The sequence below is a fragment of the Cryptomeria japonica genome, chromosome 3 (genome assembly GCF_030272615.1).
Source record: "Cryptomeria japonica chromosome 3, Sugi_1.0, whole genome shotgun sequence".
Taxonomy (NCBI): domain Eukaryota; kingdom Viridiplantae; phylum Streptophyta; class Pinopsida; order Cupressales; family Cupressaceae; genus Cryptomeria; species Cryptomeria japonica.
In genome coordinates this window covers 137,892,034-137,964,122 of record NC_081407.1, presented here as the reverse complement: position 1 = coordinate 137,964,122, position 72,089 = coordinate 137,892,034, and positions in this window count along the sequence as shown.

Genomic DNA, 72,089 nt, shown 5'->3' with positions numbered 1-72,089 from the left:
TTGAGCTCTAGGCGGTTGACCTTTCTGCATGTGCAAACCCCATTTGTATACACTTACTATCTGCAGTAGTATCATCTGATTGTGGGTAAGCTTTCCCATAGTGGTTTTTCCCCTTACAGGGTTTCCACATCAAAATCTTTGTGTCTTGTGTTGTGGATGTTTCTCTTTCTGTTTCACTCATTAAGTTAAACCGGTACTGCTATAACTATTAATCTATTTTACCGACACTTAAGTTTGGTTTACCGACACTAATTTTAACTTGGAATAATTTGCATTAGGGTTATAATTTATATATATAACTGGTTTACAACTAATTCACCCCCCCTCTCATTTGTCCTTCCCGGTTCCTAACAATTCAAAGCTTAAACTGGCACTGAATCTAGCATTGTAGATGCTATTATGAGGAAGTACATTGTTATTGGATTTAACCATCCAACTATAGTCAGTGTGACTCCTATTTTGTGATTGAGTAGTGAGCTCTAGGCAGTTGGCTTTTTTGCATGTGCAGACCCCATTTGTATACACTTACTATCTGCAGTAGTATCATCTGATTGTGGGTAAGGTTTCCCACCGTGGTTTTTCCCCTTACCAGGTTTCCACATCAAAATCTTTATGTCATGTGTTGTGGATGTTGTTTCTCTTTTTGTTTCATGCATTAAGTTATATCGGTACTGCTATAACTGTTAATTTATTTTACCGACATTTAAGTTTGCTTTACCGACACTAAGTTTTAGTCAGAATAATTTGCATTTGGGTTATAATTTATATATAACTAGTTGACAAATGATTCACCCCCCCTCTCATTTGTCCTTCCCTATTCCTAACAATTGGTATCAAAGCATCATCATCTTTTTGCAGAAGCCTAACAACTTGAGGAGATCCTATGGAAACAAATATTTTCAGGAAGGACAGTCTGAAACTTGATGGAACTAATTATGGTATATGGAAGATGAGAATGGACACATCTGAACTGCATTAGACGAGATATATTGGATGTTACTAAGAATAACTATGTTGGTCCTGCTCCGAATCAACCTCATCCACCAACATTGGCTAAGGACTTGGAGAATGATTGCAAAGCAAGAGAAGCACTTCTAAGCGTATTATCAAATTAGAAAATCATGGGATTATCAGACCGATCTACTGCTAAAGCTATTTGGGATAAACTGGAAACATTGAATGAAGGAGATACCACTATCAAAATTACAAAACTGGAATGTTACCAGGTCAAGTATGAAAATTTAAAAATGGAAGAAGATGAAAGAATTTTTGCATTTATGGAAAGAGTTAATGAAATTATTTTAGGAATACAATGTTGTGGAGGATCATTAAGTGAAGATGAAATTGTTTCTAAATTTTTAAGAGCTTTTCCACCGGCCTACAAAATGAAAGTGACTTCTATTAATGAGTTGAGAACAATGCCTAATACATCAGTTTCTATAGATACCTTGGTTGGAAAATTTTTTGCATTTGAGCTTGAAGAATTTGGTCATGTTGCTACAGTCAAGACTGATTTATCTTTCAAAGCATCATCATCTGACAAAGATATGAGAAGAGAAAATGAAGAACTTGAAGCACTATTTGCATGGAAGAAGCCTAAAGGTCTAGTAGGAAGTAAGTATGAAGGTAAAGCACCTTACAAATATTTTAATTGCAATAAAGTTGGTAATATAGCATATAGGTGTCCTGATAGACATACAAGACTAAGGGAGGAAGAAAAAAGAACAAATAAACCTAACTCTGAATATCAAAGATACATATTTAAGAAAAATAGAGATAATTCATGTTACAATGCAAATGAAGGTGTTATAGATGATTCAGATGAAGATCCAATAGATAGTGGATGACCATTTGTTGCAATAAAAGAAGATCCACCAGCTCCTATTGTTCAACCGATAGAGTAGACACTAGTAGAAAAATTGAAGAAAAGGATGAATGGATCATAGATAGTTGATGCTCGCATCATATGACTAGTGATAAAAGCAAATTCTTATCATTATAGGAAATTCACAGAGGTCTAGTAAGGTTTGGAGACGATAAAGCTTGTTTAATCAAAGGAAGAGGCACTATATCTTTGGATGGTAAGCACAATACTGACAATGTTTATTATGTTAAAGGTTTAAAGCATAATCTTTTGAGTGTTGGTCAGTTAGTGGAAAAAAGATTTTAGTTACAATTCAAAATGGAAAATGCAAAGTCATAAATAGAACTGGATTGGAGATTGCTATCGGTAATCAGACTAAAGGTAATATCTTTCACTTGAATACCAATGATAAAACATTTTTGATTGCACACATTGATGAAAGTTGGTTATGGCATAAAAGACTTTGTCATGTGAATTTTGATTGCATTGTAAAGATCATTTCAATTAACGCAATAAGGGATTTACCTAAGATTGTGAAACCTCATAATTTGGTATGTAAGGAATGTCAAATGGGAAAACAAGTTAGAACAACATTCAAGAGAATTAAAGAGAAATCCAATAATGTTCCTTATTTAATTCATAGTGATTTATGTGGTCTAGTAAGAACAAGAAGTCTTCAAGGTGATAGATACTTTATTCTAATAATTGATTATTATTCTAGATTGTGTTGGGTTACCTTTCTCAGAGAGAAATCAGAAGATTTTGGGAATTTCAAGATATACAAGGCAATGGTAGAGATTGAAACTGATAATAAAGTCAAATGTTTGAGATCAGATCAAGGAGGAGAATTTACATCTAGGAATTTCAAATCATTCTATGAAGTGAACGGAATCAAAAGACAACTATCAGCAACCCAAACACCCCAACAAAATGGAATTGTGGAAAGGAAGAACAAAACTATTGTGGATGCAGCAAGAACCATGATAATGGAAGCAAATATACCTCATGTGTACTGGAGAGAAGTAGTAAATACAACAGTTTATACTTTCAATAGAGTTCACATCAAAAGTGAAACCGGTAAGACCCCTTATGAACTATGGTTTGGTCATACTCCTACTCTTAAATACTTTAGAATATTTGGAAGAAAATGCTATATTAGGAGAGATGAGTATATTGGTAAATTTGATCCTAGAAGTGATGAAGGAATATTTCTTGGTTATTCATCTAGAAGCAAGGTATATAGATGTTATAATAAAAGGTTGCAGAAAATCATTGAAAGTACTAATGTGAAGATAGATGAACATTTTAGAAGAGATTCAAGATCTATAGAACTGGTAGTTGAAATGATTATAAATGATCCGACATAGATTGCACTGGTATAGAATGAAGATCCAGTCACATCGGCACCATCAGAAAACTCTACTGTGACTAAAGAACAAGAACATGTAAGTGAAAATCAGAATAAACTCAGGTATGTAGGATTGAATCATTCAAAAAATCAGATAATTGGAAATAAAAATCAAGGTGTTATGACTAGAGGAATATTGGCAAATGAAGATGTATGTTTATTTTCTCAAGTTGAACCAACATCTTTTATTGAAGCATGTCAAGATAAACATTAGATAAAAGCAATGGAAGAAATTTAGAATAGATTGAAAAGAATAATACTTGGACATTGGTTCCCCGGCCTAAAGACAAAAATGTAATTGGAACTAAATGGGTATATAGAAATAAACTTAATGAGGATGGTGAAGTAATTAGAAACAAAGCAAGATTAATTTGTAAAGGTTATTCTCAAAAAGAAGGAATTGATTATAATGAAACCTTTGCACCGATAGCCAGAATTGAGGCAGATAGACTATTTCTTGCCTTTGCAGCTCATACGAACTATAAAGTTTATCAGATTGATGTAAAATGTGCATTTTTGAATGGAGATCTAGAAGAGGAAGTTTATATTGAACAGCATGATGGATTTTCTTTGACAGATGATAAGGATATGGTTTGCAGGTTAAGGAAAGCTTTATATGGATTGAAGCAATCTCCCAAAGCTTGGTATGCTAGATTGGATAAATATCTTCTAAAGCTTGGTTACACAAAAGGAAATGTTGATAGTAATTTGTATTACAAAGCTACCAATGATGACATTTTAGTTATTGAAGTATTTGTGGATGATATCATTTTTGGAGGTGAAGATGGATTATGTAAAGACTTTGCTAACAAGATGCAGGAAGAATTTGAAATGTCTATGATTAGAGAGATAAAAAAATTTCTAGGTTCGTAGATTTCACAAATAGATAAAGGTATATTCATATGTCAAACAAAATACTTGAAGGAACATTTGTAGAAATTTGGTATGGAAAACTCGAAACTGGTAAGTACTCCTATGACTACAACTAATAAATTGACATTGAAGGATGATTCAGCTCCTATTAATCCGATAAGGTACAAATCTATGATTGGAGGATTATTGTATTTGACACAAACCAAACATGATATAATGAATGCAGTATGTATTATTTCAATATTTCAAAGCGATCCTAAAGAAAATCATGAAACAACAGTTAAAAGGATTTTTCGGTACTTACAAGGCACAACAAATCTTGGTTTATGGTATCCTAAGGATGACAATTTTGAGTTATGTGCATATACAAATTCTAATTGGGAAGGAGATGTAGATGACAGAAGGAGTACCATTGGCGGTGCATTCTTTCTTGGCAGAAGGTTAATTTCAAGGATCAACAAGAAGAAAACTTGTACATCATTATCTAAAGTAGAACCAGAATATGTTGTAGCAGCAACTAATTGTACTCAGGTATTATGGATCAAGCAAATGTTGAAGGATATCAAGGTAAAATACAAAGAACCAATAATTATTCATTGTGATAATTCAGCAATAATTGATATATCAAAGAATCCGATATTTCACTCTAAGACAAAGCATGTTTCTATTAAGTACAATTTTTTGAAAGAGAATGTTGAAGAAAATGAAGTAAGATTATTTTATGTGAATACTAAAGAGAAAATTGCACATATCTTTACAAAGCCTTTGCCTAAGGAAACATTTGAATATCTCAGAGAGCAGCTTGGGGTAATTTCCCCATTGGAAAAGACTTAGATGTTGAAGATTGACATCAAAATGACATGGACTAACAGAGAAATCTTTTTCCAGCTCTGATGAAGGAGAGCTATTGCTCAGGGGGAGTAGTTAGCTGTATGTTATGTTTTGATTCTTAACTACTTTGGCATTTGATGTCAAAGAGGGAGAGATATCTATAGAAAAACATTGTACTTTGGGGAGAGATGTATTTTGGTTTTGATTTATGTTATTTATCTATTTTGGGAGATTGTTGGCTTTTGGCATTCTATTTTTGGCACTTAGATGTTTTTCCATATAGTGTTGCCATCAGTGCCAAAGGGGGAGATTATTGGTATTATGGATGACTTTGTCATGTGTTGCATTGGTTTTGTCATTGATGTCAACAGTTATCTTCTTGGAAGTCTACATTGTTGAACCAACACATTTTGTTCACCGGTATGGTTAGTGGCTTATGCACAACCATTGGTCTATGTTCACTGGGAGGTTATATTGTTCATCGACAGTGATAATGACTTGTTATCACCTGGAGATCATTTGGTTATGTGGAAGACATGGATTGGATGTTTGTAATTGGTGTTTTTCTTATTGGTCTAATCAGGTTGACAGATTTGCCTTTACCGGCATATAGGTCTAGGTTATGGACTAGTACATGATATCTATTCCAGATCTGCATGACACATCTTGGAAATGGTTTATTGATTGGATATTGTATTGAAGCCGATATTTTGTATCACATCAAGACTTATTTGTAATTGATTTAATTGTAATATCTTTAGTGAGTCGACCTCATGTATAGGTCGTAGGTTTTGTATAAATAATTGTAAGATCTTATTGAAGATCATGGTATGGTATGAGTGTGTGTGAATATTCAAGAGAAAAAATAAGAAGATCCTTGTGTGAATCACGCAAACATTATCTGAAGGTTGAAGGAAGGTTTTAAAGGTGTTTGGCACTCATGTTCGGAGCTTAAACCGATACTAAATCCAGCATTGCAGATGCTATTCTCAGGTAGTACATTGTTATTGGATTTAACCATCCAATTGTAGTCAATGTGACTCCTATTTTGTGATTGAGCAGTGGACTTACTATCTACAGTAGTATCATCTGATTGTGGGTAAGGTTTCCCACTATGGTTTTTCCTCTTACCGAGTTTCCACATCAAAATCTATGTCATGTGTTGTGGATGTTGTTTCTCTTTCTATTTCATGCATTAAGCTATACCAGTACTACTATAAATGTTAATCTATTTTACCGGCATTTAAGTTTGTTTTACTGGCACTAAGTTTAAGTTGGAATAATTTGCATTTGGGTTATAATTTATATATAACTAATTGACAATTGATTCACCTCCCCCTCTCAAATGTCCTTCCTAGTTCCTAACAGTAGGAAGGCTAACAACCTAGAGCATACTACTCATCACAAAAGGAGCCTCACTGGCTTCGAAAATCTTTGAACTACAATCTAGAAAGAAGAGTGAACTAAAGAATAACATCTCTTATGCGTCAGTACAGTTCTGGTTAATCTCAATGTCGGAGGTCTTAAACCTCTTACACAAATCCAATTCGATCACCTATGATCGACCAAAACCTCTACATATTATTACAATATTATTCACATGCAGATAATCCCATAACCACACTCACATGATCTACAAAGAGATCTTACATCATATTTATCCTAACCCTAGATCTAAACAATTAGGTAGGCCAACTAAAAGATAATACAATAAGTCCACTACATAAACCTGCAAACCAATGATAACCCAATTCAACCTAAGACTGAAACAACATTAACCAAACAATAAATCTAACCGGTAACGCATCGGGAGCATCCACCAACACGTTACATAAATCGGTCCATAACCTAGGAGAATAACATAGAATAGCACCAGACCTAAAATAGGTCGCCATAAGACAAATACAACACCACTGATCAACTAGAATGCAAAAACAGTAACTATTAGCATCCCGAGAACCTTCTAGAAGCTGCACCAACACTACTTATTGAATCCATCAAAAGATCTTCAACAAAGCTCTACTGGTAACCAAAAGGATTACTAGAACATATGATAGCTTCCAGATCATCAAATCCTAAACAACCTGAATGTGACACACATATGAATGATAGAACCAAACCAATTCTACCAAACTAAATATACCAAAGAATACCAGAGATGGTCTCCAGATCAACATCACAATCCAACCATTCTAGTCGAACCCGCTAGACAACCAAAGAAGCTAGTGTTGACATCAATGCAACACATAATCAATTCCTCCAAATTTTCAACAATCTCCCCCTTTGGCATTGATGGCAACACTAGATTCAAAAAACATCCAAATGCTAAGAAATGCCAAACAAGTCTCCCCCAATGGAAGACATCCAACAATCTCCCACAAATGATATATCAATGAACCTCTCAACCAATTATCCATCCATAAATCTGAACCAAACTCCCCCTTTAATTGATATCTCTTTAAGCTCTATTTTTCACATGTATATCTCTCCCCCATTAACATCAATGCCATAAATCTGAGATAAACATCAAAGAAAAAATATAGATCATTTAAACCACACAGCTGACTACTCCCACTGAGTAGTAGCACCAAATCATCAATCCAGAATAAATGATAGTTCTGATAATGTCTACCAGACTGATGTTAATCAACATCACTTAATTCTCTACCAAAGGAGCAGAGACCCCCAATCTGTTTCTAAAGTACTCAAATGATTCCTTTGGCAAAGGTTTAGTGAAGATATCTGCAATTTGCTCTTTAGTGTTCACATAAACCATCCAACTTCATTTTCTTCTAACTTTTCCTTCAAAAAGTTATACTTGATTGATATGTACTTTGTCTTAGAATGAAATCCCAAATTCTTTGATATGTCAATAGCAGCAAAGTTATCATAGTGAATAACTACACGTTCATCACAATCTACCCAGTTTATATCTTTCAACATTTGCTTCATCCATAGAACTTGTGTATAGATAGTAGCAACAACAACATACTTAGTTTCAGTAGTAGATAAAGAATAAGTACATGACTCCTTGCTAATCCATGAAACAATTTTCTTTCCAAGAATGAAAACTCCATTGGATGTGCTTTTCCAATCATCTATATCTCCAGCCCAATCGTCATCTGTATATGCACATAATGTAAAGTCATAATTTTTAGGATACCACAAACCATATTCAGTTATTCCTTGTAAATATCTAAAAAATCCTTTTCACTATACTCTCATGATTCTCTCTTGGATCACTCTGATATCTTGATACAATACAAACAACATTCATTATATCCAGTCTAGTCTAAGTCAAATATAACATACCTCCAATCATAGATTTATACCTTGTAGGATTTACCGAAGCTTATACTAATGATATGATGAATCAATAAGGATCCGGACAACTACTGAGAGGGGGGGTGAATCAGTAGAAAGAAAACTAACTAAACTTTCACCAAACTCAAAAAGAATCTCTCATGTCAATCACCGAACTAACTGGTTCAAACATTGAGCTACAAACTGTAATACCACTAATAGTTTACCGATTTGACTAGCATATCATAATATCAATATAACATCTCTGAAACTTCCAAACCAATTAACCCAAACATCAAAATACTTTACAAATAATAGTAAAACCACATTTCAAATTACTATCGGTCAACTTATCACAACTAAGTGGATTTAACAGTTAAGCAAATTAACCATATCAAACATAATCACAAAAAATATTCTCCACTTGACACAATGCTTTTTGTTGTGGAAACTCAAATGGGAAAAACCACGGTGGGGATAAATACCCACAAGTATTTTGAACTCTTCTGAAGTTCACCTTGTTAGGAGTCAAGCCTATTAAAGCTTTACAAAAATTCTTGTTAAGAACATATCCTGTTAGGGACCACCCGGTTAAGGGATTGACTATAATGCCCTATTAGAAGCAATACCCTGTTAGGAGTAACCTCGATAGAGAATTTGAAATCCAAGCTAATGGTTCACCTAGCTAGAGGATTTAGATAGCACTAAGCCTATTAAAGCTTACCCGGTTAAGGGATTTAACTATTTTAATTGTTAGAGAACAAGGGTTTGTTGATCTGGTAAATAGCACTACTCTTCTTGATCAGATCCTTTTCATGCTCCTATCTACCTTCACACATATTGTAGATACTCCTTCTGGTTTGACAACCAATCACAATGACACTTAACCAGAATTGCCAACACTACAACAAAACAACTCATTGACCTTATAACCAAAACAATAGGTTGGTAACACATCACAAACCTAAGATTTCATAGAGACTACAAACAAATCGGTTTAATTATGACCATTAAATTACATAGCAATCATTGCACACTGTTCAAGACAACCTTGATCTCTCCTTGATCACCACTTCATTGAATCCTGTAACTCATCACATGGCTTCATCTTCATGCAATGTACTCTCTCATTCCCAAGATAAAACTATTATCTCTACGTGCCAAAAACCATTTGAAACTTATCACATTCAACATGCATACATGGCATAATCATTACCATTCACCATTTGATCATAAACCAATACAACTGATTCACCAAGCTCCATCGGTTAGGGTTACCGATTGCTATCACTACTTCTAAAGTAATACTGGTTTCCTTCACTAGCTCACCTACCGATTGCAAAAAACATCATAAAAACATCATTATCGGTTATAATTGACATCAATGACAATACAATAGTTCATCAATGCAATCTCCATGCAAATGCCAACAACCTCCCCCTTTGGCATTGATGGCAATACAAATATCAATACCCTTGATTGTGATGATTGAGAGTAATGCACATACATAGGTATAGGAATCTTGGTTTACATTTTACCATGTACTCTCCTTCAACTAAGTCTCCATGTCTTCAGCTAGTAACTAGCTACTGTTCTTCTCTCTATCAATCATACAATCCATCTCCATAATCATATAGTTCTTCTCCCCCTTTGAAAACAATTCCAAAGTGAAAGTAAAACATGTAGTGTCATACTTCACTGTTTTGCATCAACAATCTACAACTTGATGCTCCCCCTGTGGAGTAACTCCACTCTACACCAATCCTACTTCAAGATTCTTCAATTAGCTCTGGGACTAATGTAATCCGCATCTACTCAATTGACCTCATGTAAAGGCACAACCCCTAGTTGACCTCTAAGATACTCAAAAGTAGTCTTAGGCAGAGGTTTAGTAAAGATATCCGCTAGCTTCTCCTTAGTAGATACATGCTCCAATAATACATCTTTACTTGGCACTTTCTCCCTCAAGAAATTATATTTCAGCTCAATATGCTTAGCTCTAGCATGCAACATCAAGCTCTTTGAAATATTTATTGCACTGGTGTTATCACATAAAATATTTACTGGTTCTGAGATCTTCAACTTGAATCCTTCCAAGATGTGTTTCATCCAGATTTGCTGGGTACAATTCATATATGTTGCAACATATTTATCTTTAGTAGTGCACTGTGATATACAACTCTGCTTCTTATTGCTCCAAAATACAAGTCTTCCTCCAAGAAATAATGCACCATTGGTTGTGCTCTTCCCATCATCAACATTTCCTTCCCAGTCTGCATCTGTATAAACCTTCAAATCAAAGTTACCTGCATATGGATACCATAATCCATAATCAATAGTACCTTTCAAATATCTGAATATCCTTATAATTGCAATTATGTGTGTCTATTTAGGGTTCTTTTTAAATCTGGCAACTAATCCAACTACATGAGCAATATCCGATCTGTTGTGAACAACATAATGCAGTTTCCCTATCTTTGATCTATACTCCTTTTCATCAACAGATGTGACATCCTCCTCCTTAGATAGTTTACAACCTATAACCATTGGTGTCCCAACTGGTTTACAATCTCCCATTCCAAATGTCTTAAATACCTCTTTCACATATTTAGACTGTGTGATAAAAATATCGCTCTTCATCTGATGAATTTGCAAACCTATAAAGAATTTTATCTCTCCTAGCAAAGACATCTCAAATTCACTTTTCATCTCATTTGTGAAGTCATCACTCATATCATCATTTCCTCAAAAAATGATATCATCCACAAACACTTCACTAACTAGTATCTTATCTCCTTCAGTCTTGAGATATATATTGTTGTCTTCACTGGTTCTCTGGAAACCTATCTTCATTAGGTGTGAATGTAGTCTTTCATACCATTCTCTTGGTGCTTGCTTCAAACCATATAATTCCTTGTGTAGTTTACACACCATATCCTTTCCATCAGTCAAAGCATTACCATCTGGTTGTTCAAAGTATACTTCATCTTCCAGTATTCCATTTAGAAATGATGACTTCACATTCATCTGATATACTTTGAATCCCCTATATGTTGCAAATGCAAGTAGAGTCCTAACACCTTCCAATCTAGCAACTGGTGTAAATGTCTCACTGTAGTCTTCTCCTCCTTCCTGTGCATACCCTTTGCATACCAATCTTTCTTTGTTTCTAACTACTACTCCATCTTCATTCAGTTTATTCCTGAATACCCATTTAGTGCCTATCACATTTTTGTTCACCGATCTGGGTAATAGGGTCCATGTATTGTTCTTCTCAATCTAGTCAAGTTCCTCTTCCATAGCTTTGATCCAGTGATCATCTCCAAAGGCTTCCTTAGCAGTTCTAGGCTCAATAGTGGAAATCATGCAAGAATTATCTCTAATTCTTCTTCTAGTTAACACTCCAACATCTTTATCTCCAATAATCTGGTCAGGATTGATTGAGTCTCACATACCTTAGAATAACATGATCATTATCTTTAGGTTCTTCTTCCTCACTATCATCATCTTCTTTTGCAGAATCTACCTGTTCCAGTTGAACTGGTACTACAACATTCACTTCATCAACTTCTGGCTTCACCGGTTCTAGTTCCAAAATCAGAATGTATGGTTCATCTTCCTTCTTCTCCTCACTGGTTTCTCCTAAAACTTCACGACACTCATCCACTTGGACATAACCACTTTCAATGATTCTCTTTGTCCGGTTGTTGTAACATTTGTAGGCTTTACTCTTGGTGGAGTAACCAAGAAATATACCTTCATCACTCTTAGCATCAAAATTACCAACATAGTCACCTCTCTTGATAAAACATTTACCGCCAAAAATATTAAAACAACTAACATTAGGTGATCTATCATACTAGTATTCATAAGGAGTTTTATCCTTACCTCTTTTTACCAATATCTAGTTCATAGTGTAGACAACTATGCTGATAGCTTCTCTCCAAAAACAATTTTCTACACATCCTTGTATTAGCATCGTTCGAGTAGCTTCAACAATTGATCAATTGTTTCTCTCTCCAATACCATTCTAGTGTGGTGTCCTAGGTGCAGAAAGTTGCCTCTTAGTTCCATTGTCTTCGCAATATCTAGTGAATTTCACTAAAGTAAATTCACCTCCTTGATCAGTCCTCAGACACTTTATCTTCTTACCACTTTCCTTTTCAGCTAAAGCCACGAATACCTTAAACATACTAAAGGCTTCTATTTTGTCCTTCAAGAATGTGACCCACATCATTCTTGAGCAATCATCAGTGAAGATCATAAAATATCTATCACCTTGAATAATTTTAGTCCTTATTGGTCCACAGGTCTATAAGAACCAAATCTAACAAATGTTCCAGTGAGAAATATTTGCTATTAAAAGTTGAGGATGTCATCTTCCCTAACTAACATACCTTACACAAAGCATTCACCAGTTTGTCCAACTAAGGAAAACCTCTTACTGACTTGGACTTACTAATTTTGTGATGCAGAGGTCAATAGGGGAAGCTCAATTAATCCCTAACTCCAACCTTCTGCAGATGATCAATCCCTTTGTTCACTCTGACCCAGTGGACAATGTCACCTTACTTAGCATGCTAAGGCTAATGGCTGACTAGCCTACTTAGCAAAACATGAAAATACTTGAACCCTTTAGGTTAGGGAGTGGAAAAGGTTCCTCTATCTTGTTTCAGAATTGTTTTGATCAACCAAGTTGATCCCCAACAACTCCTAGACCCACAACACCCAAGTGCTACTGTACTATCATACTAGACTAATTTCAGCTTGTAGCCCTCCAAACACTGTTTTCTGCAAAACAACCTCAACTCTTCCAAAGGATGAAGAAAACAAACTTCAGATCTAAGTACCCTTTATTGAGTACTTTCAGATTCCAAAAGGATAGGCTCCAACTCCTTTTGTACACCTCTGAACTCTTCTAGGATAGACAAACCTAATAGGGGTAACTAGGTCTGGTTCTAAAGCAACAAACTACAAATGAATTCACAAGGCTAAATAAACATTTAGTTCAGGTCTAAGGATTTTCTTATACACACACTCCAACCTTAGATCGGTTCAGTCCACTCCCAGAGTCCTTCTACACTCCTACTTCCTAAATTCTGAGACCAAGCACATGGGCATGCTTGGCCTAGGGTATGGTATAGAACCTAAGTGCTGACACTTCCTAGGCTACAACTACTAGATTCCTAACATAAATTTCTCTAACTTGAACTCCTCTAATGGTCATTGTGGTCCAATGAAGGAATCTCAAGTTAGATCCATTGCTAGATGAAACCCTAATTGCACTTCACCCTGGTTGTCAAACTAGAATAGAAGAGTTTATGATTCAGATATGTCCACCCAGACCCTAAGGCAATTGAAAATAATTGGAATTACACAATTATAGACCTTCATGCCTATGCCAAGTCCTACCAATGCAACTTATTGATTTTACAACACAAAAGATGTTCTGTGAAAACTGACAACTGTATTTTTGTCTGCACCAAAAATCAATTTATATTCGTTAAATCAATCCGCTCCTCTCTGGAAATGATTCAAACATGTTCAAATAGGTCTCCATGATTGTCCTTAACAAAAATCCAAATCATCTTATCCATTGGTACGAGTTGGGAGACCGAATTCCTATTCAGTTACATTTTCTGGCAGTTGGCAACTTCCATTGGGTCATCGGCATAGGTCGAAAACATGACCTCTGATGCCCAATGACCAGTTTTACAATCATGCAGTTCTATCAGGTCATCAAGTTAACTCAAAAATAGGGCTCTCAATGTTCGATCACAAACTCTACCAGTGGTGCGTTCTTATCGGGTCTTCGGAGTAGCTCAAAACTCTCCATCCGATGTCTGATGAAATGTTCTCAAGGTGGTGCACTTTTCCATCAACTCTTTGGGATAACTTAAACACCTACTTTGTCGATGCCTGATTACTAGTGGACACAAGTATGCTTTTCCATCGAGTCATCGGGATGACTTCAAAATAGCTTCTTTGATTGCTCATGCCAAAACTCCAAGTGTGCTGACTTATCGGGTCGTTGGGTAAGTCAGGATCCTCGACTCCCGATCCCTAATGCCAACTCCTTCAGTTTGCTACTCTATCGGGTCATCATGAGTGGAGTAAAATAGCTACATCAATACCCGATGAAAACTCCTTTAGAATGTCACCCCTAGATCGGGTTATCAGTTGGTACTCAAAATGGGTTACACCAATACCTGATGATAATTCTTCAAGGCAACTCTATCGAGATAAGTTACACCAATAGTGCAACTTTTACAACTTTTTGCAACATTTGGTCTATCGACCATTTATGCATTTTCCTGCACTCCAAAGGTTTCCAAATGAACCCTAAGCACACAAGACACACAAAAATTCACTCTTTCTAGTCTACCCTAGATCTGTTGACCAAGTTTGACCAAGTGGTTTATAGGAGTACCAACTTGACAATTGGTCTTACAAAAATGGATCTTTATTACAACAAACATAAAAAAAGGAGCTTCATTGTTGGGGTGCTCCCGCACCACTTTGACAATATTATCAAAATTTATATGATAAAATCTTTGATGACAAAGTCATCTACTTTAGCAATTAAACAGTTGTTGACTTTAGGATTCAAGTGAAACAAGTTACCTTTTGTTTTCTTGCCGGTTGCAATCAGTTCACCTTTGCTCCCATAGATTTTGCACATTCCATTCTTGAATTCCAATGGATAACCTCTATCATTTAGTTGAGCTACACTCAGAAGATTGTGCTTTAATCCTTCAAACCAATAGACATCATCTACACTTCTCTTTTCATTAAGAAAAATGGTTCCCTTTCCTTTTACCATGCAGAGTGAGTCATTTCCAAATCTCACAAATCCTCCATCAAATTCCTTCAAAGTAAGAAATTTACTCCGGTCACTGGTCATGTGGTGTGAACAACCACTATCTATGATCCAATCATCAGAACTATCCATGCGATAAACTAATGTCTTCTGATCATATGTCTCCTCTTTAATGACAACAAAGACAATGTCTTCATTAGCATCTCCCTCAAATTCCTCATCAGTGATTCCACCATCAACTGCAATGAGGCAATCTCTTTTGCCTTTTCCTTTGTACTTCTTGTGTTTATTCTCATTGTCACCATTAGGACAGTTAGCTGCAATATGTCCAATCTTGTTACATACAAAACACTTCAACGATAATTTACCTCTATAGTTACCGGTACCTCTGGGTAACCACTTAGCCAACAATGCTTCAAGCTCAATCAGACTGTCTTCATCATCAATTTCTCTGCAGGATCTAGACTCATAATTGTGACTAACATCTCTACTTTTCCTCACAGGTGGGTTAAAAACTGAAGCTCTCAATGTAGATTCAGATTTCTGAGCACTACCAACATAACCATTTAATTCAAATGCAGTAAGTTTACCAATGATGGAGTCAAGAGTTACCTTAGTTTTATCAATAGAATTTAGCTCATGAGTGGTTCCAACTTGAATAGCATAGACCGGTAGAAGGGTCCTCAACACCTTACTAACCACTATGGCATCCTCCACTTTACCACCAACACTCTTGATCTCACTAACTATCTCCTTGATCCTTTGACCATACTGTTGAATATTCTCACCTTCAGCCATCCACATGTCATCAAATTTACCTCTCAGACTCTCTTCTTTAGCAAATTGTTGGCCATTTGGTGGAATTGATTATGTGTTGCATTGATGTTTTTTCATTGATGCCAACATGTGCTATTTGGATGCTTTACTGACACCCTTTTGCTCCCGATAGGTTGAGTGGTTTTTGGTTAACTTGGATCCGGCATGATCTAGTAGGCTCCAGTATAGTTTGCTGATGGAATTGTCTTGTTCATGATACTCATACTCATATTTGGTCAGTTGGTTTTGGTCTGGTGATCGGATGCTATTGTGCTTGCCTAGAAGCTTGGTTTCTGGTTCCGGTGAGGGTTTCACCAGCAAAGCTTTTGGTGGAGATGTTTGATGAATCGCATAAGTGGTGTTGGTGCAGCTTCTGATGGAGTTTCTAGATGTTGTTGGTGATCATGTTCGAGACTTGGCAGATGGAGATCATTGCTATAGCGCATGGACCTATATTGGGTCTTGATTGATCTAGGTTATGGACCTTCTTTAATGTAACATGTGGATAGGACCTATTGATGTATTTTCAGGATGTCTTATGTATTGATATTATTTGTTTGGTCTAAGGCTGACATGGTTTGTAATTATGTAATTGGTTTATTGTCTGGTGGCCAACCTGATTGTTTACCATGGTTATTGTTAGAGGTCATGGTCAAGAATGTAATGTGCGAATAATGTAATATCATTCAGGCAGAGGAGTTGATCGATCATTGGAGATCGAATTGGGTTTATGTAAGAGGATTTAGTTATTCGGTATTGATCTTAACTGGAACTGTGCTTAGGCATAGGAGATGTTATCTTTTGTAGTTCAACACTTCTCTGGATTGTAGTATGGATCTCTATGTAGTTAGTGAGGCTCCTTTTGTGATGAGTAGTGTGCTCTAGGCTATTGGACTTCCTGCAAGTGCAGTCCCCTCTATTGTAATTCACATACTTATTATAAAAGTATTATCTGATTGTGGGTAGGCTTCCCACTATGGTTTTTCCCTTTACCAGGTTTTCCATGTGCAAATATTTGTGTTATGTGGATGGTATTTATTCTATGATTATTGTTTGTACTTATTTGGTTTATCTGCTATTTCGGTATTAATGTTTTGGTTTCTCATATTAAAATTTAAATTGCTAATGGTTCTGGTAATCTATGACAACTGATTCACCCCCCTCTCAGTTGTCTTCTGATTATTTGAATTGTCTAGCAATTGGTATCAGAGCTTTGGTCCTCTCTGCAGAAAGCTTAACCACTTGAGGAAGATCCTATGGCAACTAATAGTTCAAGTTAGTCCAATTCATCTAGAGCTATCTTTTGAAGGGATATTCTGAGGCTTGATGGAACAAATTATACAGTATGGAAAATTTGGATGGAGACTCGTCTAAGATGTCTTGCCAAGGAGATTTGGGAGATCACACAAAATGGTGTCACACCTTATAATCTAGGATCAGGGATCCTCCTCCCACAAACCTAGACAAGGAGCTTGAGAATTATTTTAGAGCAAGAGAAGCCCTCTTGTGTGCACTTTTTTATCAACAAATTATGGGATTAACTAACAAATCATCTGGAAAAGATATATAGGATAAGTTGGAGACTCTTAATGAAGGTGACCCAACAATAAAGATTGCTAAACTTGATGGTTACTGGGTGAGATATGAAAACCTGAAGATGGAAGAAGATGAAAGGATCATTGCATTCATGGAAAGGGTAAATGAGATTGTTATGGGAATTCAATGTTGTGGTGGAACTTTGAGCAAAGATGAAGGCTACTACTATTAATGAGTTGAGAAAAATGGCTCATACATCCATCAACAAAGATACTTTGGTTGGGAAACTATCTACTTTTGAGCTTGAAGAATTTTGACCTTCTGGAGTTGTGAAGTCCGAACCTCCTTTTCATGCATCTACTTCTACAACCGGTAAGCAAGACTAGAAAGCTTTGTATGCAAAGGAATTGGAAGATATGAAGAGAGAAGATGATGAGTTTGATAAACTTGAAGCACTATTTTGTAGAAGAGTATCTAAAGGATCGGTAGGAAGTACGTATGAAGGAAAAGCAACTTTTAAATGTTTTGCATGTAATAAGATTGATCATTTTGCATCTAGATGTCCTGAAAGGAATTCAAGATTTAAAGAAAGAGTTAGAAGATCATTTAAACCTAACCTTGGATATTAGAAAAAGTATAAATACAAGAAAAAAAGAGACAAATCATGCTACATAGCATATGAGGAAGGCATTACTAATTCTGATGATAAATTGGTAGAAGACTCTGCTAGTGGATCCAACAATAGGAAGGAATGGGTGTTCCTGGCTATCAGAGAAGATGATCTAGCACTAGAAGAGAATGCACCTGAAAAGAAGGCACTTGCTTCTAAAATTGAAGACAAGGATGAATGGGTAACTGAAAGTTGTTGTTCAAATCATATGACTAGAGATAAAGGGAAGTTTCTATCTTTGCAAGAATTTGACAGTGGTCTAGTTAGATTTGGAGATGACAAGGTTGTTGGTATTATGGATGACTTTGTCATGTGTTGCATTGGTTTTGTCATTTATGTTAACAATTATCTTCTTGGAGTTCTACATTCTTGTTTGGCACATTATGTTCATTGGCATGGTTAGTGGCTTATGCATAGTCACTAATATATGCTTCATCGGCAGGTTATATTGTTCAGCGGCAGTGATGATAACTTGTTATCATCTGGAGATCATTTGGTTATGTCAAAGACATGGATTGGATGTTTCGATTTGGTGTTTTTCTTATTGGTCTAATTGGGTTGACAGATTTGCCTTTACCAACAGATAGGTCTAGGTTATGGACCAGTACATGATATCTATTCCAAATCAGCATTACATGTCTTGGAAATGGTTTATTGATTAGATATTGTATTGAGCTGACATATTGTATCACATCAAGACTTATTTGTAATTATCTTAATTGTAATATCTTTAGTGAGCTGACCTTATGTATAGGTCTTAGGTTTTGTATAAATGATTGTAAGATCTTATTGAAGATAGGATATGATATGGTATGAGTGTGTTTGAATATTGAAGAGAAAAAATAAGCAAATCCTTGTGTGAATCACGCAGATATCATCTGAAGGTTGAAGGAAGGTTGTGAAGGTGTTTGGCACTCATGCTCAAAGCTTAAACCGGTACTGAATCCAACATTGCAGATGCTATTTTGAGGTAGTACATTGTTATTGGATTTAACCATCCAACTGTAGTCAGTGTGACTCCTATTTTGTGTTTGAGCAGTGAGCTCTAGGCAGTTGGCCTTTCTGCATGTGCAGACCCCATTTGTATACACTTTCTATCTACAATAGTATCATCTGATTGTGGGTAAGGTTAGCCACCATGGTTTTTCCCTTACCGGGTTTCCACATCAAAATCTTTGTGTCATGTGTTGTGGGTGTTGTTTCTCTTTCTGTTTCATGCAATAAGTTATACACGGGTTGCTATAACTATTAATCTATTTCACTGGCACTTAAGTTTGGTTTACCAACACTAAGTTCAAATTGGAATAATTTGCATTTGGATTATAATTTATATACAGCTAGTTTACAACGGATTCACCCCCCCCCCTCTCAGTTGTCCTTCTCGGTTCCTAACAATTGGTATCAGAGCATAGTCCTCTTTTTGCAGAATCCTAATAGATTGAGGAGATCCTATGGTAGCAAATATCTTCAAGAAGGATAGTCCAAAACTTGATGGAACTTACTATGGTATATGGCAGATTAGAATGGAAATACATCTGAATTACATTGGAAGAGATATATGGTATATTACTAAGAATGTCTATGTTGATCCTAATCTGAATTAACCTCATCCACCGACATTGGCTAAGGACTTGGAGACTGATTGCAAAGGAAGAGAAGCACTTCTCAGAACATTATCAGATTAGCAAATCATGGGATTATCAAACCAATCTACTAATAAATCTATTTGGGATAAACTGGAAACATTGAATGAAGGAGATACCACTATCAAGATTGCAAATCTAGAATGTTACCGGGTCAGGTATGAAAATTTAAAAATGGAATAAGATGAAAGAATTTCTCCATTTATGGAAAGAGTTAATGAAATTGTTTTAGGAATACAATGTTGTGGAGGATCTTTAAGTGAAGATGAAATTGTCTCTAAAGTTTTAAGAGATTTGCCATCAACTTACAAAATGAAAGTAACTGCTATTAATGAGTTGAGAAAAATGCCTAATACATCAGTTTCTAGAGATACTCTAGCTAGAAAACTTTCAGCATTTGAGCTTGAAGAGTTTGGTCATGTTTCTATAGTCAAGACTGATTTAGCTTTCAAAGCATCATCATCAACATCATCAACATCATCATCATCTGACAAAACTGATTGGAAAGAACTTTATACAAAAGAACTTGAAGATATGAGAAGAGAAAATGAAGAACTTGAAACACTATTTGCAAGGAAGATGCTTAAAGGTCCAGTAGGAAGTAAGTATAAGGTAAAGCACCTTTCAAATGTTTTAATTGCAATAAAGTTGGTCATATATCTTCTAGGTGTCTTGATAGACATGCAAGACTAAGGGAGGAAGCAAAAAGAACATATAAGCATAACCCAGAATATCAGAGATACAGATTTAAGAAAAACAAAGATAAGTCATGTTACTATGTAGATGAAGATCCAACATATAGTGGATGGGCATTTGTTGCAATAAAAGAAGATCCACTGGCTCCTATTATCAAACCGGTAGAGCAGGCACTGGCAGCAAAAATTGAAGAAAAGGACAAATGGATCATAGATAGTGGATGCTTGCATCATATGACTGGTGACAAAAGCAAATTCTTATCATTTCAGGAAATTCATGGAGGTCTAGTAAGGTTTGGAGATGATAAAGCTTGTTTAATGAAAGGAAGAGGCACTATATCTTTGGATGGTAAGCATAATATAGACAATGTTTATTATGTTGAAGGTTTAAAGCATAATCTTTTGAGTGTTGGTCAGTTAGTGGAAAAGGGATTTCAGTTACAGTTCAAGAATGAAAAATGCAAAATCATAAACAGAACTGGATTGAAGATCGCAACCGATAATCAGACTAAAGGTAATATCTATCACTTGACCACTAGTGATAAGACATGTTTGATTGCACACATTGATGAAAGTTGGTTATGGCATAAGAGACTCTATCATTTGAATTTTGATTCCATTGTAAAGATCTATTCAACTAAGGTAGTAAGGGATTTACCAAAGATTGTGAAACCTCATAATCTGGTGTGTAAGGAATGTCAAATGGGAAAGCAAGTTAGAACAACATTTAAGAGAATTTCTGAGAAATCCAATAGGGTTCTTGATTTAATTCATACTGATTTATGTGGTCCAACAAGAACAAGAAGTCTTCAAGGTGATAGATACTTTATGCTAATAATTGATGATTATTCTAGAATGTGTTGGGTTAATTTTCTCAAGGAGAAATCAGAAGCTTTTGGAAGATTCAAGATATACAAGCCAATGGTAGAGATTGAAACCGGCAAGAAAATCAAATGTTTGAGATCAGATCAAGGAGGAGAATTTACATCTAGGGAATTTAATGCATTATGTGAAGTGAATGGAATCAAAACACAACTATCAGCACCTCAGACACCCCAATAGAATTGAGTTGTGGAATGGAATAATAGAACTATTCTCGATGCAGCAAGAACCATGTTGATGGAAGCAAATCTACCTCATGTGTACTGGAGAGAAGCAGTGAATACAACGGTTTATACCTTCAACAGAGTTCACATCAAAAGTGAAACCAATAAGACCCCTTATGAACTATGGTTTGGTCATACTCCTACTCTTAAATACTTTAGAATATTTGAAAGCAAATGTTATATTAGGAGAGATGAGTATGTTGGTAAATTTGATTATAGAAGTGATGAAGGAATATTTCTTGGTTATTCATCTAAAAGCAAGGCATATAGATGTTATAATAAAAGATTGCAGAAAATCATTGAAAGTACTAGTGTGAAAGATGAACATTTTAGAGGAGATTCAAGATCTATAGAACTGGCAGTTGAAATGATTATAAATGAACCGACACAAATTGCACTGGTACAGAGTGAAGATCCAATCACACTAGCATCATTAGAAAACTTAACTGTGACTAAAGATCAGGAGCCTTTGAATTGAAATCAGAATAAACCCAGGTATGTAAGATTGAATCATTCAAAGAATCAGATAATTGAAAATAAGAATCAAGGTGTTATGACTAGAGGAATATTGGCAAATGAAGAGGTATGTTTATTTTCTCAAGTTGAACCTGCATCTGTTATTGAAGCATGTGAAGAAAAACATTTTATAAAAGAAATGGAATATGAATTAGAACATATTGTAAAGAATAATACCTCAACATTAGTTCCCCGGCCTAAAGACAAAAATGTAATTGGAACTAAATGGGTATACAGGAATAAACTTAATGAAGATGGTGAAGTAATCAGGAACAAAGAAAGATTAGTTTGTAAAGGTTATTCTCAGAAAGAAGGAATTGATTATAATGAAACCTTTGCACCGGTAGCCAGAATTGAGGGAGTTAGACTATTTCTTGCATTTGCAGCTCATAAGAACTATAAAGTTTATCAAATGGGTGTAAAATGTGCATTTTTGAATGGAGATATAGAAGAGGAAGTTTACATTAAACAACCTGATGGATTTTCTTTGATAGATAATAAGGATATGGTTTGCAGGTTAAGAAAATCTTTATATGGGTTGAAGCAAGCTCCCAGAGCTTGGTATGCTAGATTGGATAAATATCTTTTGAATCTTGGTTACACAAAAGGTAATGCTGACAACAATGTGTATTAAAAATCACTAATGATGCCATTTTGGTTATTGACATTTTTGTGGATGATATCATTTTTGGAGGTGAAGATGGATTATGTAAAGAATTTGCTAACAAGATGCAGGAATAATTTGAAATGTTTATGTTTGGGGAGATAAAAAAATTTCTAGGATTGGAGATTTCACAAATAGATAAAGGTATATTCATATGTCAAACAAAATATTTGAAAGAACTTTTGAAGAATTTGGTGTTGAAAACTCGAAACTGGTAAGTACTCCTATGACTACAAGTGATAAATTGACATTGAAGGATGATTCAACTCCTATTAATCTGAAAAGATACAAATATATGATTGGAGGATTACTATATTTGACTCAAACTAGACCTAATATAATGAATGCAGTATGTATTGTATCTAGATTTCAAAGCAATCCTAAAGAAAATCATGAAACAACAGTTAAAAGGATTTTCTGGTTTTTACAAGGCACAACAAATCTTGTTTTATTGTATCCTAAGGATGGCAATTTCAATTTACGTGCATATACAGGTGCAAATTGGGTAGGAGATGTAGATGATAGAAAGAGTACCACTGGCGGAGCATTCTTTCTTGGCACAAGATTAATTTCATGGATCAGCAAGAAGCAGACTTATACATCATTATCTAAGTAGAAGCAAAATATGTTGTAGCAGCAACTAATTGTACTCAGGTATTATGGATCAAGAAAATGTTGAAGGATATAAAGATAAAATGCAAAGAACCAATAATTATTATGATAATTCAGAAGTAATGTGTATATCAAAGAATCTGGTATTTCACTCTAAGACAAAGCATGTTTCTATTAAGTACAATTTTCTGAAAGATAATGTTGAAGCAAATGAAGTAAGATTGGTTTATGTGAATACTAAAGAGAAAATTGTAGATATCTTTACAAAGCCTTTGCCTAAGGAAACATTTGAATATCTCAGAGAGTAGCTTGGGGTAATTTCCCCACTAGCAGAGACTTGAATGATGAAGTGTTGGTATTTTGAGATTGTTGATATTTTACATAGAGATTGCATTAATGATATGTTGTCATTGATGTCAATTGAACTGGTAATGGTATTCATGTTATTCTTGATATCGTTGTTTTTGATATTGGCTAGTAACTGGTAAGAAGAGCTTTATGGAAGATGTTGTAAACCGGTATGTAAAGTTTGTGAGTTGAACCGATGAACTGGTGTAAAGGGTTAAACCTTTCTATGTGATGCAATCAGTAAACCCTATCAACTGTTAAACCCTAACCGATCAAGTTTGATGATTTATTTTCTGATAAGCGATAATGATGGAGACATGTGTGATCATTGAATGAGGATATATTCAAATTGTTTTGGCCTATTTGTCTTTTGTCTAGGGGAGGAGAAAAGTGGATTGCATCTAATGCACAACGTGTGATGAGTTACAAAGTCTGATGAAGTGGTGATCATAGAGCGGTTGGAATTTTATTGAAGAATGTGAAGAGATTGTCATGATTTCTAATGGTCAAGATTGTACCAACTTGTTTGTAATCTTGACGATGAGAAATAGGTTTTTGCTATGTTACCAACCTAATTGATTTATATTTAAGGTTGATGAAGTTGTTTGTAAAGGTTGTTGGAAAGATTGATGAAAACCTATTGAGTGTATAGTTACCTAACCGGTGAATGGATCTGCACTTTGAGTGAAGGCAGATTGAAGCTTAGAAGGATCTGATCAAGCAAATGTAGTGCTACTCAGATAGATCAAGAAACCTATTGTTTTCTAGCAATTACAACAAAAGTGAAATCCCTTAACCAGGTAAGCTATAGCAAACTTGGTTACTCATTAAATCCTCTAACAAGGTGGTCCATTAGCTTGTATTCTTAAATCCTCCAACGAGGTTACTCCTAACAAGGTAGTGTGCTTTTTATCAAGGCATATTTGTAAATCCCTTAACCAGGTGATTCTTAACCAAAATTAGTTCTTAATAGGACTTATTGTAAAGCTTTAACAGGCTTGGCTTGTAATAGGGCAAACTTCAGAAGAGTTCAGATAGCTATCCTTGTGAGTCTCATCTCACCGTGGTTTTTACCTATTTGGGTTTTCCACATATAAACATTTATGTCAAGTGGTGAATGCTTTTGTGGTTTTGATCTTATTTGTTTATGTAGTTAATTTATAATAAGGCATGTTAAGTAGAAGCATTGAGAGTTGAATATGTTGAGTTATGATTAAGCATTGTGGATGTTTACAAGATTGAAGTTGTTTACTGTTAAAGTTGTCAGAAGAAAGAACAACAAGAAAATCACCAGGCATTAGAAGATATTATCAGTTCCATGTTTGATGTTGAATATGTAGATGTTCATGGTCTTGAAACTGCATATGAAGTATGGAAGAAATTAGAAGAGATTTATAGCGGTGATGAGCATGTTAAGATTGCCAAAGAGGAGAGTTTAAGAGCAAAGTTTGATGACATGAGAATGTCTGAAGGTGAGAATATCTAGCAGTATGGTCAAATGATTAAAGAGATAGTTGGTGAGATAAAGAGTGCAAGAGGGAAAGTGGAAGATGCCATAGCAATCAGTAAGGTACTGAGAACCCTGCTACCGATCTATGCTATCCAAGTTGCAGCTATTCAGGAGCTGAAATACATTGACAAGACAAAGATAACTCTTGACTCTATTATTGGAAAACTTACTGCTTTTGAACTAAATGGATATGATGGTAGTGTACAGAAATTAGAATCTTCATTTAGAGCTTCTATCTCTAACCCATATGTGAGAAGAAGTAGAGATACTGGCCATATGTTAGGTCCTGGAGGCAACTGAGAGGGGGGGGGGGTGAATCAGTTGTCTATTAATTTCAACCAAATATAACTTAACCAAACTTAGTGCATAATACTAGTAAACCAAACTTTAATGTCGGTAGATAGTTTAACAGTTAATTGCAATACCAGTAAAGTTTAATGCATGAAACAGAAAGGCAATAACATCCACAACACATAACACATATATTTGTACGTTGAAACCCTATAAGGGGAAAAACCATGGTGGGAAACCTTACCCACAATCAGATGATACTACTGCAGATAGTATGTGTGTACAAAATGGAGTCTGCATATGTAAAAAGGCCAACTTCCTAGAGCTCACTGCTTAATTACACAATGGGAGTCACATTGACTACAATTGGATGATTAAATCCAATGATAATGTACTACTCAAAATAGCATCTTCATATGTTGGATTCAGTACAGGTTAAGCTCTAATTTGCCTTCTTCAAACCTTCCTTCAATCTTGAATGATGTCCGCATTTATATCTCTTCTTATATTCGCATATGCCTTATTATATTCCTCTTCCACTTCTACCACACAATCTCATAAATGTGATCTTACATATATACCAAAACCTAAGACCAAATGTGTAGGTCGGCTCACTAAGATATTGCAATTAAATCAATTACAAATGAATTAATATGTGATGCATAATGTCATCTCAATGCATTTACAATAATAACAAATCATCTCCATAGCGTGTCGTGCTGATCTAGAATAGATAATGCTTGTCAGTCCATAACCTAGACCTATTTGTCAGTAATAGCAAATATGCAAACCCAATTAGATCAATAATAAAATCACCAAAATCAAGTGTCAAAACAATGTCTTCGACATAACCAAGTAATCTCTAGATGATAACATATCATCCTCAGTGTCGGTGAACAATATAACCTATCGATGAACTAGATACCAGTGACTATGCATAAGTCACTGAACATGCCGGTGAATATAACCAAAGATCTCCAAGTGTTCTCAAGTGTTGACAAGTGTTCACATCAATGAAAAAACCAAAGCAACACATCCATAATACCAACAATCTCCCCCTTTGGCATTGATGGCAACACAAGATGGAAAAACCATCTAAGTGCCAAAGCAAAAATGCCAAAAACCAAAAACCAACAATCTCCCAAAGAGATCATCAAAATACAAATACAAAGAGTAACAATCTCTCCCCCAATGAATAATCTCTCCCCAAAAGATAATGTGTTTTTCCATAGATATCTCTCCCCCTTTGACATCAAATGCCAAAGCAATACAAAACCAAATACAATTAGTTCAAAGAAATTGTCACAAAATACTAATTGTTATAACCACATTTATTCAATCTACTCCCCCTAAGAAGTAGCTCTCCTTCATCAAAGTCAGAAAAAGATATCTATGTTAATTCTGTCAGTCTGATGCCATGCTCCAATTGTCTAAGTTTCTACCGATGAGAGTATAACTCCAAGCTACTCTCTTAGATATTCAAAAGTTTCCTTAGGCAAAGGTTTAGTAAAGATATCTGCAATCTGTTCTTTAGTATTCACATAAACCAATTTCACTTCTTTTGCTTCAACATTCTCTTTCAGAAAATTGAATTTGATAGAAACATGTTTATTTTTTGAGTGAAATACTAGATTCTTTGATATATCAATTGTTGCCATATTATCATAGTAAAATGATTATAGGTTCCTTGCATTTTACCTTTATGTCCTTCAACATTTGCTTAATCCATAATACATGTGTACAATTAGTTGTTGCTGCAACATATTCTGATTCTGCTATTGATAGTGATGTACAACTCTGTTTCTTGCTCAACTATGAAATTAGTCTGCTGCCAAGAAAAAATGCTCTGTTGGTGGTGCTTTTTCTGTCATCTACATCTCCTACCCAATTTGCATCTATGTATGCACATAAATCAAAATTTTCATCTTTAGGATACCATAAACCAAGATTTGTAGTTCCTTGTAGATAGCAGAAAATCCTTTTCACTACTGATTCATGATTTTCTTTAGGATTACTCTGAAATCTTGAAATAATACATACCGCATTCATAATATCAGGTCTTTCTTGTGTCAAATATAGTAAACCTCCTATCATAGACTTGTATCTTGTCAGATTAACAGGTGTTGATTCATCCTTCAAAGATAGTTTATCAGTTGTAGTCATAGGTGTACTTACCAGTTTAGAGTTTTCCATGCCAAATTTCTTAAGTAATTCCTTCAAGTACTTTGATTGATTTATGAATATACCTTTATCAGTCTGTGAAATCTGCAATCCTAAAAGGAATTTTATCTCTCCAATCATAGACATTTCAAATTCTTTCTGCATCTTATTAGAAAAGTCTTTACACAATCCATCTTCTCCTCCAAAGATTATATCATCAACAAAAACTTCTATAACCAAGATGTCATCATTAGTCATTTTGTAATATAAGTTATTGCCAGCATTAACTTTAGTGAAACTAATCTTCAAAAGATATTTGTCCAATCTAGCATACCAAGGTCTAGGAGCTTGCTTTAATCCATATAAAGCTTTCCTTAACTTGCAAACCTTATCTTTTTCATTTGTTAATGAAAATCCATCAGGTTGTTCAATTTAAACTTCCTCTTCTAGATCACCATTCAGAAATGTACATTTAACATCCATTTGATATACTTTATAGTTCTTATGTGCTGCAAAAGCTAAGAATAATCTGACTGCCTCAATTCTAGCTACCGGTGCAAAGGTTTCATTGTAATCAATTCCTTCTTTCTATGAATATCCCTTACACACTAATCTTTCTTTGTTTCTGATTACGTTACTATCTTCATTAAGTTTATTTCTGAATACCCATTTAGTTCCAATTACATTTTTGTCTTTAGGCTGAGGAACTAATGTCCATGTGTTATTCTTTTCAATTTGTTCCAATTCATCTTCCATAGCTTTAATCCAGTGTTTATCTTCACATGCCTCATTAACTGATGTTGGTTCAATTTGAGAAATAAGACACACCTCTTCATTTCCCAGTCTTCCTCTAGTCATAATACCTTGATACTTGTTCCCAATTATCTGATTTTCAGAGTGATTCAATCTTACATATCAGGGTATTTTTACTTGCCATTTTTTATTAAGGAAAATCAGGTTTTAAGGGACTCGAAACCCATTTACAAAGCGAAGGATAAACATGAAGAAAACTAGAGAAGACAAAACCTAGACAGAAAAGCTACAAAAAAACCAGCAGCTAAGAAAAAAGGACAAGATAGAGCCAGCAAGAAACTGGCATCCAAAAACCAGCATTACATATCAGTTAAAAACTTTAATGGACTCCTTTGCATTCTTGACCAACAACATCATGGCCTTCACAGCTTCTCTCAGATCATTATTCTCCTACTTTAGCTGAATGTCTTTGGTCTTTGTCTCCAAATCATTGGTTGTCTGCCTGGTCCTTCACCTAGAGATTTGAGGAGTAGAGATGGAAGTTGACAGATCATCAATGATAACAATATCCTTATTCTGATTTTTCCTCTCCAAGTGATCCACCAAGGCATTCATATTTTAAGACAAGATCCTCAAGCCCTCAGGACTGTGGTTCATAAAATTCTTCAATGCCTTCTTAGTTTTAGTAACCCGATTGATGATAATTTCGTTATTAGTTTTGGTCTTTTCTTTTACAATTATAATCATATCTTCCAAGTGTTTCAAGTCTCCTTTTATAAGATCTTTCTCTGACCAGTCCTGCATTTCAATTTCATCCTCTAATTCATTGGTTTCCCCCTCTGCACTCTTTTTCCCTTGTTGTTGTTCCTCAGTCATTGTGGAATTCTCAAATGATGTCGATGTGACTGGATCATTATTTTGTACCAGTGTACTCATAGTAGGTTCATTTGTGATTATCTCAACTGTCGATTCAAAGTCTATAGACCTTTTAAACTGTTCATCAATCTTCACATTTGCACTTTCAATGATTTTCTGCAATCTCTTATTAAAACATCTATATGCCTTGCTCTTAGATGAATAACCAAGAAATATTCCTTCATCACTTCTAGGATCGAATTTGCTAATATAATCATCTCTACTAATATAATATTTGCTTCCAAATATTCTGAAATATTTAAGTGTAGGAGTATTACCAAACCATAGTACATGAGGGGTCTTACCGGTTTCACCTTTGATGTGAACTTTGTTGAATGTATAAACAATTGTATCGACTGCTTCTCTCCAATACACATGAGGTAGGTTTGCTTCTGATATCATGCTTCTAGCTGCATCCAAAATAGTTTTGTTCTTCTTTTCCATAACTCCATTTTGCTGGGGTGTCTGAGGTGCTGATAATTGTCTTATAATTCCATTCCCTTCACAGAATGTATTAAATTCCTTAGATGTGAATCCACCTCCTTGATCTGATCTCAAACATTTAATTTTCTTACCGGTTTCATTCTCTACCATCACCTTGAATAGTTTGAATTTCCCAAAAGCTTCTGATTTCTCCATGAGAAAAGTAACCCAGCACATTCTAGAATAATCATCAATGATTAGCATAAAATACCTATCTCCTTGTAAACTTCTAGTTCTTGCTGGACCACATAAATCAGTATGAATTAAGTCAAGAAAATTATTGGATTTTTCTGGAATACTCTTAAAAGTTGTTCTAATTTGCTTTCCAAATTGACATTCCTTACATACCAGATTGTGAGATTTAACAATCTTAGGTAAATCTATTACTACCTTGGTTGTACTGATTTTCACAATGCAATCAAAATTTACATGACACAGTCTCTTATGCCATAGCCAACTTTCATCAATATGTGAAATCAAGCATGTCTTCTCATTGTTATTCAAATGAAAGATATTACCTCTAGTCTGATTACCGGTAGCAATTTCTAAACCAATTCTATTCATGATTTTGCATTTACCATTCTTGAATTGTAATTGAAATCCCTTTCCAACTAATTGACCAACACTCAAAAGATTATACTTCAAACCTTCAACATAGTAAACATTATCAGTATTGTGCTTACCATCAAAAGATATAGTGCCTTTTCCTCTGATCAAACAAGCTTTGTCATCTCCAAATCTTACTAGACCTCCATTGTATTCTTGAAAGGTTAATAATTTACTCTTATCACTAGTCATATGATGTGAACATCCAGAATCAATGATCCATTCATCCTTTTCTTCAATTTTAGTTGCTAGGGCCTGCTCTACCGGTTGAACAGTAAGTGTCGGTTGATCTTCTATTATGGCAACAAAATCCCATCCATTATATGTCGGTTCATCATCAGAATCATCAGTAACTCCTTCATCAACATAGTAACATGATTTGTCTCTATTCTTCTTAAATCTGTACCTTTGATATTCAGGGTTAGGCTTGTACGTTCTTTTAGCTTCTTCTTTCAATTTTGCATGTCTATCAGGACACCTAGAAGCCATATGACCAATTTTATTGCAGTTAAAACATTTAAATGGTGCTTTACCTTCATACTTACTTCCAACTGGACCTTTAGGCATTTTCCTTGCAAATAGTGCTTCAAGCTCTCCCAGTTCTTCATTTTCCTTTCTAATTTCTTCAAGTTCTCTTGCATAAAAGGCTTTCCAATCATATTTCCCAGATGATGATGATGCCTTGAAAGATAAATCTATCTTAATAGTAGCAATAGGACCAAATTCCTCAAGTTCAAAAGCTGAAAGTTTTCCAACCAAAGTGTCTCTAGATACTGGTGCATTAGGCATTGTTCTCAATTCATTAATAGCAGTTACTTTCATTTTGTATGTCAGTGGAAAAGCTCTTAAAACTTTAGAAACAATTTCATCTTCACTTAAGGTTCCTCCCCAACATTGTATACCCAAAACAATTTCATTAACTCTTTCCATAAAAGCAGAAATCCTTTCATCTTCTTCCATTTTCATATTTTCATACCTGACCCAGAAGCATTCCAGTTTTGCAATTTTGACTATGGTATCACCTTCATTCAATGTCTCCAATTTATCCCAAATAGCTTTAGCAATAGATCTATCTGATAGTCCCATGATTTTCTGATCTGATAATGTGCTCAAAAGTGTTTCTCTTGCTTTACAATCATTCTCCTAATCTTTAGCCAAGGTTGGTGGAATATGTTGACCTTGAGTAGGAACAACATAGCCATTCTTTGTAACATCCCATATGTCCTTTCCAATGCAATTCAGATGTGTCTCCATCCTGATCTTCCATATGCCATAGTTGGTTCCATCAAGTTTCAGACTGTCCTTCCTGAAATAGTTAGTAGACATTGGATCTCCTCAAGTTGTTAAACTTCTGCAAAAAGTGGACTTAGCTCTGATACCAATTGTTAAGTCCCAGAGGCAACTAAGAGGGGGGGAGTGAATCAGTTGTCTATTAATTTCAACCAAATATAACTTAACCAAACTTAGTGCATAATACCGGTAAACCAAACTTTAATGCTAGTAGACAGTTTAAAAGTTAATTGCAATACCGGTAAAGTTTAATGCATGAAACAAAAAGGCAATAACATCCACAACACATAACACAAATATTTGTACGTGGAAACCTTGTAAGGGGAAAAGCCACAGTGGGAAACCTTACCCACAATTAGATGATACTACTACAGATAGTATGTGTGTACAAAATGGAGTCTACACATGCAAAAAGGCCAACTGCCTAGATCTCGCTACTCAATTACATAGTGGGAGTCACACTGACTACAATTGGATGGTTAAATCCAATGATAATGTACTGCTCAAAATAGCATCTTCATATGCTGGATTCAATGCCAGTTAAGCTCTCATTTTCCTTCTTCAAACCTTCATTCAATCTTGAATGATGTCTACATGTATAGCTCTACTTATATTTGCATATACCTTGTTATATTCCTCTTCCACTTCTACCACACAATCTCATAAATGAGATCTTACATATATACCAAAACCTAAGACCAAATGTGTAGGTCAGCTCACTAAGATATTACAATTAAATCAATTACAAATTAATCAATATGTGATTCATGATGTCGGCTCAATGCATTTACAACAATAACAAATCATCTCCATAACATGTCGTGCTGATCTGGAATAGATAATGCTTGTCAGTCCATAACCTAGACCTATTTGCCGATAACAGCAAATATGCACACTCAATTAGATCAATAATCAAATCATGAAAACCAATTGTTAAAAGAATGTCTTTGACATAACCAAGTAATCTCCAGATGATAACAGATCATCCTCAGTGCCGATGAACCAGATACCGGGGACTGTGCATAAGTCACTGAACATGCCAATGAATATAACCAAAGATCTCCAAGTGTTCTCAAGTGTTGACAAGTGTTGACATCAATGAAAAAACCAATGCAACACATCCATAACACCAAAGCTATAATTATGAATCTAGATCTAGTAGAGATGCTGAAGATGAAGATAGCTTAGTGGAACTTGAAGCATTGTTGGCAAAACGAGTGCCTAGAGGCACTGGTAAATATAGAGGTAAGCTACCTTTAAAATGTTTTGCATGCAACAAGACTGGTCATACAGTAGCAAACTACCCTAATGGTGAAAATGAATACAAGAGAGAAAAATTTAAGAAATACAAGGGTAAAGGCAAGAGAGATTGTCTTGTAGCTATTGACAGTGGTATTACTGATGAAGAATCTAATGATGATGCTAGTGAAGATATTGTGTTTGTATCTATTAAGGAAGAAATATTAGATCAAAGGCACTAGTATCCGGAATGGATAACTCTGATGATTTGATCATTGATAGTGGTTGTTCACATCACATGACCGGTGATAAGAGAAAATTTCTTTCCCTGAAGGAATTTGACGGCGGTGTTGTCAGATTTGGCAATGACTCACCCTGTATGGTTAAAGGTAAGGGAGTTATTTCTCTTAATGGGAAGAGCAGTGTTGACGATGTCTATTGGGTTGAAGGCATAAAGAACAATCTTTTAAGTGTGGCACAACTTAATGACAAATGATACCCACTAGAGTTTAGAAATGGAATGTGCAAAATCTTTGACAACAAATGTGAATTGATAGCAACCAGGAAACAGACTAGAGGTAAGCTATTTCATCTCAATCCTAAAGTTAGAAACTTTTTGATTGCAAAAATAGATGATAGCTGGCTTTGGCATAGGAGATTTTGTCATATAAATTTTGACAATATTGTTAAAGTAAGCAAGTCTAAGACAGTAAAAGGTCTGCCTCAGCTAGACAAACCAGTTAATGCTCTTTATAAAAATGTCAACTAGGAAAGATGACTTCTTCAACTTTTAAGAGCAAGTCCTTCTCAACAGAGCACTTGTTAGATTTGGTTCATACAGACCTATGTGGACCAATAAGAACAAGAAGCGTTCAAGATGACAAATACTTCATGATCTTCACTAATGATTGTTCAAGGATGGTGTGGGTCACATTCTTGAAGGATAAGAATGAAGCTTTTGGTAAATTCAAGGCATTCAGAGCCTTAGCTGAGAAAGATAGTGGCAAAAAGATAAAATGTCTAAGAACATATCAAGGCGGTGAATTCACTTCTGCAGAGTTCACTAAATATTGTGATGATAATGGTATCAAGCGGCAGCTTTTTGCACCAAGGACATCGCAGCAGAATGGTATAGCAAAGAGAAACAACTAGTTAGTGGTTGAAGGTGCTAGAACTATGTTGATACAAGGAGGTGTATCAAAAATATTTTGGAAAGAATCTGTAAGTACAGCTGTGTACACAATGAACCGAGTTCTGGTGAAAAGAGGTAAGGACAAGACCCCATATGAGTACTAGTATGGGAGATCACCTGATGTTAGCTATTTTAAGATATTTGGAAGAAAATGTTTTATTAAAAGAGATGATTACATAAGCAAGTTTGAAGCTAACAGTGATGAAGGCATATTTCTTGGCTATTCCACCAAGAGTAAGGCCTATAAATGCTTCAACAACCGGACACAGAAAATTGTTGAGAGTGTTGATGTTTGTGTAGATTAATGTCCTGAAATTTTAGAGGGAACCAATTCTGAGAAGAAGGATGAAGATCCTTTCATTTTGCTTTTGTTACCCGAAACTGTTAAATCAAAAACCGGTAAAGCAAATCCTAATGTACTTGTTCAATGAGAACAAATAAATTCAGAGGAAGATGATAATGAAGAAGTTGAACCTAAAGAGAATGACCATGTTATTCCTAGGTATGTGAGACTAAATCATAGTCCTAAACAGATAATTGGGGATAAGGATGTCGATGTACTAACCAAAAGGAGAATAAGAGAGAACTCTTGCATGGTCTCCACTTTTGAACCTAGAAGTGCTAAGGAGGCATTTGGTGATGATCATTGGGTGAAAGCAATGGAGGAGGAGTTGGATCAAATTGAGAAGAACAACACTTGGACCCTAGTACCTCGACCAGTAAACAAGAATGTTATAGGTACTAAATGGGTGTTCAGAAACAAATTAAATGAAGATGGTGTTGTAGTTTGCAATAAGGCAAGATTAGTATGAAAAGGTTATGCGCAAGAAGAAGGAGAGGATTATGGAGAAACTTTTGAACCAGTAGCAAGACTGGAAGGTGTCAGAACATTGCTTGCATTTGCAGCTCATAAGAAGTTCAAGGTATACCAGATGGATGTTAAGTCTGCATTCTTGAATGGGATACTGGAAGAAGAGATTTATATAGAGCATCCTGATGGTTATGCATTGACAGATAAGGAAGACATGGTGTGCAAATTGTATAAAGCCTTGTATGGATTAATGCAAGCATCCAAAGCATGTATGAACAGCTTCATACTCATCTGATGAAGATAGGCTTTGCTAGAACCAGTGATGACAATAACATTTATCTCAAGTCTGAAGGAGATGAAATATTGGTCAGTGAAGTGTTTGTAGATGACATGATATTTGGAGGTAATGATGACATGATTAACTATTTCATAGATGAAATGAAGAATGAATTTGAGATGTCATTAGTAGGGGAAATAAAAAAATTCACAAGCTTACAGATACAACAGATAAAGAATAGTATTTTCATTACTCAATCCAAGTATGTGAAAGAGGTTTTGAAGACTTTTGGTCTGAGTGACTGTAAACCAATTGGAACCCCAATGGTTATAGGTTGTAAATTGTCCAAGGAAGATGCATCTAAGTTTGTAGATGAAAAGGAATACAAGTCAATGATTAGCAAATTACACTATGTTATTCATAGTCGACCAGATGTTTCCCATGCAGTTGGTATTGTTGCTAGATTTCAAAAGAATCCAAAGGAGGTACATCGGATGGCAACCAAGAGAATTTTTAGATATCTAAAAGGTATTGTTGACTATGGTTTATGGTATCCATATGGTAGAAATTTTGATTTGGAAGAATACATAGATGTTGATTGGGCAGGAAATATTGATGACCGAAAGAGTACTATTGGTGGAGCATTCTTTCTAGGAGGAAGGCTAGTCTCATGGAGTAGTAAAAAGAAGAGTTGCACTTCACAATCTACTGTTGAAGATGAGTATGTAGCAACTTATATGAATTGCGCACAAGCTATGTGGATGAGACACATTTTGGAAGGTTTGAAGATGGAAATATTAGAACCAATAAAGATTCTGTGTGATAATACAAGTGCAATAAACATTTCAAAAAATAATGTTTTGCATGCAAGGACTAAGAACATTGAATTGAAATATCACTTCTTGAGGGAAAAAGTTCAAAGTAAAGATGTTATCTTGGAGCATGTTTCTACCAAGGAGCAACTTGTAGGTATCTTTACCAAACCTCTGCCTAAGACCACTTTCAAGTATCTTAGAATCCAATTGGGGGTTGTCTCTCTTCATGAAGTTAGTTGAGCATGATATTGATTGCATCAGTCCCTGAACCAGTTGTAGAATTTTTCATGGATTGATGAAAAAGTGGATGTATTCCACATTGGGAGCATCAAGTTGTAGAATGATGTTGATGCATAGTGAGAGCAGAATTACATGTTTTACTTTCACTTTGGCATTGTTGTCAAAGGGGGAGAAGAATTATGTGTCTGATTAGGTGAACCAGCGGCAGGTTGAAAACAGACAGAGCAAGGTGAATACTTCGTAATGTAAGCCAGGATCCCTATTCACCAATCTCAGCAGCAATCAGAGGTGTTGATATTTGTATTACCATCAATGCCAAAGAGGGAGATTGTTGGTATTTTGCATAGAGATTGCATTAATGATATGTTGTCATTGATGTCAATTGAACCAGTAATGGTATTCATGTTATTGTTGATATTATTGTTTTTGCTATTGGCTAGTAACTGGTAAGAAGAGCTTTGTGGAAGATGTTGTAAACTAGTATGTAAAGTTTGTGAGTTGAACTGGTGAACTAGTGTAAAGGGTTAAACCTTTCTATGTAATGCAACCGGTAAACCCTATCAGATGTTAAATGCTAACCAATCAAGTTTGATGGTTTATTATCTGATAAGTGATAATGATGGAGACACGTGTGATCAATGAATGAGGATATGTTCAAATTGTTTTGGCGCATTTGTTTTTTGTCTAGGGAAGGAGAAAAGTGGATTGCATCTAATGCACAGTATGTGATGAGTTACAAAGTCCGATGAAGTGGTGATCATAGAGCGGTTGGAATTTTCTTGAAGAATGTGAAGAGATTGTCATGATTTCTAATGGTCAAGATTGTACTGACTTGTTTGTAATCTCGATGATGAGAATTAGGTTTTTGTTGTGTTACTGACCTAATTGATTTCTATTTAAGGTCAATGAAGTTGTCTATAAAGGTTGTTGGTAAGATTGATGAAAACTTGTTGAGTGTGTAGTTGCCTAACCAATGAATGGATCTGCACTTTGAGTGAAGGCACATTGAAGCTTAGAAGGATCTGATCAAGCAAATGTAGTACTACTCAAACAGATCAAGAAAACCTGTTGTTTTCTAACAATTACAGTAGAAGCTAAATCCCTTAATCAAGTAAGCTCTAACAAGATTAGTTACTCATTAGATCCTCTAACAAGATGGTCCATTAGCTTGGATTCTTAAATCCTCCAACAAGGTTACTCCTAACAGGGTATTGTGCTTTTTATCAAGGCATATTTGTAAATCCCTTAACCAGGTGATTCCTAAATGGAATTAGATAGATCTTAATAAGACATATTGTAAAGTTTTAATAGGCTTGGCACCTAACAGGGCAAACTTCAAAAAAGTTCAGATAGCTATCCTTGTGAGTCTCATCTTACCGTGGTTTTTACCTATTTGGGTTTTCCACGTATAAACATTTGTGTCAAGTGATGAATGCTTTTGTGGTTGTGATCTTATTTTTTGATGTGGTTAATTTCTGATAAGTCATGTTAAGTAGAGGCATTGAGAGTTGAATATGTTGAGTTGTGAATAAGCATTGTGGATGTTTACAAGATTGAAGTTGTTTACTGTTAAAGTTGTCATATTAGTTAAATCGGTTGATGTCAAGTACTCTTATGAATATTGATCTTGACTGAGATATGTTTACTTTGTTTGACCGAGTTTGAGTTTTGGAACTTTGTATTAGTTTTTCAATATACTGATTCACCCACCCCCCCTCTCAGTATTCTACTGGATACTTATTCTTTCATCATACCATCATGAAGATTGACATCAAACCAGTAGACTAATAGACAAATCTTTTTCCAGCTTTGATGAAGGAGAGCTACTTCTCAAGGGGAGTAGTTAGTTGAATGTTATGTTTTGATTCTTAACTGCTTTAGCATTTGATGTCAAAGGGGGAGAGATATCTATGAAAAAACTTTGTACATCAGGGAGAAATGTATTTTGGTTTTGGTTTCTGCTTTGGCACATAAATTTGTATTGATCTACTTTGGGAGGTTGTTGGTTTATTGGTTTTTGGCATTCTATTTTTGGCACTTAGATGTTTTTCCATCTAGTGTTGCCATCAATGCCAAAGGAGGAGACTGTTGGTATTATGGATGACTTTGTCATGTGCTGCATTGCTTTTGTCATTGATGTCGATACTTATCCTCTTGGAGGTCTACATTATTTTTTGGCACATTATGTTCACTGGCATGGTCAGTGGCTTATGCACAGTCACCAGTATATGCTTCACCGATAGGTTATATTGTTCATTGGTAGTGATGATAACTTGTTATCATCTAGAGATCAATTGGTTATGTCGAAGACATGGATATGATGTGTGTATTTGGTTTTTTGCTTATTGGTCTAATCGGGTTGATAGATTTGCCTTTACCAGTAGATAGGTCTAGGTTATGGACCGATACATGATATCTATTCCAGATCAGCACGACACGTCTTGGAAATGGTTTATTGATTGGATATTGTATTGAGCCATCATATTGTATCACATCAAGACTTATTTGTAATTAAATTAATTCTAATATCTTTAGTGAGCCGACCTCATGTATAGGTCTTAAGTTTTGTATAAATGATTGTAAGATCTTATTGAAGATAGGATAGGATATGGTATGAGTGTGTTTGAATATTGAAGAGAGAAAATAAGAAGATCCTTGTGTGAATCACGTAGACATTATCTGAAGGTTGAAGGAAGGTTATGAAGGTGTTTGGCACTCATGTTCAGAGCTTAAACCAGTACTGAATCCAACATTGCAGATGCTATTCTGAGGCAGTATATTGGTATTGGATTTAACCATCCAACTGTAGTTAGTGTGACTCCTATTTTGTGTTTGAGTAGTGAGCTCTAGGTGGTTGGCCTTTCTACATGTGCAGACCCCATTTGTATACACTTACTATCTGCAGTAGTATCATCTGATTGTGGGTAAGGTTTCCCACCATGGTTTTTCCCTTACCGGGTTTCCACATCAAAATCTTTGTGTCATGTCTTGTGGATGTTTTTTCTCTTTCTGTTTCGTGCAATAAGTTATACTGGTACTACTATAAATATTAATCTATTTCACTGGCATTTAAGTTTGGTTTACTGGCACTAAGTTTAAATTGGACTAATTTGCATTTGGATTATAATTTATATACAAGTGGTTTACAACTGATTCACCCCCCCCCCCTCTCAGTTGTCCTTCCTAGTTCCTAACAAAGGCATATATGATTAAAGGAAAAGGAACTATATCATTGGATGGTAAGAACAATACTAACAATGTTTATTATGTTGAAGGTTTGAGGCATAATCTTTTGAGTGTAGGACAATTTTTAGATAAGGGATTTAAATTGTAGTTCAAGGATGGAAAATGCAAAACCATTACCAGATCTAGCTTGGAGATTGCAACTGGTACATAGACAAAAGGTAATATATTTCATTTTAACTTTGGCGAAAAGACATGTTTGATTACATAAATTGATGAGAGTTGGCTATGGCATAAAAGGTTGTGTCATGTGAATTTTGATTGCATTGTGAAAATCAGTTCAACTAAGGCAGTTAAGGATATACCTAAGATTATGAAGCCCTATAATCTGGTATGTAAAGAATATCAAATGGGTAAATAGGTCAGAACCTCTTTTAGGAGTATACAAGATAAATCAAATGATGTTCTTGATCTTATTCATACTGATTTGTGTGGCCCTACTAGAGTTAAAAGTTTTCAAGGTGAAAAATATTTCATGCTAATCATTGATGATTATTCTAGAATGATGTTGGTTACTTTTCTGAAAGAAAAATTTGAAGCATTTGAAAAGTTTAAAATCTTTAAGGCTAAAGTGGAAACCAAGAAGGATTGAAGATTAAATGTTTGAGATCAAATCATGGTGGAGAATTCACATCCGATGAGTTTAATAACTTTTGTGACAAGCATGGTATAAGAAGGCAATTTTCTGCTCCCCGGACACCTCAACAGAATGGTGTTGTGGAAAGGAAGAATAGAACTATCTTGGATGCTTCTAGAACAATGATGATGGAAGCTAGTATACCTCATATCTACTAGAGAGAAGTAGTGAGTAGAGTGGTTTATACATTCAATAGAGTACATATCAAAGGAGAAACCGGTAAGACACCTTATGAATTATGGTTTAGCAATACACCTACAGTTAAGTATTTCATGATTTTTGGTAGTAAATGTTAAATTAGGAGAGATGATATTATTGGGAAATTTGATCCTAGATGTGATGAAGGCATATTTATTGGTTATTCTAATGAAAGAAAAGCATATAGATGTTATAACAAGAGATTGCAGAGAATTGTGGAGAGTGCTAATGTCAAAGTAGATGAGCTAAACATAATTCAAATCATAGTTTATGAGAAGGAACTGGCAGTGGAAATGATTATATCTGAACTGGTAGAACCTTTACCAGAACAAAGAGTTGAACTAGTTACTTTGGCAACATCAGAGAATTCTATAGTAACTGAAGGATAGGGAAGAGGAACAGAAAGTCAAAAGACTCCTAGGTATGTGAGATTGAATCATTCAGAAGATCAAATTATTGGGGATAAGAGAAATGGAGTGATGACAAGAAGAAGACTAGCAACTAATGAGGTATGTTTAATTTCACAAGTTGAACCTATATCAGTAATTGAGGCATGTAAAGATGAATATTGGTTGAAAGCTATGGAAGAAAAATTAGATCAAATTGAGAAAAATAACACATGGACCTTGGTTCCCCGACCTAAAAATAAAAATGTTATTGGAACTAAATAGATTTTTAGGAATAAATTGAATGAGGATGGTCAAGTTATAAGGAATAGGGCTAGATTGGTTTGTAAAGGATACTCTCAAAAGGAAGGAATTTATTATGGAGAGACTTTTTCACCTGTAGCTAGGATTGAAATTGTAAGATTATTTCTTGCCTATGCTGATTATAAAAACTACAAAGTTTATTAGATGGATGTTAAATGTGCATTTTTGAATGGGGATCTCGATGAGGAAGTTTATTATTGAGGAACCTGATGGTTTTTCACTATCAGAAGATACAGATATAGTTTGCAAGTTAAGCAAAGCTTTATATGGATTAAAACAAGCACCTCAAGCTTGGTATGCAAGGTTGGATAAATATCTTTTGAAGCTTGGTTTTACTAAGGGCAGTGCTGATAGTAACTTATATTATAAGATCATTGATGATGATATACTAATTATTGAAGTATTTTTTTATGACATTATTTTTGGAGGTGAAGATAAGTTACCCATAGAATTTTCTAAAAATATGGAGAAATAATTTGAGATGTATGTGCTTCGTGAGATGAAAATTTTCTTAGGTTTGCAAATTACTTAGATTGACAAAGGTATTTTCATCTGTCAAACTAAATATTCTAAGTAATTGTTGAAGAAATTTGGTATAGGAGATTGTAATCGGTAAGTACTCCTATGGTTACAAGTGAGAAATTGATAAGAAAATATGTTTTTGCACCGGTAAATTCTACAAGATACAAATCTATGATTGGAGGTCTTCTTTATTTGACTCAGACTAGGCCTAATGTTGTGAATGTTGTTTATATTGTTTCAAGATTTCATAGTGATCCTAGAGAAAATCATGAGATGGCAGTGAAAAGGATTTTTAGATACTTGTAAGCTACATCAGAATAGAGCTCAAAATAAGGATGGATATCATGACTCTTCAGACCTTATTTATTACCCACTTATCATCAGCCCAAGAGCAGATCAACTGAGCTACCCACTTATCCACTCAACCAGAGGGAAGCACTTTAGATGGTTTGATTTCACTATTAGCTGATATTACAACTCAGAATTCCCTAATGGATAGTGTCAAGGATGCACTCTCCACTACTCTCACTGACACTAGTACAAAGTATAAATCTATTTTTGACTAGTTGCCTCCACCTAATGGTAACTAGTTTTGATGTTTGTCAAAAAGGGGGAGTGTACCGAGTATAAGAGGGAGTGTACCGAGCATAACAGAGTATCTAAATGTATAGTTGAATTTGACAGGGGGAGCATAGAACATCGAGCAGTGAACACTGAGCATTGATCACAGGAGCATGCAAATTAAGTTATGTACAGTATATTGATAAGGGGAGTATATATTGAGTATATTACTATTTATTGACAATTGTATATACTGTCATTTTAGTCAAATTTTGTAAGTATATAGATTTTGAGTTATGACTTTGAAAGGAGTTTTGTCAAACATACCAAACTAATGTCAAAAGGGGAGATTGTTATTATTTACTAAGTTTTCATTAGTTTTATGTCCAAAGTCATCCTATATACTCTAGTCGGTTAATACTACCAAAATATTAAGTCAGTAAGCACTAAAGCAGTCAATTACAGAAGAAAGGAGTCACAGAGTTAAGTATACACCGAGCTATCTACCAAGTAACGTACTATGTCTACCGAGCAGCAAACAAGGTATACCGAGTAATTTGAACCGAGTAGAAACGTGTTACCAGATTCAATGAACCTGGACACATATGTGGAAATGTGTTACAAGAATCAAGGAACAGGGAACCGTTATCACATAGGAAATTGCACTTCAAGATTTTGTATGATTTTGAGGAAGTTTATCCAATGAAATAATTTCTATGTTTATTCATTCGATGAATCTTGTTTGTAAGATCAAAGCATGAACAGATCACCGTCCCAGAGATCTATTTATACAGAGTGATTTGAGAATCAAAATGAGAGACATGTGTGATAGAAGAGTTAAAAAGAAAATCATAAGAGGACACATTGAGTTGTGACTACTATGACTAACAGAGATATTCAGAGGTCACAAAGAAAGTCTTCAGAGAATAGTTTAAGGGACATAGTAAACAAAAGGGTTTACCGAGTTGATTTATCAATTACCGAGGTATGCTATGAGCAAGGTAATTTCATATTAAGCACATAGAATCTACTATAACATTTCACATGTAAAGTTGCAGATATTTGTAAAGATTTTATTGAATCATTTGAGTTGTAATAGAAACCTTTAACAGGGTAAAAGACTCTAACAAAGTCTATAAATTGTAAAGCCTTTAACCAGGTGCAGCATTTTGTATAAGTGTTGTAAAAATCCTTTAGCAAGGTAGATCTAAAGATCTTGATACTCCTAACAAAGTAAGCTATCAGAAATAGCTAAACATGTAGCTCCAACCGAGCAACCTTTATTATTGTAGTAGTGAAGTTGTGGGTGCCATCCCCACCACAATTTTTCTCTCTAACAAAGAGTTTTTGCGTAACCAAAATATTTGTGTTATGGAGTGAAATGTGTATGAATGTTATTTCTATAATTATGTGTTAGCTTTATATTATGAGATCAACAGTTTACAATTTATGTTTATCAGTAAGATTGTTTTTAAAGAAAAGTTTTGAAGTACTGATTCACCCCTCCCCTCTAAGTACATTAGCTTTCATTTTTGGACATAATAGAATATATATATATATATATATTACATATCAAAATTTAATTAAAAATCCTAATTAAACAACCTAACATGAAAACCAAAAACCCCAAACTCTGCACAAAATTTACACAGGGAAATGCAAAATCATTTAAACCCCTGCTACACATGGTAGCACATACTACCCTACGGTAGCATGTGCTATCCTACGCTAGCATGTGCTATAGCTAGTAGCACTACTACCGCACAGTAGCAGATGCTAACGTCGGTAGTTGCTACCGACTTGCCCTAAACCCCATTTTTTATATATATTTTTTTTAATTTAAAATTTTCAAAAGCATAAAAATACTATGGATCTCATTTTTTCAATATAAATTATTTCCCCAAAATTTAATTAGTACAATTTCCCCAAAATAATTAAATAAAATAATTTCCCCATAACTTCTAAAACCCAAATAAATTTAATTAAAATTAGATCTATTACTATAGCAACTAAATAATTACCTAGAGATCACACAATAATTGACAGAACAACCATAGCCAAATATCGAAACCAAACCCCAACAAAAGGGAATATTTTCTCTCGTAAACCCGTTTTCTACCAAAACTTGCAACTTTTAAGAACAGTAAAACATCTTGGCAAAATTTTGCCAGAATAATCCTTCCAAAACTTCACAAAATTTAATCTACAAACACCCGGGACATAATCTCTTTCCATAAACTAAAAATAAATTTTAGGAATGAATTTTAAACAAGAAAATGAAATAACTAGAAAGGATTTTAGATTTGACAAATATTATACACACACATCATTCAGAAAGAGGGAAGAAATAAAATATTTTCTTTAAACAAACAACCAGAAGAAGCCACCCAACCTGGTAGAGCTTTCCTGGAAGAACTTTGTAAGAGAGATTCAACCATTCAACAAGCTTCCAAACAATTTTTCTTCACCAAAATCTAAGCTTCCAATAATTTTACTTCACCAAAATGTCTGTCTCTTTCTTGTGACCCCAAAATAAAAAGATATCTTCTCCTTTTAAACTAAAATTCTAGGTTGCATATATTTTTCCCAAAAACCCTAATATTTAATTTTAGTAATTAAAAGCAATTTTCTTTTTCTTTTCTAATTCCTAACCAAGGAATAAATTAACATGCAATAAGCAAAAATCATTTTTTTCTTTTCTTTTCTCATGCAAATTAATTAATTTCTTAAAAAAGGAATTAAAGTAATACTTTAATTCTAATGTATTCATTTATTTATTTATTCTGTTATTCTTTTATTTATTTAAAATTCCAAGAAACAATAAATGAAATTAATCTAATTTAATTTTCACTAAAATTTAAATAAAATATATTTCTAACATCATGCAGCTTGCAACTTAATTTGATTACTTCTTTTAATTAATTAAATTTATAATCTCAATGCATAAAATACATAATTCAAAAATACCAACTACGAGATAACTCCATAAATTTAATTAATTAATTAAATCCACTAAAACACACAAAATAAACAAACCGCAAGCAAAAACTCAGAAAAAGTCAAATGACAATACACGAAGGCTGAACAAATTGACAGGATGACCAACTGCCAACACTCACAAGAGTGTAACTAGTTAAAATAGGGTCAACTACTACCTCCTCCACTTCCATCTGACAAATATAAGGCACACTCAGACCTATGAAGCCAGGTGGAGATGATATCGCGTACCTACCTGGTACTTGTACCTGCAATATCCTGCATCACTAAACCACACATGCATATATACAATATAGAAATCACGACATACACACTGATGAAGGAGAATCATGAAATTCCTTGTCTCACTGGAGTGAGTGAAGGAAAATCGTCCCCTTGCATCCAATACACTCGCGGGCACACAACATATAATTTCACATTGCATAGATAAAGTAAAGTGTTAGTACATAGCAATAATCCATAAAATGCCATAAATCACTAGTAAAATACTGAAAATAAATTGTGCATCTAATATCCAGATAAAGCATGAAATAATGTCATATAAGTCTGAATAACATATCATGGTAATGTATCCACTAAAAGTAAACAATAATAAAATATGAGTCTAATGAGTTCAAACTAGGAGGGGTGCTACATTCTCCCCCCCAAAAACTAGGCTTACTCCTGGAAGCCTAAAACAAATAAGAAAACAACTCTCTCATCTTCATTGCATCATCCCAAGTCACCGAGGTCTCATCATTTGGGTCCCATAGGACCCTTACCTAGTTGATGGTGTGACCCTTGAGGATCAAATCCTGACACTAAAGAATGCGCATGGGCTCCATGGCAAGCTGCCTATCCTCGACCTGCAAAGAGTTCCAATCAAGAACATTTGTCACATCAAGATGATAAGGTCAAAGAACTGAAACATGAAAGACATCGTGGATGCAGGATAGACTCGGTGGCAAGGCAAGATGGTAGGTAATAGGTCCTATCCTCTCAAGGATCTCAAAAGGGCCAAAAAACCGAGGCGCCAACTTAGACCCCTTTCCATAATGGATCAGACTCTTCCACGGATGCACTCTCAAGAACACATGGTTGCTAATAGAAAACTGATGATCTACCCTATGAGCATCTACATACTTCTTCTGCCTATCATGTACAACTAACAAATGCTCATGAATCCGCTCAACCTATTGCTCCATCTCTCAAAGAATATCCAATCCTATAAGCACCCTATCCTCTAGCTAATCCCAACTCAAAGGAGTGCGGAAAGGATGATCATACAATGCCTGAAAGGGGGACATACCTATGGAGCTTTGATATCCATTGTTATAAGAAAACTCCACTAGATAGATATAATCCTCCCAGCATGACTGTTGGTCCATAACATACATGCAAAGCATGTCCTCTAAAACCTGATTCACTTGCTCTGTCTGACCATTTGTCTCTGGGTGATAAGCTAAACTAAAGTTCAACTAAGTCCCAAAAGCATGTTGAAGTGAGGTCCACAATGCTGAGGTAGATACAGGATCTCGATTAGAGATGATCCACCTCAGAATCCCATGCAATCTTACTACATCTTCTAAGAAGACTCGTGCCACCACTATTGCCGTATAGGAAGCTCGAATAGGAACAAAGTGAGCAACCTTTGTCAATCTGTCAACTATGACCATGATGGCATCATGATGACATGAAGAGACAGGCAACCCAACAATGAAATCCATGGAAATGATATCCCATTTCTAATCCAATACCAAAATAGGTTGTAAACGCCCTGTCAAGTGTTGATGCTCTGCCTTCACCCGCTGACACTCTAAACACTTCAACACAAAATCAGCAATGTCGCATTTCATACCAGCCCAATGATAAATATGTCTAAGATCTGCATGCATCTTCTTGACACCTAAACGTGCCGAATAAGGTGCACGATGGGCCTCAGTCATAATCAAAACATGAAGACCCTCCAAAGGAGGTACATAAATCCGTCCAAGGTGACGAAGAAGTCCATCTGCCTCAAGGTTATATCCAAAAAATCTACCCTCTAAAGGCCTTCCAGACTCTATCACAACTTTAACATCTTGATACCAAGTATCCTGAGGAAGAACTCCAAGAATTCTCTCTCTCAAGTCTACTCCAAGGGACAATGTTGAAACTTCATGCCGCCTATGACTCAAAGCATCTACCACTACGTTCTCTTTCCCCTGAATATAACAAACCTCAAAATCATACTTACAAAAGAATTCCATCCACCTCCATTGTCAAGCATTGAAGTCCGAGTGTGTGAATATATACTGCACACTACGGTGATCACTATATAGCTCAAACTGATGCCCTAACAGGAAATGCCGCCATCTAACCAAAGCATGAATTAGAGCTGCCAACTATAAATCATGAACTGGATAGTTCAACTCATGATTCTTGAGTTTGCAAGACTCATAAGCAACCACACGTCCATCCTGCATAAGAACTGCACCTATACCTTCCAAAGAGGCATCTGTGCATACCATAAAATCTCCAGATGGATTAGGAACTGCCAAAATCGAAGCACTGACTAGGAGTTCCTTCAAGGTCTGAAAAGCTGCCTCACACTGCTCTAACCAAACAAACTTCTTCCCTTTCCTCTGAAGAGAAGTAATCGGGTGTCCTATCTGGGAAAAGCACTCAACAAAGCAACAGTAATATCCGGCCAAACCCATAAAGCTTCGAACTTCAAAAACGTTGGCCAATGTTGGCCAATCAACAATGGCTTGGATCTTTGAAGGATCCATAGATATACCTTCTCCCAAAACCACATGACCAAGATAATTCACCTCAGACTGGAAGAAGTCACACTTCGCCAAATTGGCATAAAATTGATTCTCCCTCAAGCACTGCAATACCTGACATAAGTGAACCTCATGCTCTTCCATAGTTCTAGAATAAATCAATATGTCATCTAAGAATACAATCAAGAAATGATCAAGGTAGGTGCAAAAAACCCAATTCATGAGGCTCATAAAAACTGAAGGCGCGTTCATCAACCCAAATGGCACCACTGTGAACTTGTAGTGACCATAATGAGTACAAAATGCTTATGAATGTCTGCATCCTAAATGCGCAACTGATGGTATCTAGATTTTAGGTCAATCTTAGAGAACACCTTGGCTCCCTTTACCTAATCAAAAAGATCATCTATACGAGGCAATGGATATCGATTCCAAATGGTTACCTTATTCAACTGTCGGTAATCAATGCATAACCAAAGAGAACCATCTTTCTTCTTAACGAAGATAACAGGTGCACCCCAAGGGGAAACACTAGCACAAATGAATCCCTTGGCCAACAATTCATCTATCTACAATTTCAACTTACTCAACTCCTGAGTAGTCATCCGAAATGGAGCTCTCGAAATAGGTTTTTCACCAGGAACCAAATCAATGCGAAAGTCTATGTCTCACTTCGAAGGCATACCAGGAATATCCAATAGAAACACATCAGCATACTCTCAAAGAATAGGGTGACTATCAAGAGTGATTTCTCGACTCTCTGACTCATCCACATCCTCAAGAGTAACTACAAAAAGCTAACACCCTCTATGCATGCACCGCTTAAGTTGCATAGCAGAAATCATACATAGGGATATCGGTCTCTGAACTCCAACAATCTCCACTTCTCTGCCAAGGTCATCTAAACACTCCACTATTTTCTTGCGACAGTCTACACAAGCACTGTGAGATGATAGCCAATCCATCCCCAACACAACTCCATAAGAACCCAAAGGAATGACTTGAAGGTCAACTAAGGTAACTATGGTTCCTAGGTCCAACTCACAACTGGGAATAAAGGCATCTATAGAAACATAGACACCTGTAGCCAACTCTACTTGCCACCTATCCACCTTCTTAGCAGACCTGAGTTCGCACCGCTCCACAATGGATGAAGAAATGAAAGAATCTGAAACACTGAAATCAAAAAGTACAGAGATAGGGATTCCATGCAACATATCTGTTGCCTCAATAAGTGTACCCTAATGATTAGCTTGGCGGTCATCCACCACTGCAAACACTCTATGGGATCTCCCTGCATCTCCCACTGTAGGCTCTGATGCTACTGGCCTCTGACTACCAATATTGTGGAAACGCTTAGGGCACTGCATAGCTCTGTGACCAAACTACCCACAAGAGAAGCAAGCCCCTCTACTTGGTCCTCTATTACCTATCGGCCCACTAGATTGTTGGAAACTTCCCTGGCTAGGGGCGTGAGATGCACTTTGCGAGGACTTCCTTGTAGGGCCCTATTTGCCCCTCTACCAGTTCCTATTCTTCCTATACTGAGAGTTGCCACCTTGCTAGCCTTGGAACTGTTTCATTTTTGGCAGTTGTTGCTGTTGCTACTGTCCACCCTTAGCGGGTGCCTGAGGAGTTCTAAATGGTGCAGCTGACTAGGACTGATTTCCCTGAGCTTTGTTCCCACTGGAAGGTGCACTCCCTATCTACACACCTGACTGACCACCAGGTGCACGGCTAAGCTTCAGCTCAACCAATCTGACTTTCACCATGGCTATCTCAACTGAGGGTGGCTCAAACACTCTCACTCCTCCACTGATGTGGTCATTCAAACCTCTCAACAAGTGTTGAACGAGCATAGCCTCATCACTACCAATCCTGGTATACTATTTGAGATCATAGAACTTGTGCTCATACTCGTCTACTATCATGCCATACTAATGCAAGGCGTAGAACTCATCTTCTTGAGTCTACCTCCATTGGGGTGAGAGAAATCATGTCCTAAATCTCTCCAAAAATAACTTCCATGTTACGGTGTTAATGCACACACTGATCTTCTCCTCCTCTAGTCTCCACCAGATCGAAGAAAAACTTTCGAGATGCATAATAGCACATCTCACCTTGGTGTTTCTACTATATGGAAACATAGCAAAACACCGATCCAAACCAATGAGCCAGGTCTCTGCCTCAAGACTAGTGCCCATACCATCAAAGTAAGGAGGGTTGGACCTTATCAAGTCCTTTATGTGACCAAAAATAAGGTGGATCTTGGTCAGCTGGAATCTCCTTCCTCCTTGGTGATCTCTCCCTCTCTCTCTCTCCTCTAGAATGTGCTAATGTGACTCCTCAACTTGAGCATGAATAGGCTGATCAACCTCAGACCTGGGGCCTCATGTGACCAAAACCTCCTAAAACATCTGTCTCAACTCTTCCCTTTGGGGAACCTGCTCTCCAGCATACTGAGAATCTTGATGAATAGACTATTCCGGCTCAACACTCACATGAGTGGGTGGTGGTGAAGGACTGTGATGGTCAGAACCACAGCCCCATCCTCTACCTCTGTTGCCTTTGTGACCACCCGTATGACCACCTCCCCTATCTTTCCTAGCCATGACCTAGCACCACAAAAGAGAAAATGGTTCAGATCTACGGCAAGGATAAGACAAGAGAAAAACAAACATTAAGACCTAAGCAAGATGGTCAACTGAAAGGCTCACTACAAATCTAGAGTACCAAATGTTGAAACTTGGGCTATGATACCAAATGTAATGCCCCGCTAGGAACCCTAAAGGAAAACAACACAACTAGGCAACTAAAGGGTGAAATATTTTTTTTTAAAGATTAAGTGCATCAATTATAACAAAAGCACATTTAATACCAAAATGGAAGTCTAACACATGATTTCCTAAGGGTTACCAACGAAGATTAATTCACAAATTATATTAACACCATGGTTAATCCAATTGTCCATTTAATTAGGTAAATTAAATGCTTAAGATAAAACCTACACATACATCTAAATTCCATAATGAAAGAACCAAAGTATTCCAATGCATTTATTTATCCATAAACCATCTATACAAAAGATCAAAGCAACTGAATTAACATACATTCCACTAACATAATATTACAATATCCATAAATACATGGCTTCTAATAAAACCACAAATTCCAAAAGTTACAATAACAAGGTTACTTAAAAGTTTGATACAATGACCACAAGGTCTCAACTAAACAATGATCATGAACACAAGCTGGTACATGAACCACGAACCAAGAAACACCAGTGAAGCCTTTCCTCACCTAAAGATACAATCCAGAACATCTGATGGGAAGTGGCACTACCATCCGACCATGTGATCCCAAAATGGAACCACCCCACCATGCTAGGAGATAGTAGAAGACCCTCAAGCAAGCAAAATAAAACAAGTACAAAAGAACTGCATGACTCCGCAAACATCCATGTGACTCAACTCACAACACTAGTGACTCTAAGGATAGAGTGTCATCATATCGCTTAAGGTGGTTACCTTGGTAGGCCTCCATAGGTCCCAACCCCCATCCTGGGTTATCCTGGTAACCTCTCCTGAACCTTCGGCTCCATCTAAGCCTCATGCAGACCCTACCAATCCTTTAATGAAGACAAGGTGGTAAGTTTTCCATTCCAGGCCTTCTCACCACATCTTGAGCCTATACAAGCACTCACCGATGTGTGAGGCACATTATATTAATTAATATTTAATCTACCCACCCCCTAATCAATTATTAGGTTATCACTTCTTAACTAACTTTCGAGGGGTTATCCTGCCATCCACTTCAGGCGCGGCCCCTGCTCGAAAGCCACTCTCTCTCATAGGACACTAATAGGAAAGGTCTCTCTCTACAAGAACTCTATGGTGAAATAGACAGCCATATCTAATCCTGACAAACCACGGGTGAAGGATACACAATCACTAACCCAAGATTGACCATTTGGAACACAACACACAATGGCTCATGTCAATAGGGTTATACAACAACACTTGACCAAAGAGATATAACAACATATGACATAATGATAACTCAACCAAAATTGCAACGAAATTAAGCTTGACTGCAAACACCATTTACACAAGATCCTAATACAGGCAATCTTTTCTTTAAATAGCCAAAAGCATAAAATACTTGCAATTAAAGATTTTCCAAAAAGTAAGAAAATATAACTATATTAATACAAGGAAATCAATGTTGTCATTTGTCCAATAAGGTTAAATAAATTCACATATAAATTAATCTCCTAATGTATTTCCAAGCATAAATATAGAATATTAAATTATAAGCTTTTCTAGAAATAACCAATTTCTAAAATTAATTATATTTATATAAAAAAAATATATAATTATAATACTATATATATATATATGTATATATATATATATGTATATGTATATATGTATATATATATATATGTATATGTATATATATATATATATATACATATATATTACAACATGCAATCAAGCCTAGTATTAAATAATTCTTCTCTGACATAGTGCCTAGAATTTTAAAAAAAACTTTAATATGAACACACACACACACATATATATATTACATATCAAAATTTAATTAAAAATCCTAATTAAACAACCTAGCACGAAAATCGAAAACCCCAAACTCTGCACAAAATTTACACAGGGAAACACAAATTCATTTAAACCCCTGCTACACACGGTAGCACGTACTACCCTACGGTAGCATGTGCTACCACCGGTAGCACTACTATCGCATGGTAGCACTGCTACCATATGATATCCATACTACTGTCGGTAGTTGCTACCGACTTGTCCTAAACCACATTTTATTGTATATTTTTTTTAATTTAAAATTTTCAAAAGCATAAAAATACTATGGATCTCATTTTTTTCAATATAAATTATTTCCCCAGAATTTAATTAGTACAATTTCCCTAGAATAATTAAATAAAATAATTTCCCCATAACTTCTAAAACTCAAATAAATTTAATTAAAATTAGATATATTACTATAGCAACTAAATAAGTACCCAGAGATCACACAATAATTGACAGAACAACCATAGCCAAATATCGAAACCAAACCCCAACAAAAGGGAATATTTTCTCTCGTAAACCTGTTTTCTACCAAAACTTGCAACTTTTAAGAATAGTAAAACATCTTGGCAAAATTTTGCTAGAATAATCCTTCCAAAACTTCACAAAATTTTAATCTACGAACACCCAAGACATAATCTCTTTCCATAAACTAAAATTAATTTCAAGAATGAATTTTAACCAAGAACACGAAATAACCAGAAAGGATTTTGGATTTGACAAATATTATACACACATATCATTTAGAAAGAGTGAAGAAATAAAATATTTTCTTTAAACAAACAACCAGAAGAAGGCACTCAACCTGGTAGAGCTTTCCTGGAAGAACTTTGTAAGAGAGATTCAATCCTTCAACAAGCTTCCAAACAATTTTTCTTCACCAAAATCTAAGCTTCAAATAATTTTTCTTCACCAAAATTTGTGTCTCCTTCCCATGACCCCAAAATAAAAAGATATCTTCCCCTTTTAAACTAATATCCTAGGTTGCATATATTTTTCCCAAAAACCCTAATATTTAATTTTAGTAATTAAAAGAAATTTTATTTTTCTTTTCTAATTCCTAACCAAGGAATAAATTAACATGCAATAAGCAAAAATCATTTTTTTTCTTTTCTTTTCTCATGCAAATTAATTAATTTCTTAAAAAAGGAATTAAAGCAATACTTTAATTCTAATTTATTCATTTATTTATTTATTTTGTTATTCTTTTATTTATTTAAAATTCTAGGAAACAATAAATGAAATTAATCTAATTTATTTTTCACTAAAATTAAAATAAAATATATTTCTAACATCATGCAGCTTGCAACTTAATTTAATAACGTTTTTTAATTAATTAAATTTATAATCTCAATGCATAAAATACATAATTCAAAAATACCAACTATGAGATAACTCCATAAATTTAATTAATTAATTAAATCCACTAAAACACACAAACTGAACAAACCCCAAGCAAAAACTCAAAAAAAGTCAAATGACAATACACGAAGGCCAAACAAATTGATAGGACGACCAACTGACGACACTCACAAGAGTGTAACTAGTTAAAATAGGGTCAACTGCTACCTCCTCCACTTCCATCGGACAAATATAAGGCACGCTCAGACCTCTGAAGCCAAGTGAAGACGATACCCCGCACCTACCCGGTACTTGTACCTGCAATATCCTGCATCACCGAACCACACATGCATATATACAATATAGAAAACATGACATACACATCGATGAAGGAGAATCATGACATACCCTGTCTCACCAGACTAAGTGAAGGAAAATTGTCCCCTTGCATCCAATACACTCACAGACACAACATATAATTTCACATTGCATAGATAAAGTAAAGTGTCAGTACATAGCAATAATCCATAAAATGCCATAAATCACTAGTATTGAAATACTACAAATAAATTATGCATCTAATATCTAGATAAAGAACGAAATAATGTCATATAAGTCTGAATAACACATCATGGTAATGTATCCACTGAAAGTAAACAATAATAAAATATGAGTCTAATGAGTTCAAACGAGGAAGGGTACTACACTTTTGATCTCGGTAGGTTGAGTGGTTTCTGGTTAACTTGGATCCGGCATGATCTGGTAGGCTCTAGTATAGTTTGGTGATGGAATTGGCTTGTTCATGATACTCATACTCATATTTGGTCAGTTGGTTTTGGTCTGGTTATCGAATGCAATCCTACTTGCCTAGAAGCTTGGTTTCTGGTTTCGGCGAGGGTTTCATTGATAGAGCTTTGGGTGGAGATCTTTGATAAATCACATAAGTGGAGTTGGTGCAACTTCTGATGGAGTGTATGGATGTTGTTGGTGATCACGTTCGAGACTTGGTAGATGGAGATCATTGTTGTAATGTGTGGACCTATATTGGGTCCCGGTTGATCTAGGTTATGGACTAGCTTTAATGTAATGTGTGGATAGGACCTATTGATATATTTCTAGGATGTCTTATGTGTTGATATTATTTATTTGGTCTAAGGCTGATATGGTTTGTAATTATGTAATCAGTTTATTGTCTGGTGGTTGACCTGATTGTTTATGGTCGAGGGTTTGTATATATGGATGTAAGATCTTATTGTAGATCATCATGGTTATTGTTAGAGGTCATGGTCAAGGAATGTAATATGTGAATAATGTAATATCATTCAGGCAGACAAGTTGGTCGATCATTGGAGATCAAATTGGGTTTATGTAGGAGGATTTAGTCCTCTGGTATTGAGCTTAACCAGAACTTTACTAAGGCATAGGAGATGCTATCTTTGCAGTTGAACACTTCTTCGGATTGTAGTCTGGATTTCTATGTATTCAGTGAGGCTCCTTTTGTGATGAGAAGTGTGCTCTAGGATGTTGGCCTTCCTACAAGTGCAGGCCCCTCTATTGTAATTCACATACTTACTACAAAAGTATTATCTGATTGTGAGTAGGCTTCCCACCGTGGTTTTCCCTTTACTGGGTTTTCCACGTACAAATCTTGGTGTTATGTTCATGGTATTTATATTGTGATTATTTTTTGTGCTTAATTGGTTTATCTGCTATTTTGGTATTAATGTTTTGGGTTCTAGTATTAAAGTTTAAATTTCTAATGGTTCCAGTAATCTGTGAAAACTGATTCACACCCCCTCTCAGTTGTCTTCCGATTATTTGAACTATCTAATAATCTTCACATCCCCATCACCACTATAGATCTCCTCAAGTTTCTTCCACACATCATAAGTAGTCTCTAGACCATGGACATCAACATACTCTGAATTAGATAAAGAACTAATAATGGCCTCCAATTCTTGATTATTTTCTTGTTGCTCTTTCTTTTGATCATCAAACATAGTCCCACTAGGTGCAGTATATTGTGTAACAATATGTTCCTAGTATTGACTTCCTAGACTCTTGATATAGATTTTCATCCTATCACTCCATATTATGTAGTTTTCCCTATTAAACTTCAAACCTTCTTTCTTCATCATGTTCTTATAGATCTTTACCTCAAGTTGTTAGGCTTAGATACTAGAGGACCTGAAATGCTCTGATACCAATTGATAATATGATGAATCAATAAGTATTCAAACAACTACTAAGAGGGGGTGGGTGAATCAGTAGAAAGAAAACTAACTAAACTTTCACCAAACTCAAAAATAATCTCTCATGTCAATCACTAAACTAAGTGGTTCAAACATTGAGCTACAAACTATAATACCACTGATAATTTATTTGTTTGACTGGCATATCATAATAACAATATAACATCTCTAAAACTTCCAACTCATTTAACCAAAACATCAAAATACTTTACTAACAATAGTAAAAGGACATTTTAGATTATTGTCGGTCAAATTATCATAACAAAGTGGATTTAATAGTTAAGCAAATTAACCATATCAAACATAACCACAAAATTATTCTCCACTTGACACAATAATTTTTGATATGGAAACCCAAATGGGAAAAACCACGATGAGGATGAATACCCACAAGTATTCTGAACTCTTATGAAGTTCACTATGTTAGGAGCCAAGTCTGTTAAAGCTTTACAAAAAGTCCTATTAAGAACAGATCATGTTAGGGATCACCCAGTTAAGGGATTGACTATAATGCCCTATTAGAAGCAATACCCGGTTAGGAGTAACCTTGATAGAGGATTTGAAATCCAAGCTAATGGATCACCTGGTTAGAGGATTTAGATAGCACTAAGCATGTTAAAGCTTACCTAGTTAAAGGATTTAACTATTGTAATTGTTAGACAACAATAGGGGTTTGTTGATCTGGTAAATAACACTACTCTACTTTATTAGATCTTTTTCATGCTCCTATCTGCCTTCACACATACTACAGATACTCCATCTAGTTCGGCAACCAATCACACTCACACTTAACCAAAATTTCCAACACTACAACAAAAAAACTCATCGACCTTATAAGCAAAACAATAGGTTGGTAACACATCACAAACCTAAGATCTCATAGAGATTACAAATAAATCAGTTCAATTATGATCATTAAATTACATAGAAATCATTACACACTGTTCAAGACAACCTCAACCGCTCCTTGATCACCGCTTCATCGATTCCTGTAACTCATCACGCAGCTTCCTCTTCATGCAATGTACTTGCTCATTCCCAATATAAAATTGTTATCTCTATGTTCCAAAAACCATTTGAAACTTATCACATTCAACATGCATACATGGCATAATCATTATTGTTCACCATTTCATCATAAACCAATACAACCGATTCACCAAGATCCATTGGTTAGGGTTTGGCATATCAACAGGTAGGGTTACCGGTTGAACTCACTACTTCTAAAGTAATATCGGTTCCCTTCACTAGATCACCTACCAGTTGCAAAACAACATCATAACAACATTATTACCGGTTATAATTGACATCAATGACAACACAATAGTTCATCAATGCAATCTTTATTCAAATGCCAACATCTACATCTTTCTTTGTTAATTCCTCACTTGTAACCATAGGAGTACCAACTGGTTTAGAATTTTCCATACCAAATTTCTTCAACAACTCTCTAGCATACTTAGTTTGACAGATAAAAATACCTTTATAAGTTTGGGTAATCCTTAATGAAACCAAGCTTCAAAAGATATTTGTCCAATCTGGCATACCAAGCTCTAGGAGCTTGCTTCAATCCATATAAAGCTTTCCTCAATCTGCAAACCATGTTACTGTCATCTGAAAGAGAAAATCCATCAAGCTACTCAATATAGACTTCCTCTTCAAGATCTCCATTTAGAAATGCAAATGCACACTTGACATCCATCTGATAAACCTTCTATTTCTTATGGGTAGCATAAGCAAGAAATAATCTCATAGCTTCAATCCTTGCTACCAGAGAAAAAGTTTCATCATAATCAATTCCTTCCTTCTGAGAATATCCTTTGTAGACCAATCTAGCCTTGTTCCTCACAACTTGTCCACCTTCATTCAATGTATTCCTAAAAACCCATTTAGTTCCAATAACACTAAAGTCCATGTGTTGTTCTTTTCTATCTGATCCATTTCCTCTTCCATATCTTTCATCCAACATTCATCTTACATGCCTCAACTACTGATGCTAGTTCGATTAGAGAAATTAAGCATACCTCTTCAACTGCCAACCTTCTCCTTGTCATCACTCATTTTCTCTTGTCTCCAATGATCTAATCTTCTGAATGATTCAACCTTACATACCTGGGAGTCTTCTGACTTTTTGTTCCTTTGCTCTGATCTTCAGTTACTATTGAATTTTTTGATATTTTCAGGGTAACTAGTTTAGCATTATGTTCCAGTGTAGGCACTACCAGATCAGTTGTGATAATTTCCACTTCTGGTTCTTTCTCATAAGTTCTTATTTGACCTCCGTACTGCTCATCCACCATGACATTAACACTCACCACAATTCTTTGCAATATTTTGTAATAACATCTATATGCTTTGCTTTCAATTGAATAACCAAGAAATATCCCTTCATCACATCTAGGATAAAACTTTCCAATGGAATCATCTCTTTTGATATAGCATTTACTACCAAAGATTCTAAATTACTTAATTGTAGGTGTATGACCAAACCATAACTCATGAGGTGACTTATAGGTAAACCAAACCAGATCCAAGATCCAACAAATCTTCTTCAGTTAACCTTCAAAATGACTTCTCCAATGTTTAAAAAAAGATTTCAGACCACTACTAGGGGTAATGCAATATTTGTCATCAATTTTTCTCCCCCTAAGGCTAATGTCTTAGTTACCGGATGAGTTTCATGTCGGTTCAGGAACATTCTTCTTTGTCAGTTGAGTAACCGAGGTACTTGCTTCAGTCGATTGATCCTCAAATTTTCTAATCCACTTCTTCTCATGCTCCTTCCAAATATCATCAACTTTTTTCTTTCCATTCTCATTGGATTTGTCATTTCCTGCTAGTAGGCTCTTGCATTTGTAAAATATAGCAATGTGTCCTACTTTGTTGCATGCATAAAAATTGACATTGTTCTTCTAAATTGCCTTGTTGTAACTTTGATCATTTCTTGATCTACATTGATTAACCATATGTTGAAACTTTCCACCTACATGACATATCACATTCATTCTACAATTTGCTATTCTATGACCATACTTTTTTCAATTAAAACATTGACCGGTACCTGAATTATTATTCTAATTGACTCTATTTCTGCATTGACTTGCCATATGACCAAACTTCTTGTAAACAAAGAATCTACCATTAAATTTATGTGCATTGGGTTCTCTTACCGATAACCTCAGATTCTGGTTGACTGGTGGATTCTCTTTATTATTCTTCTGACCAGATGTATCATCCCGATTTGAAGTACCAAATCTTTCTCCATGCTCAAATCTAAGATGTCTAGTGTCTCCATTGTCCCTTTGATTCTTCAATAATACATCAAGATTTGTAGAATTGACCTTGAACTTGTCTTTGTACTCATTTGCAACATCTAAATCACTTCTTAGGACTATCATCATTGTTTCCAACTTTTGCTCATTGTTTTGAGATTGCACCATTTCAGTTCTCAACATATCATTCTCATGTGTCAACCTAATGCATTCTTCAGATCTATCTTTCAGAGATTTGGCAAGATTTTCTTCATTCTTCTTTCGGTCTTCAATCTCCTTGGACATCCTCATGGTTAGGGCTTGCATTTATTTTCAAATATCTACAAGCAACAACTAAATATGGTTTGTGATATCCTAAAAATGATGACTTTACACTATGTGCATATACAGATGCAGATTGGGCTGGAGATATAGATGACCAGAAAAGAACATCCGATGGAGTTTTCTATCTTAGAAAGAAACTTGTTTCATGGATCAGCAAGAAGCAGTCATGTACTTCTTTATCTACTACTAAAGTTGAGTATGATGTTGCTTCTACTAACTGTATACAAGTTTTGTGGATGAAGCAAATGTTGAAAGATATAAGGGTAGATTGTGATGAACCGGTAGTTATTCATTGTGATAACTCTACTGCTATTGACATATCAAAGAATTTGGTATTTCATTCTAAGTCAAAGCACATATCAATCAAGTATAACTTTTTGAAGGAAATAGTAGAAGCAAATGAAGTCAGATTGGTTTATGTGAACACTAAAGAGAAAATTGTAGATATCTTCACTAAACCTTTACCCAGGGAATCATCTGAGTACTTTAGAGATAGATTGGGGGTCTCTGCCCCTCCGATAAAGACTTAAGTGATGCTGATTGGCATCAGTTCGGTATGCATTATCAAAGCTATTATTCATTCCAGATTGATGAGTTGGTGCTACTACTCAGGGGGAGTAGTCAGTTGTGTGGTTCAGAGGATCTATTTTTTTAATTTGATGTTTATGTTAGATTTTTGGCATTGATGTCAAAGGGGGAGAGATATACATGTGAAAAAAAAAGCTTAAAAGAGATATTAGTCAAAGGGGGAGTTTGGCTCATATCTATGGATAGATCTAATTGGTTCAAAGTTTCATTGATATATCATTTGTTGGATGTCTTCCATTAGGGGAGACTTGTTTGACATTTCTTGGCATTTGGAGGTTTTTCACATCTAGTGTTACCATCAATGCCAAAGGGGGAGATTGTTGGCAATTTGGAGGAATTGATTATGTGTTTTATTGATGTTTGTCACTGATGTCAACACTAGCTTCTTTGGTTGTCTACCAGGATCCGGTAGAGTGGTTGGACTTTGATGTTGATTAGGAGATTTGTCTCCAGCATGTTTTGATTGGTTGAATTGGTTTGGTTCGGTCATTCATGTCATTCAGATGCGTGTCACATTCAGTTGGTTCATGATTTGATGATCTGGAAGCTATCATATGTTCTAGTAAACCTTCTGGTTATCGGTAAGGGTTTTACCAACAGAGCTTTGTTGAAGATCTTTTGATGGATTCGATAAGTGGTGTTGGTGTAGCTTCTAGAAGATTCTCAGGATGCCAATGGTTATCTTGTTTGTGCTCAAGTTGATCGGTGGTGTTGCATTTGGCTTATGGCGACCTATTTTAGGTTCGGTGCTATTATGTTAGGTTATGGACTGGTTTATGTAATGTGTTGGTGGATGCTCCTGATGCGTTACCAGTTGGATCTATTGTTTGGTTAATGTTGTTTCGATCTTAGGCCAACTTGGGTTATCATTGGTTTGTGGGTTTATGTAATGGACTTATTGTATTATCTTTTAGGTGTCTGACCTAATTGTTTAGGTTCAGGGTTGGTATAAATATGATGTAAGATCTCTTTGTAGATCATGTGAGTGTGGTTATGGGATTATCTGTGTGCAAATAAGGTTGTAATCATATGTAGAGGATTTGGTCAACCATAGGTGATCGAATTGCGTTTGTGTAAGAGGTTTAAGACCTCTGGTATTGAGCTTAACCAAAACTGTACTTAGGCATAGGAGATGATATTCTTGCAGTTCACTCTTCTTTCTGGATTGTAGTTTGAAGATTTCTTGTAGTCAGTGAGGCTCCTTTTGTGATGAGCAGTGTGCTCTAGGTAGTATGCCTTCCTACATGTGTAACCCCTTATATGTAACATTTATTCATCTGATCAGTGGATAGATATTGTGGGTCACCAATCCCACCATGGTTTTTCCTCTTTGAGTTTTTCCACATATAAATATGTGGTGTTAGGGTGTTCATCTTTGTGGTTGTATTATCACTTGTTGTTATTTTCTTTTATGCATACTGGTTGCTAAGTTGTTGTGTTAATAAGGTTAAAATTAATCATACCGATAGAACACTGATTCACCCCCCTCTCTTAGTGTTCTTGGATTCCAACAATTGATATCAGTCACAGGGGAGCTCGGTCTATGGATGGTTAATTGGTTCAGAACTTCATTGATATATTATTTGTTGGGTGTCTTCCATTAGGGGAGACTTGTTTGACATTTCTTGGCATTTGGATATTTTTCACATCTATTGTTGCCATCAATGCAACACATAATCAATTCCTCCAAATTTTCAACACTTCCTTCATGAAAGTACACTTCTTAAGATTTATCAGCAACTTCTCCTCTCTCAACATCTACAAAACTTGTCTTAAATGCAATAAATGCTCCTCTTTTATCTTACTAAAAATCAGGATTTCATCCAAATATACAATAACAAACTTATCCAATAATTTCTTCAATTCCTCATTCATCAAGCTCATGAAAGTACTTAGTGCATTAGTAAATCCAAAAGGCATCACCAACCATTCATACAATCCTTCATTTGTCTTGAATGTTGTCTTCCACTCATCTCCTTCTCTGATTCTAATTTGATGATATCCACTCTTCAAGTCTATCTTGGTGTAGTATTTATCTGCACTCAAACAATCCATTATGTCATCCATCCTAGGTAAAGGAAATCGATACTTCATTGTGATCTTGTTTATTGCTCTGGAATCGGTACACATCCTCCATTCTCCATTATTCTTAGGTTCTAACACTATTGGTACTACATAGGGACTTAAACTTTCTTTGATCAAACCTTTCTTCAACAATTCCTGCACTTGTCTATTCAACTCTTCATTCTCTATCGGTGTCATTCACTGTGCAGCTTTGTTAGGCAAACTAGCTCCGAGAATCAAGTCCATGCAATGACTGATACTCCTCACAAGTGGTAATCCATCAGGAACATTATCTGAAATGATGTCCTCATACTCTGTCAGCAACTCCTTTATCTCTTCTTGTTGTTCTTCATGCATCAGGTTCCCAGTCTTCTTAGTAACTAAGGAAAAACACACATTCTCATGTCTCATTCCATCCAGTAATTTCCTTCCATCCACCAAACAGATTCTACCATTCATACAGACTTCACTCTTCATGGGCTCCTCGAAGGGTAACAAGGTTTGTTTCATCCCATTCACCACAATAGTGTATATGTTCTTTCTCCCATCATGTATTGCCTATTTGTCAAACTACTAAGGTCTACCCAACAAAAGGTGGTAAATATCTATGGGCATAATATCACACAAAAATTCATCATGGTAATTTCCAATTTTCAATTTCACCAAGCATTGCTCACTTACTAACAACTTATGATCATCCTGAATCCATGCTATCTGATAAGGCTTAGGGTGTTTCAATCTTTCTAACTTCAATTTAAACTACTACTATCAATAACTACTTTACTACAATTACCGAATACCTTACATCTGGTCATGAAAAATTTATCCTTTGCAAGGGTTCTTCATCCTCTCCAGTATGACACAAAGCTCTCCTCATCATCAACAATTCACCATCTTTTGGTTTGTTAGCTGATCTGGTGGGGCTTTCTTCTACCAATGTTGTTCTCCCAGTATTCTTTGTCTTCTTACATTTAAAGACACGATGTCCTCCTCCACACTTAAAGAAAGTTCCTCTAAACACTCTCTTATCTTGTCTTCTATCATCTTTTCCAAAATTTTCATTCTGATAACTATCAGGTTCTCTTCTCCAGTAGAAATTTCTAGTTGGCATTTGCATCAAGATTGAATTAATGATATGTTATGTTTTCATTGATGTCAATTAACTGGTAATGATATTGGGGTGAACTCACAATAATGGTTCCCACTTTTTTGCCACTTTGAATATTTTTTAAAATAATCTTCAAACTTTTGAGAACTATAACTTTTAAACTATTAAAAATTTGAAGATGATGTAAATTAGTGATTTGTAGAATTTTGTCTATAGATTCTATATTTATTTTTTTCAATTTTTTTTTAATTTTTCCATCTTCCTCGAAAAGTAGTTTTTTACAACAAACTACATTTTTTAAGAGTGATGTGCCTCCCGAAACGCATAACTTTTTTTCTATAAATGATAAAAACTCAATTCTTTCAAATTTTGTCTTATAACATCAATATCAAGGACTTCCAGTTGGTTTGATAGTGATATGTTGAATATTTTTCATTTTATTAAGTTTTGAAGTCCGACTAGTCATAATTCAGACATAGGTTTAAGTTTGAACACACAACTTGTTCTATATATATCAAAATTCAATTTTATTTTTTTTATTAGAAAGAAGACATCAATACCTAGGGCATAGATATTTTTCAGATTTTTTTAAAATTAGTTTCCTATTTTTCCCAATGCGTTGAATAGACAAGTTCATGTTCGGTGAAAAACCAATATTTCATAAAATTAAAAAAACAAGAACATAATAAATTCACAATATAATAAAATTATACTTGTTGGAAAGCTTGATCCAAGTAATACCATCTAATATTTTTGGGTTATCAATATTATTTCATTTGTGCCTTGAACCAGAGGTCTAAAGGCAAAAATTCCTCAGAACTTTGAAAATTTTTGGGAGAGACCTCTAACAAGAGGGTTCGAATGAACACTAGTTCGAGCGAAGAGGGGTCCGCTCGAACCCTAAGGGGTTAAAGTGGACCCCCCTTCAATCGAACCCCCAGGATAAATTATGATGCGCACATTTATGTAACTGCTGGGTTCAAACGAACCCAACCTTTTCTAACTGTTAGAGTTCATTTGAACCCTGGCCGACTCAATTTTTTTTTTTACATTTTAGTAGAGTCCTATAAATATACATAATTTTTTTCATTTTTTAACACACAAATGATTAAAACAATTTGCACTTTTGGATGAAAGAAGAAATTTGAAAATTATTTTGAGGGCAATAATTTGAAGATATTTGAAGGTTTTTTTAAAAGCATGGGAAACAAGAAGAGAAGGCAAAATAAGACTTCAAGGAATTATTCTCCTGAAACGGAACAAAGATATCGAGAACAAAGAAGGAAAAGATATGATGATGCAAGTATGTATTTTTATTTTTATTTCTATTTAATTTTATATGTATTACATACCATGCATCGATGACCATCTGACAAGGAAGTGTCGTCAGACATACAACATCCTCGTCGGATACTTCTTTAGTTGTCACCGGAATTTCAACGGAATTAGAAACTTTGCAGAAGCAGAAGATACAAGCTAAAGAGTCGTGTGCAAGTAAATTTCATAAAAGAAAGCAAGCATGCATTATCTTGAATGACATGGAAACAAGCTCATCAGCTGCCCAGAAGAGAGCAATTGGAGAAAAGTAGAGGAAAGTGTTAAAGGGTGATAAATACATAGAGAGTATGCAATACAAACAAACAATGTCTGGAGTGTGTGATGTGGTCTCTAATTTATGTCCGAAAGGACTAACTGGTTATGGAGTTCTTAGGAAACCTATTGGGCCACGCATCGAGGAAATCAATGTGTTCATGCAAGGGCCACCTTTTTTCTATTATGAGAATGATTCTTTTGCACCGAAGGATATTTGGAAGACAATATCCAAAAATTTCTATGGTGTGGAACCAGAGTTGGTGGACTCGAAGTACTTTTCAGCTTCCAGAAGACCAAGAGGTTATGTACACAATCTCCCAATAGAAGGGAGATTTCAAGCATTACCTCTCCCCCCCATGACTATTTAGGAAGCACTTCCTCAAACAAAGGACTATTAGCCTCCATGGGATCAAAGAAAAAAATTGAATTGCATAGACTCTAGACGATGTGGTAGTGTCCTTCATGAAGAAATTTGTACTATAATTGAAAATTCATGAGGGAAACTGCAAAATAGTGAACATAAATACATTCTTGAAAAGTGTGAAAATGGAACTTGGTTTGGGTGGGGCCAGGTCAGGTGGCTCCTCTATAGGTTGACGAGATAGAAATTATATTAGGATTTGAAAAAGATCACACTTGTGAAACTTCTTGTGCGACTAATCGATTGCACTATTTGGGTAATGCATTCCAAATAGATGCAGTTGCATACCATTTATCTGTCTTGAAAGAATTTTATCCTGATGGCATTAAAGTACAACTTAAATGTATCCCAAGTCGATGCAAAGCAACCTCTGCTCCAACAATACCAAAAAATAGAGAAAGAACTTTAATGCCATCGGGATAGAATGCTTTCAAGACAAATAAATGGTATGCAACTATATCTATTTGGAATGCATTACCCAAACAGTGTAATCGATTAGTCGCACAAGAAGTTCCACGAGTGTGATCTTTTTCAAATCCTAATATAATTTCTATCTCGTCAATCTCTAGAGGAGCCACCTGACTTGGACCCACCCAAACCAAGTTCCATTCTTTACACTTTTCAAGAATGTATTTATGTTCACTATCTTGTAGTTTCCCTCGTGAATTTTCAATTATAGTACAAAGTTATTCACAAAGGACACTACCACATCGTCTAGAGTCTATGCAATTCAATTTTTTTCTTTGATCCCATGGAGGCCAATAGTCCTTTGTCTAAGGAAGTGCTTCCTGAATAGTCATGGGGGGGAGAGGTAATTCTTGAAACCTCCCTTCTATTGGGAGATTGTGTACATAACCTCTTGGTCTTCTGGAAGCTGAAAAGTACTTTGAGTCCACCAACTCTGGTTCCACACCATAGAAATTTTTGGATATTGTCTTCCAAATATCCTTTAGTGCAAAAGCATCATTCTCATAATAGAAAAAAGGTGGCCCTTGCATGAACACATTGATTTCCTCCAAGCATGGTCTGATAGGTTTCCTAGGAACTTCAAAACCAATTAGTCCCTCTGGACATAAATTAGAGACCACATAACACACTCCAGACATTGTTTGTTTGTATTGCATACTCTCTATGTATTTATCACCCTTTAACACTTTCCTCTGCTTTTCTCTAATTGCTCTCTTCTAGGAAGCTGATGAGCTTGTTTCCATGTCATTCAAGATAATGCTTACTTGCTTTCTTTTATGAAATTTACTTGCACACGACTCTTTAGCTTGTATCTTCTGCTTCTCCAAAGTTTCTAATTCCATTGGAATTCCGACGACAACTAAAGAAACATCTGACGAGGATGATGTATGTCCGATGACACTTCCTTGTCGGATGGTCGTCGATGCATGGTATGTAATACATATAAAATTAAATAGAAAAAAAAATAAAAATACATACTTGCATCATGATATCTTTGCCTTCTTTTTTTTTGATATCTTTGTTCCATTTCAGGAGAATAATTCCTTGAAGTCTTATTTTGCCTTCTCTTCTTGTTGCCCATGCTTTTAAAAAAACCTTAAAAATATCTTCAAATTATTGCCCTCAAAATAATTTTCAAATGTCTTCTTTCATCCAAAAATGTGAATTGTTTTAATCATTTGTGTGTTAAAAAATTAAAAAAATTATGTATATTTATACAACTCTACTAAAATGTAAAAGAAAAAAAAATTGAGTCGTCTAGGGTTCGAATGAACACCAATAGTTAGAAAAGGTTGGGTTCATTTGAACCCGAACGTTACATAAATGTGTGCATCATAATTTAGCCTGGGTGTCGTTACACACATGCATGACCCCTTATGACCACATATGACCCCTTCTAGGACACTATGTGATCCTAAGGGGTACATGTTGTATATAATAGGATGTTAGAAGGGGTCATATGTGGTCCTAAGGGGTCACACATGTGTTAACTCATGCATGACCCCTTAGGACCACATATGACCCCTTAGGACACTATCTGATGGACTAAGGGGTATGTCATTCACACTAGGATTTTATAAGGGGTCATATGTGGTTCTAAGGGGTCACGCATGTGTTAGAACATGTGTGTGACCCCTTAGGACTGATGCCATATGACCCCTTAGGACACTAGTATGTGATCCTAAGAGGAATGTCGTATGTACACTAGGATGTTATAAGGGGTCATATGTTGTCCTAAGGGGTCACACATGTGTTAACGCTTGCGTGACCCCTTAGGACCACATATGACCCCTTAGAACACTATGTGATGGACTAAGGGGTATGTTGTTCACACTAGGATTTTATAAGGGTTCATATGCAGTTCTAAGGGGTCACGCCCCTTAGGACCACATATGACCCCTTAGGACACTATGTGATCCTATGGGGCATGTCGTATGTACACTAAGATGTTATAAGGGGTCATATGTGTTCCTAAGGGATCACGCATGTGTTAGAACACGTGTGACCCCTTAGGACCACATATTCAACCCCTTAGGACACTGTACATGTGATCTTAAGGGATCGTATGTCGTAGACACTAGGATGTTATAAGGGGTCATATGTCTAGTCCTGAGGGGTCACACATGTACAGTGTTAGAACACACATGCATGACCCCTTATGACCACATATGACCCCTTCTAGGACACTATGTGATACTAAGGGGTACATGTTGTATACAATAGGATGCTATAAGGGGTCATATGTGGTCCTAACGGGTCACACGTGTTAATGCATGTGTGACCCCTTAGGACATTATGTGATGGACTAAGGGGTATGTCGTTCAAACTAGGATTTTATAAGGGGTCATATGTGGTTCTAAGGGGTCATGCATGTTTTAGAAAACATGTGTGACCCCTTAACACATGCGTGACCCCTTAGAACCACATATGACCCCTTAGGACACTATGTGATCCTAAGGGGTATGTCGTACACACTAGGATGTTATAAAGGGTCATATGTGGTCCTAAGGGGTCACACATTTGTTAACACATGTGTAATCCCTTAGGACCACATATGACCCCTTAGGACACTATGTAATGGACTAAGCGGTATGTTGTACACACTAGGATTTTATAAGGGGTCACATGTGGTCCTAAGGGGTCATGCATGTGTTAGAACACATGCGTGACCCCTTAGGACCATGTGTGGCCCCTTAGGGTCCACTATGCGATCCTCTATGGTCCTAAGGGGACATATAGTGTCATCAAGGGCATATGTGGTCTTAAGGGGTCATAAGAGGTCATGTTGTGTGTGTAATAGGATGTGAAAAGGGGTCACATTATAGAGGATTTATTTTCTCTAATTTGTTTAAATTTGTTATCTAAGTTTTCTAATGTTTTTTTAAATTAAAATTTATTAATTTTTCTAACGTTTTAATTTATTATATTTAGATTTGTAATATTTTTCTAATTTTTTTTTTTGCTAATGTTTTTCTAAGTTCTAATTTACTACCTTAGTTTTCTAAGTTTTTCATAACATTTTTTAAAAAAGTTGAAAAAAAAAATACATATACAATTATGTAATTTTAAAAACAAATTGACAAATTTCAATCAAAACATTAAGTTATCAAACGTTTTTCTAAAATGCTGAAAAATAGTAAATATATAATTATTTAATTAAAAAAAAAAATTAACAAACAAATTATTTATTAATTTTTAAATAAATTTAATTTTAAAAAAAGACATTATTAAAAAAAAAGGGTTATTTTGTGCACCTAAAATAATGTAGGTCGAAAGCTGAAAGGTGAGACGCACTGGCTATTGCAGACAGAGCACGGTGACGTGGTGCTGACATCGAGTTCTCTCTAACCCCCACTAGATAGAAAAATACAAGTTTGAAAATGACAGTTTAACTGTCGTTTTCGGATTTTATAGAAGTTTGAAAAAAAAAAAATTTAAATTGGGTTCGATCGAACGGGGGGCTCAATCGAACCCCTTAAAAAATTTATTTTTAAGGGGTTAGATTGAACCCGCAAACCCACCCGGGGTTCGATCAAACCCATGTCTAATGGTGGGTTCGATCGAACCCAGAGGGGGGGCTCGCTCAAACCCTCCTAGTTCGTTCGAACCACCCCCCAAGATAATTCTCCACTTTCACCAATTTCCTTCATTGGCGAAAGTGGGAACCATTAATGTGGGATAGCCCATTGTTGATATTGTTGTTATTGTTGATATTGTCTTATAACTAGTAAGAAGAGCTTGGTGAAAGACATTGTAAACTGGTATGTAAGTTTGTGAGTTAAACTGGTAACCGGTGTAAAAGGTTAAACCCTATCTATGTAATGTAACTGGTAAATCCTACCAGTTGTTTTTGTTAAACCCTAACCGATTAAGGTTGTTGAATTGGTTATGTTGGTTTATGATCTGATGTTGAGTGGTAATGATGGTGACACATATGGTCATTGTATGAAGACAAGTTCAAAATGTTTTGGCACGTTGTTTTTTGTCTAGGGAATGAGCAAAGTGTATTGCATCTAATGCAAAGTGCGTGATGAGTTACTGAGCTTGATGAAGCAGTAATCAAGGAGCGGTTGAAGTTTTCTTGATTGATGTGTAGAGATTGCTATGAATCCAATGGTCATACTTGAACCAAATTTGTTTGTAATCTCGATGAGAGAATTAGGTTTTTATTGTGTTACCAACCTAATTGATTTGTTTATAAGGTCGATGAAGTTGTCTTGTTGAAGGTGTTGGCAGAGATCAGTTGAGTGTGTGGTTGCCAAACTGGATAATGAGTCTGCAGTTTGAGTAAAGACAATAGGAGCTTAAAAGGATCTAATCAAGCAAGTGTAGTGCTATTCAAACAGATCAATCAAACCCCTATTGTTTTCTAACAATTACAGCAGAACTAAAATCCCCTAACCAAGTAAGCTCTAACAAGCTTGGTTACTTCTCAAATCCTCTAACAAGGTGATCCATTAGCTTGGATTTTCAAATCCTCTACCCAGGTTACTCCTAACAGGGTACTTGCTTCTAACAAGGCATTTGTAGTCAATCCCTTAACCGGGTGATTCTTAACAGGATCGGTCCTTAACAGGACTTTTTGTAAAAACTTTAACAGGCTTGGCTCCTAATAGGGTGAACTTTAGAAGAGTTCAAGATAGTTATCTTGTGAGTCCCATCTCACCGTGGTTTTTACCTATTTCGGTTTCTACGTCAAAAATACTTGTGTCATGTGGTGAATGTTTTTGTGGTTATGATCTTATGATTGATTTGATTAACTACTTAACTATTCTGATAAGGCATGATAACCGAAAGCATTGAGAAATGAAGTATGTTGACATATGATAAAGCATTTGGATGTTTACAAGTTTAATGTTGTTTACTGTTAAGTTTTTGTAACAGTCAACCGGTTTTCTTATGAGTATTTCATTGATAAGTTTACTTTGTGTGATTGAGATTGAGGTTGGGAAAGTTTGCATCAGTTTTTCTATTTACTAATTCACCCCCCCCCCTCTCAGTAATCTACCAGATACTTATTCTTTCATCATACCATCATTTTTGTCATCCTTCCGATATGAACTACCATCTTTGTTTACTTCCTTGTTCTTGTTTTGATATGTACATGTTCCTCTTCCTTCGGAATATCCTCTGCCTCCTTGAAATCTTCCTCCAAAAAACCTTCCACCTCTACCTCTTTGTCTCTACTCATGTATTTTGTTCAACTTCTCTTTTGCTTTCAAGGCATATTGGTAAGCTTCTTCAACACTTTGCAACTTGATCAAACTGAGTTCATCTTGTATAGACATCCGCAATCCATTCAAATATCTTGCAACTTGTTCAACCTCATCATCAACATGTCCTGATCTGATATTCAACTTGTAGAATGCTTCAATATACTCCTTCCCACTTGATTCTTTCTGCTTCAAGTTTTGTAACTTCCGGAATAGATTTACTTGGTAGTTAGCTAGCATAAACTTCAATTTCAATTTGGCAACCATCCACTCTCATGATTTGATATTATCTTTACCTCGTCTCTGTCTATCAACTTGCAAATGTTCCCACTGAAGAGATGCATGATCTTTCAACCGAGTACAGGCATATTTCACCTATCTTTCTTTTCTGGTGTTCTCAAAATCAAAGTACTTCTCCATCTCCAAGATCCAATCCATTAATTCATCTAAATCCAACTTTGCATCATACTCTGGTGGTGTAAAATGTGGTTTGGTGTTTGCTCTACTCAAAACCCTCAAGAACCTCTCTTCATCCAGGTCGATCACCGATCAGTTTGTTACTTGTTCTGCCGGTGCTTCTTTTTCTTCTTCATCTTCGCTCACATATTCAATATGTTGGCCTCTTCTCTAGTTTCTTTCAATGACTTCTAACTGGGCTGCTATTCCTCTCAACTTTTCCATCACAACAAGGTCTGCATTTCCACATGCTCCACCAATCTTATTTCCTCTTCTCGTTATCTTCTCGCTAGTCCTCCGTAGCTGCAGGTTAGATCCACAGTCCACCACCCCACAACAAAACCTTCAGAACAATGCAATCTCCGGAATGAAATCTCGCCCTAATACCACTTGGTGTAGTCATGGTTAGGAGGGACCTCAATGAGATCTATCTGGACCATGCAGCAAGACTAAACACAATGAAATGCAGAACTAAATGAA